The following is a 72,089-nucleotide window of genomic DNA, read 5'->3' as shown; positions in this document are numbered from 1 at the left end:
TAGTCTTGTCTCACAATGTTTGCTAAGTATGCTTGCACTAACTATGATAATGCTAGACTATATAGTTGAGAATAACATAGAAAATATTCTTGTAGTTCGTTCTAATACCATGCTACTGACTTTCTAGAGTATCTAATTGAGGTGCTTATCATATTTATATGTGGCTGATCAGACAAATTATCTTTGTCACTATTCATTATTTCATATATCTTTTATGTGACACTTATCCCTATATGAAAGAGTTAGATAACAGTTCTCAATTATACATGCAATGATAGATACTCAATCTCATATTCTATTCTGTAATCAATATTGATGATTGTTAATCCCTTCCCAGTGGTAAAAATATAAATAACGATACCTGGAATACAAGTTGAGAATAACTTAGGAAATATTCTTGTAGTTCGTTCTAATACCATGCTAATGACTTTCTAGAGTATCTAATTGAGGTGCTTACCATATTTATATGTGGCTGATCAGACACATTATCTTTGTCACTATTCATTATTTCATATATCTTTTATGTGACACTTATCCCTGTATGAAAGAGTTAGATAACTGTTCTCAATTATACATGCAATGATAGATACTCAATCTCATATTCTATTCTGTAATCAATATTGATGATTGTTAATCCCTTCCCATTGGTAAAAATATAAATAACGATACCTAGAATACATCCCGGTTAAAATGCTACATCGGTATTAATCTGTGCGCTTGCAGATCCCATTCATTATTTATTTAGAAGAGCATTTGCATATTTCAATACCGCGTCTCTCATGTCATGCTGGGTATGACAACTTGGATTAAGTGGTATGAGGGATAGGTTTGGCATTTTTGGCACCGTTACTAGAATTAGAAAACTGTCTACTTTTGGTAATGATGTTAAGAATACCCAACATGCATTTTTGGCGCCGTTGCCGGGGAAGGTTGATTACTAATCAGGAATGGATATAGATTTTGAGTTATCATTCACATCACTAATTTTGAGCTTATCTATTCTCTCATACAGTTTTACCCCAATATTTTTCTACTTTTATCTTATGCAGGGGAATGTATGAATAGAAGACATCTTCCAGGAAATTTTGTTGACAATCCCGAAGCATTATTCAAGAATACAAGAGCCAAGCTCAAGAAGAGATCATCAGCACTTCAGCAAGAATACCCAACAGAGCCATCGCGCAGGCCGACAAGGTGATCGAGGATCTGCGCGTCGCCAATACTGAGCTGGTGCGCTCCAACAAGGAGATCGAGAGGGCCAACACCAACTTGGTTGGCGAGAATACGGCTCTGGAGGAGAGAATTCGTGGTATGTTTCTACTATCGAGTTTCTTTCCGAGGTGTGCTTTGTGTTATCTAATTTCTCTGTGTTGGTCCTTGCAGGGCTTAAAGATGAGCTGCTGGCCGCCCAAGTCGAGGCTCGTTCCGCCAAAGCTTAGCTCGAGGGGGAGGTCACTTTGAATGGTCTGCTACGGACTGCGATAAGCGATCTCTCGGTCTCCTGGGAGCTCGAGCCTATTGACGAGTCAAGGGAGGAGGCTCGAGGCGACGCACTGGTTGATCAGCTGTGCTACCTAGGCGCAACGCTAAGGGATCGAGTGCGGGACGCTCTTCATATCGGAGTGAAGCGGGCGATGGCGGTAGTCTGCTTAGGCTTTTCTTACGACATGGAGGTGGTTTCCCACGGCTTCGTCACTGACATCTCCAAGACCGATGCGGAGAACGAGGAGAGGCTTCACGCCTTGATCGACGACGCGGAGGTCCCTGGGGAAAGGTTGGCCAAGTTGTTCGAGCCGGAAGTGCATCCTCCCGAGACTAGCTCGGGTGCGGACGAGGGTGGTGAGGGCCGAGATGGGGACTGAGGCCTGCGAGCCTGCTCCGGGTGCTAAGGCCCCTTGTACAGTACTTGCTAATCTGTCTTAAGTAATACTGTGTCTTTAAGTGGTTTGTAAGATCTGTGAATATTTGCCTGTCTTTCCGCTCAAGGTTCCTTCGTTTCCTTTTCTGCCTATGTCTGTATTTCCTATTTGGTCTTTTGTTACGGCGACCTCGATTGCCTCGAGGGTGAGGAAGCGAGTAGAGCTACCATAGCCCGGGGGCATAGGAGTTCTCCGGCTCGTCGTTCCTCGGCCCTTAAGGGGCTCGAGGTGCCTCTACTACTCGTTCGTGCGAGGTTTACTGATAGGAGTCGAAAGAATTATTTGGTTTTTTCGACGCTTGGGGGCCCCCCTGCTAGCCCCTGAGGGGGTATCGACTATGATGGGTCATAGTTGGTACTCCCTAACGTTGAAATTTCGACCAACGAAGAAAAGTAAATTACTCAAGGGAAAGATCTTATTCATTCATGCGTTCATTCATAAGGTCTTGGTACAAAATGTACATGGGAAAAAAAGCTTTGAAATTCTAGGGGTAGAATCGATGTAGCTGTTCGATGTTCCACGTGTTGGTGAAGATTCCCCCTTTTTCGTCCGCAAGCTTGTATGTCCCCGGCTTCAGTACCTCGGCCACCACGTATGGGCCCTCCCAAGGTGGAGTCAGCTTGTGGCGTCCTTGGTTGCTTTGCCGCCGTCGTAGGACAAGGTCGCCCACGTTCAGATCTCTCTTGCGCATGTGCTTGTCGTGGTAGCGTCGAAGCTTGTGCTGGTATCTGGCGGAGTTGAGGAGGGCCAAGTCTCGAGCTTCCTCGAGTTGGTCGACCGCATTTTCTCGAGTGTCCTTATTTGATTGCTCATTGTACGCTTTGAGTCGAGGGGACCCATACTCGAGGTCCGTTGGGCACATGGCCTCGGAGCCGTAGACCATGAAGAAGGGGGTGTATTTTGTGGCCCTGCTCGGTGTCGTCCTCAAGCTCCATAGGACCGAAGAGAGCTCTTCGACCCATCTCTTGCCGAATTTCTTCAAGTGGTTGTAGATCCTCGGTTTGAGCCCCTGCAAAATCATGCCGTTGGCGCGCTCGACCTGGCCGTTAGTTCGAGGGTGGGCTACTACAGACCAGTTCACTCGGATGTGATGACAATCGTAGAAGCCTAAGAACTTTTTGCCGGTGAACTGAGTGCCGTTGTCGGTGCTGATGACGTTGGGAATCCCAAACCGGTGGATGATGTCAGTAAAGAAAAGGACGGCCTGCTCGGAGCGGATGTTAGTGATGGGTCGAGCCTCGATCCATTTGGAGAATTTTTCGATGGCCACCAGCAAATGGGTGTACCCCCCTGCTGCCTTCTGTAGGGGACCTACTAGGTCGAGTCCTCATACCGCGAATGGCCATGTGATGGGGATCATCTAGAGAGCGTGGGCGGGGAGGTACGTCTGCTTGGCGTAAAATTGACACCCATGGCTTGAGCGTACGAGCTCAATGGCGTCAACTACGGCCATTGGCCAGTAGAAGCCTTGACGGAAAGCGTTCCCCACGACAGTCCGTGGAGCTGCGTGGTGGCCACAAGCCCCCGAGTGTAGATCCTCGAGGAGCTTTCGGCCTTCCTCTATGGTGACGCAGCGCTGCAGGATTCCTGTCAGGCTTCGTCGGTATAGCTCATTGCCTTCGCCGTAGATTACGTATGACTTGGCCCGTCGAGCGATACGGCGGGCCTCAGATCGATCTTCTGGTAGCTTGCAATGAATCAGGCAGTCGAGGAACGGCGTGCGCCAGTCGAACGGTCGACCAGGTCGCTGCTCTGCCTCCATCACATCTTGCTGCCGCTAGTAGTGCCTCGATGGTGTCAGTTTGTTGGGGGCGGTGGTTTCGACGCCAGCCCCCGAGCCCAAGTCGACAGATGGCTTGTGGAGATCTCTCGAGAATGTGTCGGGCAGGATCGTGCCTCGACTGGATGTGATTTTAGCGAGTTCGTCGGCTGCCTCATTGTAGCGTCGGGTGATGTGGATGAGTTCAAGGCTGTGGAACTTATCCTCGAGCCAGCGTACCTCCTTGCAGTATGCCTCCATTTTTGGGTCGTGGCAGTTGGAGGCTTTCATCACTTGGTCGATGATGAGTTGGGAGTCGCCTCGAACGTCGAGGCGTTGAACTCCCAGCTCGACGGCGATCTTCAGCCCATTGATAAGGGCCTCGTATTCCGCAACGTTGTTAGATGCTGCAAAGTGTATCCTGATGACATACCTCATATGAACGCCCAGGGGTGAGATGAATAGCAGACCTGCCCCCGCTCCCGTCTTCATTAGAGACCCGTCGAAATACCTCGTCCATAGCTCTGCTTGAACCTGAGCCGAGGGGAGCTGTGAGTCCGTCCATTCTGCGACGAAATCCACCAGGGCTTGTGATTTGATAGCTTTGCGAGGCGCATAAGTGAGGGTCTCACTCATGAGCTCGACCGACCACTTGGCGATTCTTCCCGTGGCCTCCCGACTCTGGATGATCTCACCCAAGGGGAAGGACTAGACCACCGTGATAGGGTGGCCGAGGAAGTAATGATGCAGCTTGTGTCGGGCGAGGATCACAGCGTAGATCAGCTTTTGGATCTGTGGGTACCGTGCCTTGGTCTCTGAGAGCACCTCGCTGACGAAATAGACTGGCCTCTGGACTGGCAGCGCATGCCCCTCCTCCTGCCTCTCGACCACTACTGCCGCACTGATGACCTGGGTCGTCAAGGCGACGTACAGAAGCAGAGGCTCTGCGGGTCGAGGTGGGACTAGGACCGGGGCAGAGGTCAGTGTTTTCTTCAAATTATCGAGGGCTTCCTCTGCTTCGGGGGTCCAAGAGAAACGCTCGGCTTTTTTCAGGAGCCGATACAAAGGCAATGCCTTTTCTCCTAACCCCGAGATAAAACGGCTCAGCGCCGCCAAACATCCCATGACCTTCTGGACTCCCTTGACGTCTCGGATCGGCCCCATTCTCGTGATGGCCGAGACTTTCTCAGGATTTGCTTCTATACCGTGTTGGGAGACTATGTATCCTAGGAGCATGCCTCGGGGTACACCAAAGACACATTTCTCTGGGTTGAGCTTGATCTTGCTGGCGTGTAAGCAACCGAAAGCGATCTCGAGATCCTGAATCAGGTCTTCTCGTTGCTTTGACTTGATGACGATGTCGTCAACGTAGGCCTCGACCGTCGACCCTATGTGTTTGCCAAACACGTGGAGCATGCAACGCTGGTATGTGGCTCCCGCGTTTCGAAGCCCGAACGGCATGGTTACATAACAATACACCCTAAAAGGCGTGATGAAAGATGTCACGAGCTGGTCGGACTCTTTCATCTTTATTTGATGGTAACCATAATATGCATCAAGGAAAGAAAGGGTTTCACATCCCGCAGTAGAATCAACAATTTGATCGATACGTGGTAATGGAAAAGGAACTTTCGGACATGCTTTATTTAAACTTGTATAATTGACACACATCCTCATTTTCCCATTCTTTTTCTTAACTAGTACAGGGTTTGGTAACCAGTCAGGATGGTGAACCTCCTTGATGAATTCGGCCGTCAAAAGCTTGTGGATCTACTCACCAATGATCTTGTGCTTCTCCTCGTCGGATCGGCGCAACCGTTGCTTCACTGGTTTGGAACCAGCTCGAATTTCCAAGGAGTGCTCGGCGACTTCCCTCGGTATGCCCGGCATGTCCGAGGGACTCCATGCAAACATGTCGGCATTTGCACGGAGAAAGTCGACGAGCACGGTTTCCTATTTGGGGTCGAGGTCGGCGCTGATCGTCAGCACCTTATCGGTGGAGTTGTTGGGGTCGAGCGGGATCTTCTTCGTTCCTTCTGCCGGCTCGAAGCTGCCCGCGTGGCGCTTGGGCTCTAGGGCCTCTGCGGCCAGGGCCTCGAGCTTCGAGGTGAGCTCAGTGGAGTTCTCGACAGCTTCCCCATATTCGACGCATTCCACGTCGCACTCGTATGCGTGTTCGTAGGAGGAGCTGACGGTGATGACACCCTTGGGCCCGGGCATCTTCAGCTTCAGGTATGTGTAGTTGGGGATAGCCATAAACTTGGCATAACCCGGGCGCCCGATAATGGCATGGTATGTGCCTCGGAATCCCACCACCTCAAAGGTGAGGGTCTCCTTTCTGAAATCGGCCGCCGTGCCAAAGAAGACCGGCAGGTCGATTCGACCTACCGGCAACGCCTTCTTTCTAGGTACGACGCCATGGAAGCCGCCGTCGCTTGGTTGGAGCTGTGCCCTGTTGATGCCGAGAAGGTCGAGGGTCTCGAGGTAGATGATGTTTAGGCTGCTGCTGCCATCCATCAGCACCTTTGAGAGTCTGGTGTTGACGATGATGGGGTCGACGACGAGCGGGTAGACGCCACGGGCGACTACCTTGTCGGGGTGGTCGTCTCGATCGAAGGTGATGGGAGTGCTCGACTAGTTGAGGTACTGGGTCACTGCCATCCTTGCTGCAAAGACCTCGCGGCGCTCCCTCTTGCGCTGCCTTGCGGTTAGCTGTGTCGAGGGTCCACCGTAGATCATGTAGCAGTCGTGGACGGCTGGGAACCCTTCGTCGTCTTTGTCATTCCCCTTGTCGCCGTTCTTATCTTTCTTCAAATCGTCACGGGCGTCCTTCTTGAACCCCAGGCCGTCGAAGTGCTTCTTCAGCATACGGTAGTCCTCGAGCTTGTGGTTTGCCCCTCCCTTATGATAAGGGCAGGGTTATTTTAGCATCTTGTCAAAGATAGCCCCCTCTAGGTTTCCTCGAGGCCTTTTGCGCTCTATGGTGGCGACGAGATCGTCGTCGAGGTCCTCCCGCTGGAATAGCTGTGTTTTCTTCTTCTTCTTGTTCTTCTTGGGCCCTCGACTGGGGCCCTCATCATCATCGGCTAACGGCTTGCCTTTCCTTCCTTCACAGCTGAAAAAGGCGCCGACCACTTCTTCCCCTGCAGCGTAGTTTGCCACTACGTCCATCAGCTCGTTGACAGTCTGAGGGCGATTCCGGCCTAATTCCCGCACCAAGTCTCGACTGGTGGTACCAGAGACAAAGGCCAGGATGACGTCGTGGTCGGGGATGTGTGGCAGCTCGGTGCGCTGCTTTGAGAAGCGTTGAGCATATTCTCGGAGAGTCTCTCCTGTCATCTGCTTGCATTTGCTGAGGCCCCACGAGTTGCCGGGCCGTATTTAGGTTCCTTTGAAGTTACCCTCGAACACCCTGACCAAATCGACCCAGTCGTGGATCCGGTTGGCCGGGAGCTCCTCAAGCCATCTGCGGGCGGTGTCAGAGAGGAAGAGTGGTAGCTGTCGGATGATGGCTCAATCGTCCCCTCGAGCGCCTCCCAGTTGACAGGCTAGACTGAAGTCTGCCAGCCACAGCTCTGGCTTGGTCTCGCCGTTGTATTTACCAATGCTGGTCGGGGGTCGGAACGGGCTGGGCAGCGGCGTGCTGCGGATTGCCCTGCTGAACACTCGAGGGTCCGGCGGTTCCGGAGCCATCCGGTCCTCATCGCTGTCGTATCTTCCGCCACGGTGGGCGCTGTAATCGCGCTCTTCTGCGTCCCCGTACCGCCGGCGACGGTTCTCGTCGATGTCACGTCGTGCGTCGTGTCGTCGTTGGTTGTCGACGGGGAGGACGAGTGCTGTCTTTTTCGCTCGAGGGGGCGGCTGCTGATGGACCGATACCTCCTTTTCGTTCTGGGCCGGCTCATCACGCTTTTCTGTGGCCGCTCCTCGACATCGAGAGGCCGAGCACTCGGCCTGCTGAACCGCTACCACTTGGAGCAGAGTCTGCACCTCGTCTCGAATGCATCGCGCTTGGGAGTTTGACAGTTCAGGCATATTACGCAGCAGCATTGTCGCCGCCACGACGTTCTGGCCCGCTCGAGGGAAACGGCTGACGGGCTGCTCAGGCTCTCTGTCTCTGACGATCTGCCGATGTACCTTTCCAGCCCGTCTGCGGACACTTCCGCCAGGCGGGTAGGGCAGGTCTTGCTCGAAGATCTGTTCAAGCAGAACAAGGCGCTCGCGATCCTCATCGAGCTTTGCTTTGAGCTCGCGTAGCTGCGCAATTTGCGTGGCTCTGTCTTCTTGTGGAGGGGTTCGACTTGACCATCGTTCCCAGGCGTCCTGGGGTCTTCCCTTGCTGCAGGGGCTCGACCGCCAGCAACAGCGTCTTGTGTCTCATCGGTGGTTTCCACCGCCCCGTCGATATGGAACCATTCCCTAGTAGGGTCATAGCTGTCGGTCTCAGAGTCGGAGTCGGGCTCGGCGGCGTAGAAACATCCACGTCCCTCCTCCAGCTTCGTTGCCTAAGTGAGGTGATCGTGTACCGCCCAGGACCTAGGCGGTGGAGGCCTCGTACCTGAGAGAAATCCGGCAGCTCGGACATCCGTTGTTGCACTCCCATGTCACGTGGGAGGACCATTGGTCTCTCCACGTACGTTTGGGCGTTCGGACAAATCGCCCTGGCGAGCGATGCCGCGGCGTTGTCCAAGCCGAACGACAATGCTATTCTTGGGGCGAATAGCCCATGTGGAAGTAGCGTTGCGGCGGGCGAGAGCACGCAGGGCGCGCCATCTCCCGTTGTCGTCGTGCGATCCTTGTGGCGTCGGGCCGTCATACCCACGGTTTCGGCGCGCGGGGCTGTCGGCTCCTGTGTCACCTCCTGCCTTGCATGAACTGTCGGTTGTGAAGAGGCCGAGGGGTGATGGTGGCGCTGCCCACGCCTCTTCTTGGGTGGAGAGGCGTGGTGGTGAGGACGTCTCGGAGCCCTCAATCGTGCTGGCGCAACGTGGGCTCCTCCCGGTCCTTTGACCGAGAGCAGGATCATGTCATAGCCGGAACCGGTAGACATGAACTCGAGGCTCCCAAACCAAATCACCGTGGAGCGTGGAATCGGCGAAGTGAGAGTGGCCATCTGGAAAGGAACGGGAAATCGGTGAAAAAACACGTAGGACCCCTACTTGGCGTGCGAACTGTCAGTGTTTTCCACCCGGGGGGTCACACCAACGAGTAAACTTGTATGCGTGCTCCCCTTTCCAGATGGTGATGCAAGAAAAGACACAAAGATTTATCCTAGTTCGGGCAAGAGAAGGCCCTACGTCCAGCGGGGGGGGGAGAGAGGTTTGTATTATCTTGCACCTAAGTGCTTGTACAGGGGTGAGTATAGGCGTGTGTGAACTAGGATGGAGTATGGAAGCTCTACTACGTGTGTGTGTTGTGTTGTGTCGCGTGTCCTCTATCTGCTCCCGGGCCTCCCCTTTTATAGTTCCAAGGAGGGGCCTAGGGTACATGTATAGGCGTCAGAGTAGGGGTCGATAGCGGTATGGCGTGCTGACCTACTCGAGGCCTCCATACATGCGTGGTCTCGAGCCATCTTGTCTTGGTACTTTGGTGATGATTACGCGTGCCCCTGTATCCCGCTCTACGCGTCGTCCTGGACTGGTTTATCTGTTACATGCTTGTACATCGCGGTAGCAGTTGCGTTGGAGTGGTTGAAGTGCTGTCACTTGTCGCCCGACCCTTCTTCAGGAAGGAAACATGCCTACTCGAGGATCTGGTGCCGTATAATGCCTTGCTAGCCAGAGCGCTGACCTTGGGCGCCTCGAGGGGGGTTTTGATTAGACGTTCCAACCCATTCCCTGTGTCCCGCCACGTTCTGGCTTGTTTGGTGGGGAAGGCTGCAAAAAGAATGACGGGACAGGTGCCTGTTCCCAATCACGCTTCCCGTGACTGGCGGGTTAGGTGAGAATGCGGCAGGCGCATTAAATGGCTTGGTCCCCGTGCCCACGTGAGGCGGCGGGCGGTGTCCTTGCGCTCGACGCCTCCCGATTCGCTCGAGCCTGTTTCCGTATTCGACGGTAGCCGGCGCTCGAGCCCTGGTCGATTCGCAGGACGCTCTTTCCGTGTTCGAGACTATGGCCGTCGAGGACCGCGCACATAACTGGGCGTCGAGTCGGACGCCTTGACTTGTGTACAGATGCTCTTGATATGCCCGTCAGTTAGGGTACCCCTTACTGATATCCTGGACAGATTCAATTTGGCCTTGAGACCCCATACTTTTGACAACTATGGTATTTTCAATTTTCTAATTTGTTTGAAGCCAAATTAAAAGCGTGTTACTTACCGGAATTACATTGCAGATGCTATGTTTGACTGGCATAATAAATCTCATAGGACTAAACATTTGTGTATTGAGAATAGGCATTTGGAACTCACATAACAAATCTCACTAGGTTTGTAAGAAAGAAAAAGGACTACTGAAAGCCCAAGTTTGGTTTTGGTAATTAATGACACCAAGTTGCTAATGCCCTGTGTTTAAGTGATTTGAGTTAGGCATAGCAACACATGTGATGAAGGTGCATGGTGGCATGGAAAGGTGGCCACATGATTACAAAGAGATGAAGCATAATGTGGAGATCATGATGATAGACAAGGGAGAAAGTGAACAAGGCAAAGGTATAAACATAGGGTTTTGCTTTTGCCGGTCTAAAATGAGTAGAGAAGTGATTGACCGGGTTTAGGATAAATAGCCGACTATCAAGAGGGGAAATTACGGTCATCTCTCGAATCAAGTGCTACTAGGTCCATATCTTGAGCATATGCATTAGGATCTAGTAAAGTGCTAACTTGAATCCTTGATAAAAATATTTGAGAAAATGCTAACACACTTGCACAAGTGTTGTGACACTTTGGTGTTGGCACATGGAAGCAAGGGAAGAAGTTGGAGTTCTTTTCGTGCAGCGCGTTCAGGCCGGACGCGTCCGAGTTGAGGTCGGACGCGTCCGAGTTGAGGCACCGGACGCAGAAATAGTTTTCGCGTAGAGTCCGGTGTGCCTCGTCCGGTGAGTTCGTTTCTCGGTGAAACTCTCGGAGTTTGCGTCCGGTGCACACCAGACGCGTCCGGTGTGAACTAGGACGCGTCCGAGTTGGCGTCCGATGCAAACTCCTCTTGCAGAGCTCTCTGGGTGTGAGTCCGGTGCACACCGGACCGTCCGGTGTGTGCGTCCGGTGTTGCGACCGGTGTTGGCTCAAGTTTTGCGACGCTCTCTGAGTTTGCGTCCGGTATTTCAAAATTGAGAGTCCGGTGCCTTGTCAGTTTCAGAGGCAACGACTACTTTTTTAATGGTCAAGAGCACCGGACGCTGGTCTGGTCAATACCGGACGCGTCCGGTGTGAACTAGGACGCGTCCGGTGTGGTCGACTGCAGCACACTGAAAACAGGTAACGACTAGTTTTTTGTGGGTGCTTATAAATAGTTGGTGGCCGGTTTTGGGGGGTTCTCTTTTGCACTTTTGAATACTTGAGGCATACTTTGAGCTAGAGAACACTCCCTCCACTCATCTCCTTGCTTGATTGCTAATCCTAGTGAGATTGAGTGAGATTCAAGTGCATTGCTTTGAGAGTTGCATTTAGTGGCACTTGTTTCTTGAGTTTGCTGCGGATTTCTTGTTACTCTTGGGTGTTTCTCGACGCCCTAGACGGCTTGGAGCAGCGGTGGTGTTGAGCTCGTGATTGGAGATTGTTTCGAGCCTCACCAAGTGATTTGTGAGGGGTTCTTGAGCCTTCCCCGCGGGAGATCGCAATTGGCTACTCTAGTGGATTGCTCGTGGCTTGGAGGATCCCCATCTTGTGAGTGGATGTGCGGCACCCGCTGAGGGTTTGGCTTTGGATTGCCAATTAGCTCGCGATCCATCAAGTGGGTGTATCGCCACAACGAGGAGTTGCTTGCCGGGAAGCAAGTGAACCTCGGTAAAAAATCTTGTGTCATCTCTTGCCGAGGTCTCCTTTGTGATTGTGTACGTGATTGATTGGATATATCCCTTCTCTACAACGTCGGTATAACAATCACTCTTCTCTCTTTACATACTTGCCTACCTTGTTAGGTTAGCTTGTGTAGCTCAGTTCTTGTTAGTATAGAGTTGTTGTGTAGCCTTCTCTAGTTGTTGTGTTTTAGTGTTTAGCCGTCTTGCTAGTTTTGTATAGGTGGCTTGCATAGCTTAGTTGAGCTAGTGCTAGATTTGCTTCGCCTTTTGTTTTACTAACTCACTTGTTTAGTGAAGTTTGTAGAAATTTTAAATAGGCTATTCACCCCCCCCTCTAGCCATTTGGACCTTTCAAGTGGTATCGGAGCCGAGGCACCATTTATTTGAGGCTTAACAACCTACGGTGAAGAAATGGCTCTTAGTTTGCATATCAACAACACCAAGAAGGCACCTTACTTTGATGGCACAAATTATGCTTATTGGAAGGTCAAGATGACCGCCCATCTCAAGTCAATCAATAGAGAAGTTTGGAAGGTGACCGAAACAAAGTTTGAGGTTGCAAATGAGAATGCACCAACACCGGTTGAAGAGAAGAAGCTTCAATGCAATGATATTGCCATTAGTGCTCTTCATGAAGCTTTTGATGACAAGACTTTTGAGCAAATCAAGAACATTGTGGTTGCTCATGATGCATGGGCAAAATTAGAAGAAACATTTGAGGGTACAAAGGGAACCAAGACCGCCAAGGCATACATTCTCCAAGAAAAGTTCTCAAGCTTCAAGATGCAAGAAGATGAAAGTGTGCCGGAGATGTTTCACCGGTTGCAAGTCATTGTGAATGAACTCAAGGCACTTGGGGAAGAAGTGAAGGATAGTCAATTCTCTATGAAATTTTTGAGAAGCTTACCCAAGAGATTTGACACATTGATCACCGTGCTAGTCAAGACAACTCTTAGTGAATCAACTCCCCAACAAGTCTTTCAAGAGGTGATGACTGATGATGCCTATAGAGAAGATGATGAAAAGGATGAGTTGATCAAGAAGAAGAAGAAGGATGGTGAGAAGAAAGATGATGAAAATAATAAAAGTGTGGCATTCAAGGCCTCCACATCCAAGGGCAAAGCCAAGCAAGAATCATCAAGTGAAGAAGAAGCAAGCTCTTATGATAGTGATGAAGATGAGGAGATGGCTCTTCTTGTCAAGAGATTTGGCAAGTTTATGAAGAAGAAGGGCTATCGGGCAAGAAGGAAGAAGAGCTCCTCTAAGAAGAATAACCATTCCATGAGGTGCTTTAGATGCCATAGCAAGGATCATCTCATTGCCAAGTGTCCTTATGATAGTGATGATGAAGATGCTATCAAGAAGGAAAGAAAAAAGCAAAAGAAAAAGCCAGAAAAGAAGGAAGGCTCAAACAAGAAGAAGGGTGATGCCCATGTTGCAACTTGGGATAGTGATGACTCCTCAAGTGATGATGAGAGCACCAAGAAGAAGGCGCATGCTAGCATTGCCATTCAAGGAAAAAGCTCCATCTTCGACACTCCATCATGCTTCATGGCTAAGGCCACTAAGGTATCATCCGATGATGAGAGTGACCATGCTAGTGATAGTGATAGTGATGATGATGAACCAACTAAAGATGAACTAATCACTATGCTAGAAGATTGCACTTATCACTATAAAGAAACTAGAAGGGAGTGCAAGACCTTGCTTAAGGATAAGAAAACCCTTGAGCAAGAACTTGATGAGCTTAGGGCATCTTATGAGAGTCTAAAGGAAGACCATAAAAAGCTTCAAAAGGCTCACACTAAGCTTGAAGAAGCTCATTCCTCTCTAGTTAACAAGTGTAAAAATGAGCCAACTAAAATTGAAAAAGCTCAAACTTGCAACATAGGCATAACATGTGATATCTTGAGTAAGCCTATTGTTATTGCTTCTACTAACCCTTCATGTAGCACATCTACATCATCCTCATCTAGTAGTGATGGTTTCACATGTGACACCACACTAAAATTTGAGAATGAAATTCTCAAGAAGGAGGTGAAAGAGCTCAATCACACCTTGGCCAAGGCTTATGGTGGTGAGGACCGCTTGCTTATGTGCTTGGGTAGCCAAAGAGCTTCTCTCTATAAAGAGGGATTGGGCTATAACCCCAAGAAAGGCAAGGCCGCCTTTGCTCCTCACAAGACTAGTTTTGTGAAGAACAATGGCCGGTATTGCAAAGCTTGCAAGCAAGTCGGTCACCTAGAGCAACAATGCATGAACAAGAAACCCAAAGCTCATGTATCCTCAATTAAGCTAAATTCTTTCTATGTGCTTACCAAGGATACAAAAGGTGTTCATGCTAAGTTCATTGGTGCAGCATGGATGGGCTCAAAGAAGAAAGCCATTTGGGTACCAAAGAGCTTAGTTGCTAACCTTGGAGGACCCAATCAAGTTTGGGTACCTAAAAATAATTTATCTTGTCTTGTAGGTCAATTACAAAGCCGGAGGAAGGCATTGGGTGCTTGATAGTGGGTGCACTCAACATATGACCGGGGAGTCTTGTATGTTCAAATCAATTGATACTAGTCAAAATGGTGGCTTTGATTCAATTACCTTCGGCAACAACAAGAAAGGCAAGGTCAAGGGGCTTGGTAAAATTGCTATCTCAAATGACATGAGCATATCAAATGTGTTGCTAGTTGAAAGCCTTGATTTCAATCTCTTGTCAATTGCACAACTTTGTGACCTTGGTTTCAAGTGCATCTTTGGAAGTGATGATGTTGACGTTGTTAGTATTGATGGATCAAACTTGATATTCAAAGGATTTAGGCATGGTAGCTTATATTTGGTTGATTTCAATGATAGTGACACTCAATTGATATCATGCCTAATTAGCAAATCAAGTTTGGATTGGTTGTGGCATAGAAGGCTTGGTCATGTTGGAATGAAACAATTGAACAAACTATTGAGGCATGACTTAGTTAGAGGCTTGAAGGATGTCACCTTTGAGAAGGATAAACCATGTAGTGCTTGTCAAGCCGGAAAGCAAGTTGGAAATGCACATCCTAAGAAAAGTGAAATGAGCACATCAAAGGCATTTGAGCTTTTGCACATGGATTTATTTGGGCCAACAACATATACTAGCATTGGTGGCAACAAGTATGGATTTGTGATAGTTGATGACTACACTAGATACAATTGGGTGTTCTTCCTCTATGACAAGAGTGATGTTTGTGATCTATTCAAATCTTTTGTCAAGAGGGTGCAAAATGAGTTTGAAACCACTATCAAGAAGATTAGAAGTGACAATGGTAGTGAATTCAAGAATACAAGAATTGAGGAATTGTGTGATGATCTTGGCATTGGACATCAATTCTCTCCAACATACACTCCTCAATCCAATGGTGTAGTTGAAAGGAAGAATAGAACCTTGATTGATATGGCTAGATCAATGCTTAGTGAGTACAATGTTAGCCATTCATTTTGGAGTGAAGCTATCAACACGGCTTGCTATTGTAGCAACCGTCTCTATTGCCATGGGAAGCTTGGGAAGACACCATATGAGCTATTGAATGGAAGAAAGCCCAACATTGCATACTTTAGAGTGTTTGGTTGTAAATGCTACATTCTCAAGAAAGGCACTAGATTGAGCAAGTTTGAGAAGAAATGTGATGAAGGGTTCTTACTTGGTTATTCCACTACAAGCAAGGCATATAGAGTTTGGAACTTGGCAAGTGGCACATTGGAAGAAGTCCATGATGTTGAGTTTGATGAAACCGAGGGATCTCAAAATGAAGCTCAAAATCTTGATGATGTGAGGGGAGATCAATTGGCAAATGCAATGAAGAACATGGATGTAGGTGACATAAGGCCAAGGCAAGTTGATGATGATAGTGATATTCACATGATCAATCAAGAAGTGCAAATTGATGCAAATCAAGCTAGTACTAGTGGCTCTCATGATGATGATCAAAATCAAAGTCAAGCAAGCGGAAGTAGTCAACTCCCAATACTCCAACCTACAAGCATAGCAAGAGATCATCCATTGGATCAAGTCATTGGTGGTATTCAAAGTGGTGTACAAACAAGATCAAGGCTAGCATCCTTTTGTGAGAACTACTCATTTGTATCATTTGAGGAACCAAAGAAAATAGAAGATGCATTGAAGGATTCCGATTGGGTAAATGCCATGCATGAAGAATTAAACAACTTCACAAGAAATCAAGTGTGGGAGCTTGTTGAGAGGCCAAAGAACTACAATGTGATTGGTACTGAGTGGGTTTTTAGAAACAAGCAAGATCAAGATGGTGTAGTTGTGAGAAACAAAGCAAGACTAGTAGCACAAGGTTACACTCAAGTTGAAGGTCTTGACTTTGGAGAAACATATGCACCGGTTGCAAGATTGGAGGCAATTAGAATATTATTAGCCTATGCTTGTGCCCACAACATCAAGCTATATCAAATGGATGTGAAGAGTGCATTTCTCAATGGATACATAAATGAGTTGGTTTATGTTGAACAACCTCCCGGTTTTGAAGATGACAAGAAACCCAACCATGTTTACAAGCTCAAGAAGGCATTGTATGGTTTGAAGCTAGCACCTAGAGCATGGTATGAGAGATTGAGAGATTTCCTTCTCTCTAAAGGGTTCAAGATGGGAAAGGTTGACACTACTCTCTTCACCAAGAAGCTAGGCAATGACTTGTTTGTGTTGCAAATCTATGTTGATGATATCATTTTTGGATCAACCAATCAAGACTTTTGTGAAGAGTTTGGAAGAATGATGGCTAATGAGTTTGAAATGTCCATGATTGGAGAGCTTAGTTACTTCCTTGGTCTTCAAATCAAGCAAATGAAGAATGGCACTTTTGTGAGTCAAGGAAAGTACATCAAGGACATGATCAAGAAGTTTGGGTTGCAAGAAGCTAAACCAATGAGCACACCTATGGGCACAAATGATCAATTAGGTAGTGATGCAAGTGGCAACATGGTAGATCAAAAGCTATACCGGTCCATGACTGGAAGTTTGCTCTATGTCACCGCATCAAGGCCGGATGTGATGTTTAGTGTGTGCAAGTGTGCAAGATACCAAGCTTCACCTAGGGAAAGTCACTTGAAGGCAACAAAGAGGATATTGAGGTATCTTAAAGGCACTCATGATGTTGGATTATGGTATCCCAAGGGGTCTAACTTTGAGTTAATTGGATATTCGGACTCCGATTATGGTGGATGCAAGATTGATAGAATGAGCACAAGTGGCACTTGTCAATTGCTAGGAAGGTCTATAGTTTCATGGTCCTCAAAGAAACAAAATAGTGTTGCACTATCAACCGCCGAGGCCGAATACATTAGTGTCGGTAGTTGTTGTGCACAATTGCTTTGGATGAAAGCTACCTTGAATGACTTTGGAATCAAATTCAAGAATGTGCCTTTATTATGTGACAATGAGAGTGCAATCAAGATGACACAAAATCCGGTTCAACATTCAAGAACCAAGCACATTGACATAAGGCACCATTTCATAAGAGACCATCAACAAAAGGGTGATATTAGCATTGAAAGCATTGGCACCGAAGATCAACTAGCCAACATCTTCACAAAGCCACTTGATGAGAAGAGATTTTGCAAGTTGAGGAATGAATTGAACATACTTGACTTCTCCAACTTGAGATGAGTGCACCCCCACATTTCTATATGACATACCTCTCCTCCAACAAAGCAAGGTAAAGTTGGTTGACATAACATTCATACTTTGCTAAGGACATGATTAGAACATATAGACATATTTGCATGACAATAGGCTCATTCATGAAAATCAAATGAATTTGATGTATGTATGGTACCACTATTGTTTTTATGATTGATTGATCTAGTGGTAGCATATGACATGTTGGTGAGCTTGCAAGCCTAGTGTTTGAATCTAGAATATGAGCTTATGATGTGTAATTCAACATGGTCAAGATAACCCTTATACTTTATGAGGTGTGAAAAAGCTTGTCCTTGGATCAAACCAAATTACACGTTTTAGGCAAGTGATCTAGATTGAACCATAATTTGACCCTCACATTGATTGACTTAATTCTCACTAAAATTTGAACCTTTGTGGTCATTGATGACAAAGGGGGAGAGAAACAAAGATAAAGTCAAGATAAAGTCAAAAAGGGGAAGAGAAACAAAGATAGGGAGAGAAAACACCTTTAAACTTGAGCACACAAATAGGGGGAGTAAGCTCATGAACCATTTGTTGCATTTGTATGTGCACTAACATAATGAGTTGTTGCATTGCAAATTTAAATTCATGACTCTTGTTTGAATGGTGCTTGCTAGAAATAGAACTTGAATGATGTTTTGAAATTCTAGCATAGAGTTTTATTTTCTTGTGGTATCTAGACATATAATGTGATCTCACGAGGTATATTGAGTTTTTGATGTATGTCTAGCTACATTGGTGCTAAGGATGGTATATTAGCAACTCCGATTGGTATCACGCTTCAAAGGTCCATTCTATATACCTTAGCATCATTTTGGTAGTAATAAATCTCCCAAAACTCTAATTTATGCATATGTGCAAACTTGAACCAAACTCATGGAAGCACATATGTAGGGGGAGCTAATACTACCAAAATCGAAATTGAAATGTTTGTCCAACCTTGTCTCATGGTTAAAATGCTTTGGACAAGCAATTCAAGTTCATTATGATTTCATTTCATATTTTTGTGATGGTTGTCATCAATTACCAAAAAGGGGGAGATTGAAAGCCCAAGTTTGGTTTTGGTAATTAATGACACCAAGTTGCTAATGCCCTGTGTTTAAGTGATTTGAGTTAGGCATAGCAACACATGTGATGAAGGTGCATGGTGGCATGGAAAGGTGGCCACATGATTACAAAGAGATGAAGCATAATGTGGAGATCATGATGATAGACAAGGGAGAAAGTGAACAAGGCAAAGGTATAAACATAGGGTTTTGCTTTTGCCGGTCTAAAATGAGTAGAGAAGTGATTGACCGGGTTTAGGATAAATAGCCGACTATCAAGAGGGGAAATCACGGTCATCTCTCGAATCAAGTGCTACTAGGTCCATATCTTGAGCATATGCATTAGGATCTAGTAAAGTGCTAACTTGAATCCTTGATAAAAATATTTGAGAAAATGTTAACACACTTGCACAAGTGTTGTGACACTTTGGTGTTGGCACATGGAAGCAAGGGAAGAAGTTGGAGTTCTTTTCGTGCAGCGCGTTCAGGCCGGACGCGTCCGAGTTGAGGTCGGACGCATCCGAGTTGAGGCACCGGACGCGGAAATAGTTTTCGCGTAGAGTCCGGTGTGCCTCGTCCGGTGAGTTCGTTTCTCGGTGAAACTCTCTGAGTTTGCGTCCGGTGTGAACTAGGACGCGTCCGAGTTGGCGTCCGGTGCAAACTCCTCTTGCAGAGCTCTCTGGGTGTGAGTCCGGTGCACACCGGACCGTCCGGTGTGTGCGTCCGGTGTTGCGACCGGTGTTGGCTCAAGTTTTGCGACGCTCTCTGAGTTTGCGTCCGGTATTTCAAAATTGAGAGTCCGGTGCCTTGTCAGTTTCAGAGGCAACGGCTACTTTTTTAACGGTCAAGAGCACCGGACGCTGGTCTGGTCAATACCGGACGCGTCCGGTGTGAACTAGGACGCGTCCGGTGTGGTCGACTGCAGCACACTGAAAACAGCTAACGGCTAGTTTTTTGTGGGTGCTTATAAATAGTTGGTGGCCGGTTTTGGGGGGTTCTCTTTTGCACTTTTGAATACTTGAGGCATACTTTGAGCTAGAGAACACTCCCTCCACTCATCTCCTTGCTTGATTGCTAATCCTAGTGAGATTGAGTGAGATTCAAGTGCATTGCTTTGAGAGTTGCATTTAGTGGCACTTGTTTCTTGAGTTTGCTGTGGATTTCTTGTTACTCTTGGGTGTTTCCTGACGCCCTAGACGGCTTGGAGCAGCGGTGGTGTTGAGCTCGTGATTGGAGATTGTTTCGAGCCTCACCAAGTGATTTGTGAGGGGTTCTTGAGCCTTCCCCGCGGGAGATCGCAATTGGCTACTCTAGTGGATTGCTCGTGGCTTGGAGGATCCCCATCTTGTGAGTGGATGTGCGGCACCCGCTGAGGGTTTGGCTTTGGATTGCCAATTAGCTCGCGATCCATCAAGTGGGTGTATCGCCACAACGAGGAGTAGCTTGCCGGGAAGCAAGTGAACCTCGGTAAAAAATCTTGTGTCATCTCTTGCCGAGGTCTCTTTTGTGATTGTGTACGTGATTGATTGGATATATCTCTTCTCTACAACGTCGGTATAACAATCACTCTTTTCTCTTTACATACTAGCCTACCTTGTTAGTTTAGCTTGTGTAGCTTAGTTCTTGTTAGTATAGAGTTGTTGTGTAGCCTTCTCTAGTTGTTGTGTTTTAGTGTTTAGCCGTCTTGCTAGTTTTGTATAGGTGGCTTGCATAGCTTAGTTGAGCTAGTGCTAGATTTGCTTCGCCTTTTGTTTTACTAACTCACTTGTTTAGTGAAGTTTGTAGAAATTTTAAATAGGCTATTCACCCCCCCCCTCTAGCCATTTGGACCTTTCAACTACCTGATGGATGTCCTGGACAGCCAGAAGTCACTAAATCGCTTGTTCTCAAGAAGGCCAACTACGACAACTCCGTCTTCGCACTGGACAAAATAGATCTTCTCTTACAAGTGAGGGGCATTCCCTTTGTAGTTTTAGCTGTACTTGGCTACTTGCTACTACTTTTGCATCTCCTAAATTTATTTTTTCTATACCTTACTAGAGGTAAAGACACACACAAGAGTCTTTGTTGTTCATGTAGTTGGGTAAATGCTACACCTAATTCTTTTTTATATACAAATCATCTTGTAACTAATCAGGAAGTGCAAATGGTGGGCAATATGCAGCTGCTTCGCTGGGCTCAAACTAAGATCCTTCAGCAACAAGGAGAATCAAATTACCTGTAACTGTAAGCAGATCATCTCTGCCTAATGTGTCACCCAGTGTCAACAAAACAATTAGCTCTTCATCCATCAGGAACAAGAAACAGGTGTAGTCATTACCGTTTCTTCCAGAAATAAATAATTGTGATCTTCTCCCCTAATTTTTCTAATGTGCTTATTCTTCTTGGTTGGGAGAATATCTCTGCATAACTTCCATGCAAACATACATACTACCATAAGACCAGGCACCCTTCCAAAGTGAGCAGTCACCAGCAGGCGCCAAACTTAATGCATTTGACTAGGGGCTATTTTGGATATCCAACCCGAGCTCTGAAATCTACTTATTTATAGTATGCGAGATATGACTTTATTATTATGTATGAGTGTGTTCCGGATTATATGAATGGTTATATACAATTGCTTGAGACTAAAAACTATGAAAAATAATATATCTTCGTTTGGTTGAAAATGGTTGTTTTCAAGTGCATCCCTAGAATGAAACTGTGGCGTTAGCACGGGCACTATACTAGTGGTAATAGGTACTCAATGGACAAGGACGTTCATGCCTACTTAATGGGGAAATTGTTTCGGTTTTCAAAGGATGGTTGGACATAGTCAGGACTAGACTAGGTCTAAGTGCCATATGGTGAAGAAGGGCACTTAGAGTAGTTTAGGACTTTGTTTTCCTTTGACCGTACTATTAAGAGGGGCATTGAATAAGTAGCTTGACATAGGCAAGGCTTTAGGTTTAGGTGTGGTGCACACTTGATAAACCTAGCACTAGGCAGCTCACAAAAAGTCCTTAGATCGAGAGGAATAAACTTTGTTTTGGAAAGATCGTGTTTCGATGAAGTTTGGGTGCCTAAGTAGGCATCGGACGCAGCACCAGACGCTATGTGAGTGCGTCCGGTGAGGTTGACTTGAGTCAGAGTGGCTGAGTGCCTAGGGTTAGGCACTGGACGCTCGCACTGGACTCACCGGGGAGCGTCCAGTCCTATACCCTAGGAGGTCTAAAGATGACCAGAGCACCGGACGCTAGCACCAGGCTCATCGGGGAGCGTCCGGTCCTAAACCTAGGGAGGGTGAAAGTTCACCCTCACACCGGACAGTGCCACCGGACCCTTTGTGGGAGCGTCTGGTGCTCTGTCAGAAGAGAGTACAATTAGCCATTGTGTGTCATAGGATGCTCGGTGCAGTGCGTCCGGTGCAACATAAACAGCGTCCGGTGCTCCCGTTTTTAGTGTATAACGGTTGGCCAGCCCTTGGACTTGATGGGGAGTATTTATACTCCTCCACCTCGTCCATGGGAGGTCTCTTGCCCATTTGATCAGTTGATCATTTGTGGTGGAAGAGAGAAGCAAGAGCCTAGAGAGGATTGAGATATGACAGATTTCTTGAGAGAATCCTTCTCTAGTTGAGTTCCAAGAGTCAAGTGTGCATCCACCACTCTCTAGTGCCTAGTTTGGGTCAAGTGAGAGTTCTTTGCTTGTTACTCTTGGTGATCGCCATCACCTAGACGGTTCGGTGGTGATTGGAGGCACAAAGACCGCCCGGAGTTCTTGTGGGTTGCTCATGTCAAGCTTGTGAGCGGTTGTGGGCGATTCACCACGACGGAGTGTCGAAGAATCAGCCCGTAGAGAGCAGTTGGTCCTTGCGCGGACCAAGGGGGAGCAACAGCATTGCGCAGGTGCTCCAACGAGGACTAGTGGAGAGTGGTGACTCTCCGATACCTTGGCAAAACATCGCCGAGCCCTTTCTTGCTCTCCTCCTTTACTTTCTAGCATTTACTTTGTGCAATTACTTTGAGCTTTTACTTTCCTAGAATTGCCATGCTAGAATAGGATTGGAACTAGGTTGCAAAACTTTTATCCGGTAGCTCTCTAATCACACTAGGCACAAGGGGTTGAATTGGAGCTTATAGGTTGCTTCAAATTTTAGAGAAGCCCAATTCACCCCCCCTCTTTGGCATCTTGATCCTTTTACCTTTTTATCAATTGCACAAGAAAAGCCCACATCTACGATCCACCACATTTGTGGAGAAATAAACTTAAAATTGCATATCATCCAATTTTTCCACTGTGCAAAGTGTGTGCCATAAAAAATGTGTGGACACTCAACATCTAGCCCATAAGTCGCCATCCTCTCGGGTCGGTGAAGAGCACAAATGAGAGACCTCGGCTCTGATACCAATTGAAGGGTCGAGATGGCAGACTAGAGGTGGGGTGAATAGTCCTTTCTAAAACTTAACGCGTTGGCTAACCGAAATAAGTGCGGAATTAAAACTATCGGTCTAGCCAAGACTTCACCCCTCTATCTAAATTCTTTAGCACCTTGTCAAAGATCATAAATAAGCAAGCAAGGTGCTACCTTATCAAGAGCTCACCTATCCAATTCTAGGAGCAAGGTCACATAAACCTATGCAACAAGTTTTTTGTAAACCCGGGGAGCTCCTATACAACTAGTAAGCAAAAGCACAAAGCTCCTATGCTCACTAGGAAGCTCAATAACAAGGCAACCAATGCCAAATTAGAGAGCACAAAATACTTAGCTACACAAAACTAAGCAATGTGACTAATAAGGTTACACAAACAAAATTAGCCACGTAAAGGAACTACTTCTAGCTACACAAGCAAGAAGGTAAACAACAAGCCACACATGCTATCTAATTACAAGAGCAACTACACAAGCACAAGTATATGAAAGTAAATACAAGCTTGTGTTAGGGACTTGCAAACCAACAGGAAGAATAATGTTGACACAATGATTTTCTCCCGAGGTTCACTTGGTTGCCACCAAGCTACATCCCCATTGAGGCAGGCTCCAAGGTTGCCGCTGATCCTCTTGCTAGTGGTGACCTACAAGTCACACTCCCACTTGGAGTGCTTACCACAAGCTCTAGCACTTGACCCGGCCGGACCACTTGTCGCCCTTCGTGTCTCGCTCTACTAGAGTTGCTCTTCGTGATCCCCACGGGGTGAGCACAGTGCCCCTCACAAATCCTCATCCAGAGCACCGCACAATCTTCTCGCATGCTTCAAACGGAGTCACAATCCACCAAACTGTCTAGGAGATGACAATCACCAAGAGTAACAAGAAATTCCCAATCACAAAGATTTTCTTGTGCCACCAAATACAACTCCCGAATGCATAGACTAGGCTCTCACTCCCTCACTCGAAATAGCACCAAGCATCAGAGGGAGAGGAAGGGGAAATGGTAGATCTTCAACCTCTCATCCACACGCACAAAGGGATCTCAATCTCTTTAACAAATTTTAGCTCAAATCCATTAGAGAGAGAGAGGAGAGGAGGAACCCCAACTAGCTTGCTCTCCACTATGCGAAAATGATGGGAGAGCTCTCTATTCTGTTGGGCTTCCCGTGCCCAAGAGAGGTGGTGAGGAAGACAGCGCTCAACCATAATTAACTTGGCCAACCAGCTCTCCAATGGGCAGCAACAGTACCACATCCCACAACGACTCCTTCGCTGGCCTATAGTCGAGTGTCAATCTTCCATGCGAAGGAACGGAGTAGCAGCAACTGGCACGAAGCTTCCTTGTAATTTCCTTTGCAACAGCACCTAGCATGGCCACCAAAAAATTCTTCTAATGCTGGAGCCAGTACTATACGACAGCAGCAAACCAAGCAACGAGCGTTCATGCGGCCAGCCAAAAGCACTCCTACGTGCTCTCAAATTGGTCAATAGCAAGTGGTCCCCAAGAGGCTTTAATGCATGCAAGACATGACTTTGCCTTCTCCATTTTTCTCTTGGTCAAGCGTGCATGCAACACCAAGAAAAGAATAGTTGCATGCAGCTTGCCTATTTATGACATGGTCCCCACAAGCTAATTAAACCAGCAATGCATGCCAGCAGCACCTCTCCTTAGCCAAACAACATAAATTGCCTAGTCCTTAATTTTAGTCGACGAGCCAGACAGGCACAACAGACAGCAATTTCATTTCCAACTGATTCCAACAAGTTGCAACTACTTCCAGCTTCCTTTCTCCTGCTTGGTGTGAAACTGCGCACTGGTTTTAACTGGTTGCGACTGGTCGTGACTGCTTCCAGCTTCTTGCAATTTCCTTCACATGCTTGCTGTTGGACTGCACATTAGATTTAACTATTTGCGACTACTTCCATTTACCTGTAATCATATTCATTTGCTTGCTGTTGACCTATGCACTGAATTTTAACTGATTGCGACTGGCTCCAACTTATTTCAGCTACTTGCCAAATCTTTCCACTTGGATAGCAGTACACCATGCAGCAGTTCTAGCTCCTTCTAACTGATTTCAACTCGTTGCGACTTCAGAAATTTCAGCCCCATTTTAAGCCTTTTCAAGTAGCTAACTTCACCAAAAGTATTCCAAAATAAATTGGACACTTAAGTTAGCTTTTCATAAATATTTTTCCACGGCTTTCTCAAGCATCTCACCACGTCTCTAAGCGCTAGGTATATGCAAATGAGACTCATACTTAGTGGTACTATATAGCCATTGCAATTAAAGATTTCCCCTCTTTGTAGTACAGTTATCTATCCTAAATCCGGTCAAGCACTTCTCTACTCAACTTAGACCGGTGAAATAAAATACCCTATAGGTTATACCTTTGCCTTGCGCATTCTATTCCATTTCCTTCGATGTTGATGCAACACATGCACCAATCAATCACAAATGATATGATCTACTTCATATCATCGCGTGACAATATTGGTTCATCGATCTTGACCTCACTTGCTCTTCACTGTTGCCTTGGTCCATTGGTGCCATGTCTTGCTCAAGCTTCACCGTCACATGCAGTCCCTCGCTTCAAAGCCTCCGACTTGCCCGTCATACTTGCAACCAGTCCATCGAGCCAAGCCTCATCTTGATCTTCTCCACCTTAGTCACATGACTCCATGTCATGTCTCATATGCAATAAGCTTCTCCATTATCACACATTCACCTGTGGACTAACCTCCTGTGTATCTCACATAAATACTATTAGTCCACCTAAGTTGTCACTCAATTACCAAAACCAAACAAGGACCTTTCAATCTCCCCCTTTTTGGTAATTGATGATAACTCTACAAAGATATGGAAATTAATGCTTTTTCAAGCTAACACTCCACATGAGTATAAATTGCTAACTTGATTTGGATTTTATGCTGCTTATCCAACATTTAAGCTCAAAGTCAAAATTTTGGATAAGCACCATAAAACCCGACTAAGTGCTAAGGTGTATAGAATAAACCTTTGTAGCTCAATACCAATTTTGATATCATTTGAAGTATTCAATGTACACCATCCTTAGCACCATAAGTAGCTAGACAACAAAAACACTAGAAACCCCATGAGATCAACAATATAAGCAAGGGTCTAGTTTTTACTTAATAAACACAAGTCTAGATACCAACCTATGCATGCTAGTTGTCATATCATCATTCAAGTTCTATAACTAGCATACACCACACAAGCATGCATATTGAATTTAAAACTCATGAGCTTGCTCCCCTACTTGTGTGCTTCTCTTGTCCAAGAATTTTGATCCATCTCTTTTCCTTAATGTTGCTCCCTCTTTATCCAAGTCCATGTTCAAACCACCATATCCAAAACAACTCCAAACACCCATATCCAAAACAACTTCCAATATTTCATATCTTTGTACAAATCTCTCCCCCTTTGTCATCAATTTCCATAAAGGGTGTGATACCAATTAAATCAGTTGATACCAATATAAAGAGTATGCACCTCATTTTGATGAAGGATTGCATATGGGGTAGATGGTTGAAGTTTGAATCTTGCATTTTTGATGGACATCACAATGTGTGTTGGAATGACATTACTTGAATTGATCTTGAGATACCATTTGGTGGGGCATCTCCCCCTATGTCATAGCATGTGTCATTCACTTGTCAATCCTGTTGGTGAGGCAACTTGCTTTGCTTGATGATCACTTGTGAAACCACCTTCTTGATGATAGATACCATATGTGATATCATTTGAAAAATGTTGTCTGATACCAAATGAAAACCTTCTATTAGTTAAAGATCTTCTAATATGGAACCACTTATTTGTAATCTTGAAATGTGGTATTTGTGGATCCTTACTTGAGGCAATAAATGTGTTATGCCTACACTCTTCCTCACACCCTACAACTATTAGGCTTATGTGGAGTTCATAGGTGGGGAAGTAGCTCATACATACTTGCTATGCTTATGTTGCTAAGTCAAACAATGGATCCAGAGGAATTCATCATATAATCAAATCAAGATGTGCATGTGTATGGATATTTTTGTGGTTTTATATGGTGGTAGAAGGGAAGGGTGAAATCCTAATTCTACAATGCTCTTTTTGAAGATAACATTTCCTCTTGGTTTGGATGAAAGATGGAGGGATCTAGGTTGCATCTCTCTTATTCTTTTTGTTGGTGGACAGTTGTCCATTTTTTTAATAGCAACAACTTAAAACCCTCCTTGCAATAGGATTTGCAAGAGGAATAACAATAAGAACTTAGAGCACTTTTATTTTGGGGCTAGCAAGGTGGAAAACATGGATATTTTTGGTGTTCACTCTTAGTGTAAGAGTAAAACATTTTTGGGTGATTCTAGATGGGATATATGTGGGTGCGTACTTCTAATGTAGAAATAGCATGATAGATGAGGTGTGTACATGATCTTGGTTTTAAAAGCATGATAAGCTCCTAAGGGTCAAACAAAGCTTGGTGAAACTCAAAGCAATTACAAGCAACGATAAATGTGTGGAGGTTTACTATTCTAAAATGTATGGCTGTGGTATGAATTTTACTCTCTATCACACAAGAAACTCATCATGTGTTTTTGTATTTTTAAGATTTAAATCTCTAGAAATCAGTGTCACTAGGAACTAGATAAATAGCAGTTCAAACCAAATCATATCATACCCAAGAACTACCTAGACTTAGATCAAGTGTATGCTCCCACAGGTTTCAGGTGTAAAGTAAATTATCATGTCAAAACTATCACGTCTAGCATTGGGGAGAACTCTAAGTTGAAAACTAGGTACTTAAAAGGAACTAGAACAGAGCAACTATTCATCATCTCCATGGTGATCATCTCAAGAGTCTTTTTATTCAAACTAAACATAGCAAACTTAAAGATTTAAAGAAAATTTTGTACACACTATTTTTATGTGGTTTTCATTTTTCCATATATTTTTTAAATACATAGCAACTAAGATAAACACACAAAATGATTGAAATTGCAAAAAATTAAAACATACCTAGATAACTGGGGGCAGCCTCCCCCAAGCTGACTGATGTCGCGGTTCACTGAATGTTCCAATGGGCCAACAAGGCCGCAAGGTTGTCGTTCTCACGTTGTTGTTCTTGCTGAATCTGGGCCAGCATCTCGCCTTGGTTCTACAACATCCCTTGCTGAATTTCTTGTTGTTCTTGGATGGTACGGAGAGTGTTGTCGGTACGCTGATGGAAGATCAACTCCTCATCATGGTGCTGCTGAGTGTAGTGGAACCCTGCATCGGATGCTCGTCCATATTGGATGTCCTGTGAACATCCTGCAGATGATGATGGTCCATAAGGGTCATATGAATACCTGGGCTGGTGGTACTGGTGCTCCTGCCACTGCTCCTCTCCTTCATGCATGGTGGTTTGTTGCTCCCACGGGTTCCTCAGCGTGTGGTAGTTGCATGCACCCTAGCTGTCATAGCTAGTGTGTGCTGGCTCTTCTAGTTTAGGGCCATCTTTAGCCCATCCTGGTGCAGACTGGTGTGGCACCCTTGCAGATGCGGATCACTGTGCTTGCCGTTGGCTCGTTGGTGTAGCCTAAAAATCAATCAAAAGCGAACTGACAAAGTAGAGAGCATGTCCCGGGTTAGGTAACCGAATCCTGCCATTAGTGTAAAGCATGTAAAGCCCATCATGTTTCCTTTTTAGCAAATGTGCATGACAGAAGTGTGCATATCCAATATAAGTTCTATGGTTCTGAATGTACTCCAAGTCTGCACCCTCTATCAAATGTAATCTAGCAGCAATATGAGTGATCAATGATGTACAAGTGATTTCTCCTATCAAACTCGGAATGGTCAACCAATGCCCCACCATGAGACGCACCGGTGAGACTTGTCTCTTCTTGACAACCCCATAAAGCAGCTGTAAATCTCCAACTCTAACCTTGCGGATGTCATCTCTAGGGAAGAAAACAATGCCTATCCATTTATGTAAAAATCTAAGTGTGGGGTGCTCTATCTCACTAACTCTTGGTTGAAAGAAAAATGTGTCTCTAAAAAGCTCTTGCCAAAACTAATGTCGATTATAATATTCTAGCGCAGCATCTAAACCTATGAGGTTGCTAAGCTCTCTCCAAGTGAGTGTGAATGTTTGTTTGAAGAGCCTAAAGGCAACACCCAGCGCAGTCACATGTAGGGTGCAAAGGAATTCTATCGTAAGCAGCTTTGACCCATTCTCAATAATATTCCAAAAATTTCCCCATCCCACTAAGTTGAAAATCATATTGAGCCTTCTATCCATACTGACCTCTTGTAAAATTTGAAAATCTAATGCTTGAGTATGGCCGAATGGTTTACCTTTCAACTTCTTGTAGATGTTCTTTTCACACTCATTTCTTAGTTCTAGCTTAGCTGGCTCGGTGAGGACTCGCTGTCGGGGCGTCGAAGGATATGCAGGGCCTTGCGATGGCGACGGGTCGTCGACGCTCATCTCAGATGCAGCTCTTGAAGAACTCCACGTCGTGCTCCCTGATCCTATCTTCGAGATCGCACCGGTGGCAACCTTTAAAAACTTGCTCATCCTGAAAATCAACTTGCAACAAACAAAACTTGCGGAGAGGATTAGAGAATGGTTAGTGGTTGGCCGACCGAGGATCCTTCTTGCTTCTAATTGGGCAGCATCTCCACTAATCAAGCTCTACATCTTTCTGAAATTTCTCACTCCCAATTTTCCTTATTTCACTGAAGAGAAAGGCTACTACTTTCTCCTTTATTTCTCACTTCTCCTCTCTCTACTAGAGCTCACACTTCTCAGAATTAGAAACTCAAGGCACTGGATGTTTTCTGGACTACTTATGTGATGAAATGGAGGATGAGAGGTGGTGGTTTTACAGCAGAGCCAACAAGGGGTGGCGCCCTAGTTGACCACCCTGCCCTAGTGGCAAACACCTTTGCTCTTTTTTCCCACTCACACTTGTCTAAAGCTAAAGCAAAATTTCTGTTGGTTGAGTGCGTTTGGATGGTTGAAAAGGAATGGTAGTGGAGACATGATGTGATGGCTGTGAGTGTGACTCTATGACATGTGGGTCCCAAAAGGTGGGTCCCATCTTTTTGTACTTTTGAATATATAAAGAAAGACTATAACAGAAAATTAAGGAAATAAATTGAACCACTAGAAATGCATTAGTAAATATTTTTGGGCCACCACGGTAGATAACTAATATGGGTTTTTACATTCCATAGAAATTTCTCTACATGGGGCTTTAATCATTTTTATATTTTATTATTTTTATTTTATTTTATGAGCAAGCATGATTAATGAAATATGATTAAGAAATAAAAATGATGATGGAAATAAATATATATAGTAAAGATGGACAAATACTGATTCACCTCCCGGCGAGGGTTTGAATGTTTTGAGTTCTCCGAACGAGACCTCCAATATAATTTATTCTTCAATATTCTCTGGCTCATGTGTTGACGGCTCTTATTATTCTTCTTGGTTCTTTTGAAATCCATCTTTGCAGCGAGCTCGGCTTTTGACTTGAAGGCGAAGCGTTCTTCTTTTCCATTTATGGTGAACTTGATTTCTCCAATCCCGACATCAATGTGTCCGTTGGCGGTGCCCAAAAAGGGTCTTCCAAGGATGATTGATACTTTTGAGTCTAGTTGCATGTCTAGTACCACGAAGTCTACTAGCACGAAGAATTCTCTTATCTTGACTGGGATGTTCTCAGCAATTCCCAAAGGGTATGAAATTGATTGATCCGCCAGTTGAAGGCACATTGATGTTGGTTCGAGTGTTGAATACTTGAGCTTGTAGAAGACGGCGGCGGGCATCACACTGACGCTTGCTCCAAGATCACAGAGTGCATTGTTGAAGTGTTGGTCTCCAATAGAGCAATCAATAGTGGGGCATCCTAGATCCTTTTTCTTCTCTGGTGACTTGTTTAGGATAGCTGCACTACACTCTTCTGTCAGCTTGATGACCTCTGTGGTGGGCACTGGTCTCTTCTTGTTAAGGATATCACGAATGTAATTGGAATATGTAGGGACCTGAATGGCATCTTGCAGAGGTATGTTGACATATAACTTTTGAATAACCTCCACAAACTTACCAAACTGCTCATCCGATTGTGGTCTTCTATTTCTCCGGGGAAATGGTAAATAAGTGGTGTCATGAAAATCTTGTCTCATCTCCCGCTCTTGTGCCATTGCTGGTACTGCCGGTGCCCTTCTTACTCCTTTTGGATATGGGGGATCTCTAGTGGACTTCCCTCCTCTTGTATTAATACCCTTGACCTGCTCAATGTTAGTGGCAACATGCAATACAACAGCTAACTGTGACATCTTTGCTTTCGTCATTTTATTGAATTCCAATTGATCTTCCATAGCATAAGAGAAATCTTTCATCCTCAGAATTATATCTTCCAAAATATTATCATTTGCAGTGAGCTTCTCCATAAGTGTATTACTAATCTTATCTTGCTCAGCAATCAACTCCCTCAAGGTAGGTTGCTTAGTAGCCTTAGTAGAACTCATACCTTGGGTGTCATTCCACTGTCTCCATGTTGGTTGATGTGGAACCTTATTGCAGAACTTTCATAAGCTATTTCAATGGCTCTTTAGTCATCCATGAATTTGGCTCTTCGATCAAGCCAAACCAATAAATCTTCCATCTTGGTAGACAATGCTTTTACTTCTTTAGGTAACTCTTCACTTTGGTGACAATGTCGAAAGTTGTCTTGGGACCAACCTTGGTTTTATCCAATCTTATCCAATAGTATCTCGGCTTTCCCAAGAGTAAGTGACAAACATGATCCTCCAGCAGTTGCATCTAGGTGCTCACGAGCCTTTGGAGTTAATCCATGATAAAAGCCTTACATGAGTAACCATTCTTCCATTCCATGATGAGGACAATCTAAGATGTATCCTTGTAAACGCTCCCATGCTTGTGAAATGGTTTCTGCTTTCTACTGTTGAAAACTTGTAATCTTTCCTCTTAAGGCATTGGTTTTGGCTATAGGGAAGAACTTGGATAGAAAGGCCTTTGAACACTTTGCCCATGTGTTGATGTCTTCTTGATTAGCATAGAACCACTGCTTCACTCTTCCCACAAGTGAAAATGGAAAGAGGCAAAGTAGATTGATGTCTTCAGCAACGTCCTTGATGGTGATTGTGCTTCCAATCTCCAGGAAATCCTATAGATGTGCACTTGCATCTTCATGAACCTTTCCACTGAATTGAGAAGTTTGCACCATGTTGATGAGGCTAGGCTTGAGCTCCAACTCAAGATTCTCAGTTTCAAGTGTTGGACCAGTGTGGATATTCTCGATGCAAAGAATTCGCACAAAGTCTTGTCAACCATGTCTTCAGGAACTGGTGTAAATTCTTGATTGATTTGAATTGATGAAGAGTTCAATAAATCGTGAAATCAATCCTACAAATACCCTATATAAAATATAGACAAAGACGAAACAAGGGTAAGCCTGCCAAAATAGAGGTGCCTTGTTATGATTTTCTCAATTAGTATCTATTTGACAAATTTTCTTTGGATAGCCTTTGCTCCTCCTCGGCAACGGTGCCAGAAATGCTTGTTGGTACTTTTAACATCACCTTAGATACTAGGTTGTCATCCCCAGTAGCAACGTTAAAAGCACATGGAGGTGGTATTGGATAACTGAACTCTTGAAATAATGATATATACTATAGAAGGTAATCCGCAAGCGCACAGATCAAATACCATTGCAGCACTTCACCGGGAGTATTCCAGGTATTGTATTTATATTTTAGCTTAGGAAGGAGCTAAGGAGTAGGCCCAGCGACGGAGTTGTCAAATATGATTACTAATGAGGAAATCAATCACACAGTCACTTGCTAAGGCAGGGGTAAGCCAATAATAATGATATGTATGATAATAATGATAAAACCAGAGATTAGAGATAGACTACTCATCATATAGGTAGGCAAACAAGAGACTAGTCAATATATTGAACTCCAATGTAGCAACTAAGTTACTTAAGCCTTTTCATCTACTCTAGTATATATACAATCATGTATAGCATAATGACTTATTCATGCATAAGGAACATTAGCAAGGAATATCAATAACAGAGCAAGACAATCCTTGTAATATGGTTCTATTATCGATAATAACGGGGTGTGGACTATAGAAGACTCAACAGTAAAGTCACAACCACGATCTACCACAATGCCCGACCAATAGGATGCATTCGTAGGTAAATGCCATCTAAGCACCATGCTTAAACTTAGTCTACCACCTAATTCCCTCGCAATGAGAACTAAGCGCTCTATGAACATATGTATGCACTCATTATCAATCATGACTATATCAAATATATAACTAGAGCAAACTATAAACATAATAAATAGCAACATAATCAATTAGAATAAAGTCTTAGAGAAAGATACAAAATAATACCTAACTCATGGGATGAATGATTAAAAGGTCCTGATATGGCTAGAGAGGGGGTGAATAGCCTATTTAAAAATTCTACAAACTCACTAGAGCAATAGGTTAGTAAATAACAAAGCAAAGCATTTTGTTCTAGCTCTAATGGGGTGTTTGCAAGCCACCTATTCAACAATTCTAGTTGATAAGATCACTAGGCACACAAGAGCTATGTCACTACAAGCTACATTAGTGAACTAAGCTACACAAGGCAAAGTAAGGAACTAAACTAATTACACTACTTTGCGGTCAGTAAAGGATAGGATGAGATATTTATACCACCGTGTAGGGGATGCCCAATCACAAATATAAACAATCAAGCACCAGGAGAATGCCAATCAAACACAATTGAAACACCAATTTTTCTCCCGAGGTTCACGTGCTTGCCGGCAAGCTACGTCCCCGTTGTGTTGACCAACACTTGCTGGTTCAGCAGCTCAGAGGTGTAGCACGAACCTCGTCCTCACTAGGACATCGCAAGAACCTACCCACAAGTGAGGTAGCTCAATGACACACGCAATCCACTAGAGTTGCCTTTGGCTCTCCGCCAGGGTAGGCACAAACCCCTCACAATCACCGGGAGATGGCCACGAACAATCACCAACTCATGCCAATGCTCCTCCACTGCTCCAAGCCATCTAGGTGGTGGCAACAACCAAGAATAACAAGAAAAACATAGCCAAATCGATCCCCAAGTGCCACTCTAGATGCAATCACTCAAGTAAATGCACTTGGAATCACTCCCAATCTCACAAAGATGTTTAATCTATGAAGGAGATGAGTGGGAGGAGTTTGCTTAGGCTCACAAGGATGTCAAGTAAGCTAGAATGCCAAGAGTGCGAGCTCTAAGCTGGCCAACACGTATTTATAAGCCCCTCAAACAAATAGAGCCATTGGCTCCTTCACTGGGCAAAACACGGGGCCACTGGACGCACAACCCCTGTGTCCGGTGCACCAGAAGAAGCCACATGTCAACCTTTGAACTAGGCGCATTTATCTTTAACGGTCAAGAATGAACCACCGGACACACTCAAAGTGCTCACCGGTCACATACGCAGAGAGTTTGTCAAACGCACGGGGTCACTGGACCCACACCACTGGACACGCCCTGGGCGTGTGGTCCCTTACCTAGAGAGAAGTACAAACGTGCAAGGGCACTGGACGTGCACCACCGGACGCACCCTGAGCGTCCGGTGCTCTCAGTCAGAAACACCTGCAGAAATCCGATAGCACCGGACGCACCAATAGGGTTAAACCCGCATCCGGTGCCTGGAGTCCGGTGCCTAACCCTAACAGAGCCAGGCACTGATAGCACACCAAAGACTCAGGCTCAGCGTCCGGTGCCTCCACGGCCAGCGTCCGGTGAGTGTTTCTCAGCAAGAAACAGTCCCACTACTTCTCCAAACTTCCCACCCGCGCAATAGCAAATATGCATCTCATATTCTCAAAAGCACCGAATCCTGCCTTCCAAGCTCGGCGGGAGGGAGAGAGGAACGCAAACCCCTCTCTACCCTTAAACCTCAACCTCCTTCTCAAAGTGTGCTAACACCACCAAGTGTGTACCAACAAGTGCACGTATGTTAGCATTTTCACAATCATTTTCTTCAAAGGAGTTTAAGTTAGCTCACTAAGTTCTAAATGCATGCTCATGAAAAATGACACCTAGTGGCACTTGATAACCGCTTAGCCATAGAATTCCCCTCTTTATAGTATGACTATCTATCCTAAATGTGATCACACCCTCTATGGTGTCTTGATCACTAAAACCAAAACCCTAAGCAATACCTTTGCCTTGATCTCCATAGGGTTTTGTTTTTCTCTTTCTTCTTTTCCAAGTTAAGCACTTGATCATCTTGTGGTCATCAACATCATCACCATGATCATCTCTTGCTCCATCACTTGGCATGTACTAACCTCATTAAGTCTACACACACTTAGTATAGAGGTTAGTGCTCGGGTCTCATCAATTATTCAAAACAAAACTATGGCTTTCAACGATCTAGAATCCTAAGCGAAGCACATGAACTCTTATTAAATCTACTTGCTAATCCTATATAGAATGGAGGAATTAGAGTATCTAGTCTAATTCTCTAGTGGAGGAGATGGCTAGGGTTTCTTCTTCTTATTTTTCTCTTCTTCCCTCTCCTTCTCTCCTCAAACCCTAGGGTGTATCCCTCCTTATATAGGGAGGTGGGATGAACTGTGATCCTTGGATCAAACCGACTTAATGGATGAAAGATCCTTGCTCCACAAAGGTGGTTGGGGCATAATCCACGAGACTACTCTTGATTGGTCGAGGGGAGGGGGCGGCCGCCCTGCTTGGGCACCCTACCTCTAGCTCCTCTCGTCTTCCGCTTTGTTCTGGTGGCTTCTTGATCCTTCTAGACCCTTGTTTTGTATATGTGGCATAGATATCTCATTTCTCTCTATGTAATCATGACATGTGGGCCTCCAAAGGTCATTTCTGGATAACCCCTACAGAAATAGACATTCACATCAAATAAAACCCTATACTTCTATTGGTGATTACCTTGTGACCTTTTTCCTTCTCCTTGTTGATATAAATGTGGTCCTTATCTACCGTCAACAACAACCCAAGGACAGGTATGGTGAGATAAGGATGGTAGGTGCCCAAAGGTCAAGAACTGTTTCTTTATCTTTGGAGGGTGCTCAGCTCAACTCACAACGAGTTAGTGGAAGCACGAGCTCTAGGAGGTCTACGCCATCAACATGGCAACCCCCTCATACCTCAAATGGTCCAAGGAGGCCATTACCTTTGACCACAAGGACCATCCAGATTGGGTTCCCAACCCTAGGAGCTACCCACTCATTGTCAGCCTCATCATTGCCGACACGTAGCTCACCAAGGTACTAATGGATGGAGGCAGCAACCTTAACATCCTATACACTGAGACACTGGACCTCATGGGGATTAGTAGGTCTCGGCTCCAAGCCAATGCCTCGTCAGTTCACAGCATGGTTCCTAGACACCGAGCCTACCCCCTCGGGCAGATCGAGCTACCCATCTGCTTTGGGACTCCCAAGAACATCAGGAGGGAGACTCTCACCTTTGACATGGTCAAGTTCTAAGGGACCTACAACACGATCTTGGGATGGCCATGCTAAGCCAAGTTTATGGCAGTCCCCAACTACACCTACCTCAAGCACAAGATGCTGGGCCTCAATGGCATCATCACTGTCAGCAGGACAAGCTAGCATGCTTACCAGTGTGACATTAAGTGCATTGAGTACACCAAGGCCGTCATCGAGTCTTAGATCCTTGCAGTTGACCTAGAGGGGCTCTCCCAAGAGATCCCCAACCCTAATTGTCATGGCGATAGTTTTGAGCTAGCAGAAGAGACCAAGCTCGTCCCCCATCAACCCCAACGACCTAGAGGTTAAGGCATTGAGGGTCAGCTCAAGCCTTGACTCTAAATAGGAAGCAGTGCTCATCGACTTTCTCTATGCAAATGACAATGTGTTTGCATGGAGTCCTTCGGACATGCTTGGTATACCAAGGGAAGTCGCTAAGCACTCTTTGGACATCTAAGCTGGCTCCAAGCTGTGGGGGTATAAACCCCTATACCCTTACGGCTAGACTTGGGCGAGGAAGCATATAAAGATTGTTTTGCTTGGGATTATACTGAGATGCCTGGATTAGATCGATCAATCGTTGAATGTAACACCCCAGGTGTTTGCCACTAGTTAGACCTTAGGTTTTGAGCTCAAACATGTCATGATATGTGGTGATGATCATGTTAAGGTCAATCCATGAAGGTGACACTACTACAATAATTTTAATAGAAACGGGTGTTTTTTTATTTTAGGAGACAGGCAAAAGAAACGCCTTCAATGGAAGGTCGTAGTAAATCAACTATTAACCAAAGCGGTTTCTTGCCCGCCACGGTTAATCAAAAAAAAAATTAAAAAAACTGGATGAGCCCGTGGAGCCCATCTTTGGGCCCGTTGAGCCCATCCATGGGCAGCTGCCGCTGCTCACTGGATCCCCACCGCCGGTCGAGGATCCACCCGCAGCGCCGCAACCATCCGCGTGGGGGAGGGTTTCCACTGAGGGATCCGTGTGAGGGAGGGGTGCCACCGGAGGATCTCCGCATAGGGAGAGACTGCGACAGCCGGATCCGCGTGCAGAGGGGTCGGGGCCGCCGGTTTCCAGGTGGGGAGGGACGTCCACGGGCAGATTTGTGTGAGGGAGGGGCACTGGCGTCGGATCCGCATGAGGGAGGGGCACCGCTGCCGGATCCGCGCGTGGAAGGGCGCCGGCGTTGGGAGGCTGCACCTGCCTCACGGTGCTCTCCGACGCCGGGAGGCCACGCCTTCCTCGCGATGCTCACCGGCGTTGGGAGGCCGCGTCTACCTCGTGGTGCTCCCAGGCATTGGGAGGCCGTGTCTGCCTCACGGTGCTCGTCGGCGTCGGGAGGCCGTGCTGCCTCGCGGTGCTCGTGGACGTCGAGAGGCTTGCCACTGGGATTGGATCGAAAGGAGTGAAGGGGAAGGGATGGGGAGGTGGAGTGATGGGTGCCGCTCGGTCAGAGTCATGAGCGGAGGGGCGCCGATCGGTAGAGGAAGTGATAAGGAGAGAGGAGAGGATGAGTGAAACCCTAAGGTGACTGTATATATGCAGAGGTTGTGTTAGTGGGCTCATTTGGGCCATCTAGGCCTAACCTCTTTTATCCAAGATGGGCTTTTTAGCGACCCGCCTCCGAAAAATGAGGCAATTTTGGAGGCGGGCCACTTATAAGGCCCGCCTCAGTTAATTGGTTTTAGAAGGCGGGCTATTTTTAACCGCCACCATAAATTGATTTTGCGAGGCAGTCTTTTGTAACCGCCTTCGTTAATAAAAGACACCCGGCTCAGTTAATCTGAGGCATTAACCGAGGCGTTTGAAAGTGTTGACCGCCTCCAAAAAAAATTCTGAAACGCCTCACAAAAGGTTTTTTGTAGTAGTGTGAGCCTCAAGTTAAACTTAGAGAATGCAACCTTACTTACATATAGGCCCTTTTCAAAGTGAATGCTTGGGTGACATTAATGGAATCTCTTTCATGTGTCCACATCCATCACTACGTATAGTGATCACTCAAAAAGTTTCATGAAGTTTGGAATCAAAAGGTCAGATGAAATGATAAGTTACATGCTTGTTAGAATGACCTCACCAAGTGAATGGAACCATGGGTCATCAATCAATCCTTGCAACCTTTGCCAAATGACTCTATATGAACTCTACAACTATAGTCATGAAGGGTTCATATTGAGTTGTGCCCAGAAAATGCTTCATTTGGCCTAAAACTCTAGTTTGAGCTTTATCAAGTTGCTGCATTGACCAAAGTGAAACTTTGACTTTTGTACTAGTTATAAGGTTTGACCTTAAATAAAAGTTATAATTTAGCTTCTCTAGAACAAAGTTTGTTTAATGGTCAAGAGCTAGTTTGGTCCCTAACCTAGTCGAATTGAGCTTACAAAATTCAATGCAGTGCTGTTTTGTCACTCAAGAATTTTGGCTGTCCTCAAGGTGTTCGGCTTTGGGTATTCAAGTTGGAAGCCTTGTATCTTCCTAACCAAGCCAAAATAGTATATGGTCCTTTAATAAAAGTTATAGTATAGTTTGTATGCTACAAACTTTATTAAAGTTCCCAAATCTAAATCTTTATTTAAACATGTCAAATAATAGTCACAAGATTGAATCTGTTGTAATTTCCAGCACTTCGAATTTATAATTCTGGGATTGCAGTTCATCACGTTGGCATTCCACGTTCTCTAAATTTTACTAAACAACTTGTTTGGGTCCCAAAATAGAAGTTGGAGTACATATTGTGGACAAGAGCATACCGAAAGATGACACTAGTTTGACTTTATTTTGGTCATCAATTTTGAGTGTTGCTAATCTACATCAATATGTTGACACTAGTGGATTGGCATCATGTTATCTCTTAATCTGTTTCTCTAATGACTTTGCACTCTTAATCAAAGTTGAAGAGCAGGTCGAGCTTGGTAAGCTTCGTGTTTGGCCCATGTCTAGATTCAGCCCGGAAAAGACCTAAAATTGCTTCCCACCATGGCTACTTCGTCGTCCGCCACCTGTTCGGGGTTTTGCCGCAATGAGCAACGTGTGTCTGCTGCGTGTCCTCCATGCACAAGCTGGGTGACCCACCTCCCCTGCTGCTGCCGCCTGCCCTTGCCTGCACAAAATGCGGAGCACCAGGACGCCTTCATTTGCCTCTCCAGCTCTCCTTGCCTCGCTCTCTCGCTCTCCCTTTGCCGCCTTGTCCTTAGCGAGCACGACGGCCATGGCTGGCCAGCAATGGAGCTGCACCACGGCAACCTCTCTCCAGAGCCCCTCTGTCCAGCCCAGCAATGCTGCAGTACCTCCTTCACCATCCCGTGTTCGCGCCGCCATGGTCAGACCGCTCCCCACCGGCATCTCGACGTTGGCCTTGTTCCGTGTCGTCTCCTGTGTTCCGTAAAGAGTAAGGAGAAGAGGGACCTCAGGTTGGAATTAGAAGAAAGTCAGGGTTCCAGATGCAAAGCCAAAACTCATATGAATAGTATTTTTAGGACCTGTTTGCTTGAGTTGATTTAAGTTTCTTCCAGGGTTTCCGATGCAAAGTTATTTTCCTTTATGCAGTTTTCTGCTCGAAGTTTGAAAATCCATATAAAATCGTAGAAAATTTGAAAATTAGCAAATGTAGACTTTTTGGAATCCATGTGAAATTTTCTATGCAGTAGATCTATAATATTGCATGTTTTAGTTTGAAGTTTTAGCTGTAGAAATAGATTTATGCGGCTAGGTTTTTAATGCTAGTTAACTTTGTATTTTTCATAGCTGCTTCTGTAGAGCTCCAAATAAAGTGAAATTCTTATGGCATGCTATTCATGTGATTCTTGATATATAATATAATTTGCATGATTTTTGATTGGAGTATAATTGAGTTATTTATTTAACTTGCTTAAGGCTTGATAAATGGTTTATAATTATAAATAAAAATGTACAAATCAAAAATGTTGTTCCACTACAATCCTATGATATTGTTGTATCATGTTAATATATAATATGGTCATGTGTTTGAATAAAACATGATTTGTGCATTTATCTTGCTCTCACATTGTTAATTGCAATAGCAGTTTGTCTTTTTCATAGATGTTGCTATGCTTATTCAAATGCAGTCAAATTTATACAATAGACTATAGATAGTATGTAGAAGCTACTGTAATTTTGGTGGAATTTACTAGGCAATTTTGGTATATGTTCTTTAATTCACCTTATTATCCAAATAAATTAAGAAAGGCATTAAATAAATTTATTTGGTAATAACCACTTTGTGTTCTACTGTTCTTTAGATATGTGGAACATGTTAGTTATAATGGTTTTGCCCAAGTGCATGTTTAAAATATAAGTTAATAATTAATTGTTTGCAATTGTTGTTTCTAAACAGTTTTTGGAACTATTTAGATTGCATTATATAAATGATGTTTTATGGGAATCTTATTTATAGCAAAGTTGTAGATAATTCATTTATCTACCTGCAGTTAAAATTTGGTGTCATTTGGATATATGGTTTGTATGTTATGGCTGTTCAAATTTGGGTTTCAGAAATTGTTGCTCTCTGTCTTGTTAGGACCTGATTCTGTAATCCTAATATTTCGACCTGACAAACTTATGAATCATGCTTTAATGTCTAAAGATGAAATATAGATAATTTATTAAGCTTTCCAGAATGTCTTCTTTCATGTTTTTTGGAGTTGTTTAACTCCAGTTATGCTTGCTTGAAGTGCCTATCATTTTTCTGTCTTTATTTGTACCCTACTGTTTGGGGACAACATGAGCAGTTTTGGTTGTGCAACTAATTCCTTGGTATAAATTATGTTTTCTGTAAAACATGTCTATATAAAAGTTGTAGATAACTCTTTTATATAGCCTGTGTTAAAGTTTCATATCTTTTTGCTAAAGGTATAAAGTTTATCTTTCAAAATACTTGTTCTCTGGAATTCCTGGACCAGATTCTGTAAATATGCATGTTTGACTTAGTTAGCTTACTAATCATGCTGAGATAATTAAATATGAATTGTACACAATTTTATTAGCTTTCCATAATGTCTTGTTGCATTGATTTTGGATCTGTAGAACTCTAGTTCAGATTTATTTACTGAGCTGCTGCATGTATGTCCAGAATTGATGAAAATGCATGAATGCTTGATTACTTTACTTTGTGTGTGTTTTTAAGTGACTCATGCCTTTGATGATGGCCAAGTTAATACACCTGAATTCTTGTGAAACATGTGTGCCATGCTTGATATGCTTGGTGTTGCATTGTCTTCTACCTTAGTATGTTGGTTATGTTATTTAAGCAACATATGGATGTGTAGAGTAACATGATGCTTATCTTGCTTATTGTATGTCCTGCATTCTCTATTGCACTTCTATGTGTTCATACACTTGCATCTTGCAGGTCATTTAGGTACGCTAGGTGAACCATATGAAGGACAGTGATGGTGGACCTATCAGGATGATGAAAGGACTACACAAGTATTGTGACCTTAGATGTCGTCAAGACGGAGCAAGCTAACTTAACTGAGTTGTGTCAGATTCCAGGCAAGCCTCGGAGCATTGTAAGTCTCCTACCCTTTCTTTTTATAAAAGCACAAGAGTATAACTGTGTATGATGCATTAGGTGATAGGATTTGAATGAAACCGTTGATGCATATTTCCTACTTTGTCCACTATATGTAACTACCCGAACCATTACTAGTATAAGAAAGACGTTCCATACTTAGCTATGCTTAGCTCAGTAGAAGCCAGGTGATTTCCTGTCACATGTGAGATATAGGTGGATACCCGATCACGGTTGGCTATATTTGCTATCGTGGAAATAAATAAGTGCTAATGATGAATGAAGACCGGGCGGGATGACGATAGTGAAGCAACAAGGCATGGAGGTCTTGGATGTAGATCTATCCCCGTCTGTGTCGTTTAAGGACCGATACGCTGTACGTCCTCTTGTCATGTTGTATGCATGCCTGATACTTAGTTGACCGTATAAGTCGTTCCGACCGCGAAGCTTATGAGTCAACTCAGGCCGGGTACCTGTTTGAGTACGCACCCTGGTTGGTAGTAACTATGTGCGGGGAGTCAATAGCGTCAAACTGAGGTGTCAGGTTAGAGTCCTGACCCTAGCAGATTGTCGTCCCTAGGGGTGCAACGCTGATTGGACCCGCGACTTAGTCCTGAGTTGTGCTAAAGTTGATCTAAAGCTGCCTTCGCAAGGTATGCTTGGGTGAGTGCCAGGAATACCCCTCCAGCTGGATAGGAATCGATTCGAATCACCGTCTCTCTCGGATAGTGAGAACTTGACTCGAGCAGCGGCAACGTAGATACACTAAATGAAACTTAATGGTTATGATGATGATGATGGCTACATGATAAACCAGATATGTTTATTAATGTGATGCTTATTAATCAAGTGGTTGCTATAGAATAGGTGCAAAATCTAGCTATGGTAGCTTAATTGAACTTGATGCTAAAATATTGATTAAAAGATTGAAAGTAAGGACTCATGATAGTAATGCTCTTTTTGGCAAAGTTATGCTATCCAACCAACTCCACCAAATAAGCCTTGCATTTCCTTGAGAGTCATTTAATTCTCTCCTGTCGGGTAAGTCTAGCTGAGTACATTCGAGTACTCAGGATTTATCCCACCCTGTTGCAGGTGAAGTTTTCAGTCTGCTAAAGATGGTGGCTAACCGCCGGTGGGCTCAGTGAATCTATATAGTGTTCTCATCTATATGCTATTGTTAGAGGATGTCACTTATGCTAGCAATGTATTTAGAACTTATGTTATTGTAATCATTTGAAAGCTATGTTGTTTTCTAACCAATTTAGAAAATCCAAACTTGTATTATTATTTGTAAACTCTTTTGTAATATTATTTCTGCTGCAAATCTCCGTGTATGTGATGTGTATTTGCTTAATCACGCGATCTTGATGTAAAGTTGATTTACCGAGGTCCTTCGTGACACTCGGCAGACTACCGGGTTTATATAAGTGAGAGTATGTGCGTGCCAACATGACAGTCATACTTAAACTTGTATAAATTACACGGTTCTGTCATAGCTGGTATCGGAGCAAGATTTAGTATAATACTAACAGGCACACTGTTTTAAAAACAAAGTTTTGGTTTTAAAAATCCTATTTGGGACTAAAACTTTAGCTATAAGCAAAACTTTTCAAAACTAATCTACAAAAACTATGCTAGCGACAACCTTCAATTATGCCCAATTAAGGACTACTAGGTTCCTTTATGTAAACCAACACTAACTATGGGGGGTTTACTTTACTGCAACTTTTATACCTCTATGCCACGGTAAGTATGGATACCACTTACTTAAGTGGTAATGAATGGATCATATACCTCTATGCCACGGTAAGCAATATTTTCCTTTCGTCGTCCATACAGCGTGAAATTGTATGGATGCCACTTGCTTGAGTGGTAATACATGGATCTATATGCCTCGACGCCATGGTAAGTGAGAGTTGTGAGAGTATGACCGTCCAACCGTTGGTCTAGGGGAGAGTTAGATGTGGTTACCGGAATATTGACATGTTACACGCATGTTTATATGAAGGTACTTAATTGTGGGTTAGTTGGTATGACCGTGTATACATGTCTCTGTGTATATATGGGTGTACTTCATATGGGTAATATGCTGAAATATATATATTAGGGTATATATATGGAAGTATTTAGCTTTGAACCTAGAGATCAAACTTTTATTTCTGTACTTATATTATTGTTGGGTTGGGCTGAAATGAAATTCATCTGCAGGTACACTAACCATGAATGCATAGATTGAACGTAGTTGACGACTAGCTATATGTCGAGAGAGTACGTGTTATGCCACCGACATAGAACATGATTGCCACCTTAGGCTAGCAATTTTGTGAGGATGAATAAGACGAAGCACACATCCTTATAATTGTTGCATTATGTATGACAATGCTTCTCTCACTTTTGTTCTAATAATTAGTAACTTGTGAGTGATGTGATGTTACTCTTTTCCTTGTGTGAAGCTATACAAAAATTGCCTTAGTCCATGCTACTTGAATAGTTTTGCTTGAAAGTAGTGTGTGATGTGTCTAGCCTTGAAATGTTTGCTTCTATAGTAATGCTAAGGTAGTAGTAGCAGAAACTACAATCCTTTGGAAGCTAAAGCTTGTTGATGAACATGTAAGTGGATGTTTTCTATGATGCCTCTAATTTTAATTAACTAAATAAAAAATTGGCCTACCCATAATAGAAATAGTTGAGGCTATATGCTTGAACTTGTAGGTGTCCGCTTGTTTAGCCAATTGGTGAATACGTTGCTCATGCAAGCGTTTGCAAATGCTTTAACCTCACCTAAGCAATTGTGATTCTTATGTTAATCCCTTGTTGTGAGCAAACTACATTATTGTTGTCTAGGTAATAATGCTTGTAGCTACTGGAGTTATACATGTGTGTGCTCTCTTGTTAATAGAACAAGGGAAAAACATTGCTCGTTATGTGTATTGAATTTTGGCTGCTAGAGCAGTTTCTAATCTCATAATGTTTTCATGACAATAATGGTGTTTTCTGTAATTATGGTGAATACCAAAGTTGTAGCCAACCTCTATATCTAGTTTATATCCTAAAAGTTCATGACCGTAGGCCTGATGGTTTAGGAGTTATGAACTTTTGAAGTTCGTTGTCAGATCCTGATCATATTCTGAACAGATCTGAATGTTGAGTTTGTTTGACTAGTGTGCATATAGAATCATGTCTTGGAGTTAATAGAAGAAGTGTAGTACTTTTGTTAAGGTTTCCAAAATGTCTTAGATCACTACTTTTGGTGGTCTAAATCTTATGTTATGAGCCTGTGAAGTAGAATGACAGAATCTGTCAAAAATCTAAATAGATATGTCTTCTTTGTATTGTTTGTGCTTGTTAGCTGTAGAAGCATCTTAAGATGATAATAAGAAAATTTTAGATAACTTGATAAGTTTTCCATAAGATTAAGGATCATGTTTGTTCGATCAATGGAACTTTAATTACCATTTTCTAAAATTCATGTCAAGTTCTCTATCCTAGTTTAGGCAAAGCTCATTGCTATTCTTTTTCAACCTTGTTAAGTTTTGAATTAGCTCTATGGGTTTAATAATCTTTCACTGCTGAGTTTTCCTAAATACTAAACTCTTGCTTGTGGTATGTCCATTTGCATAATAGTACAGCAATGCCAAAATCTTTTGGTGCTGTTTTACTATCTATCTCCAAATCATCTTCTCCCTAAAAGACTGAGCCATGTCCACTTGCTTTGTAGCACATGTGGTATCATAATCCTTGTAAGTAGGGCAAATGTGTGTATTGCTGTAGATAGATGCTTGTTATATGTAAGCCTTGTGCTTAGTTATGGTTGTCCTGCACCCATTTGCAAATATCCTTGTCTAGCCAACTAGCTAGGATAAGTTCTCGCTACAGAAAGCTTTTGACTACAGTTGTTCTTTGCTGGCTACGGAGACCATACCAAATCCATGTTGGACCTCCTAGTTGCCTCTCCCAAAGCTTAGCTTGTGTAATGCAATCTCTTACTGCCTGATCTCTGAATCTTTTGCTTAAAAATCATGTAGCTCCTTATCAACTCAATCTCTGATTGGTGTAGTGGTTTTTACCTTTGGAGTTTGCTTAATTCATCTCCAACCTCTCCAAGTCTTGGGATGCTTATCAGCTTTGATCTCATTTCCTACCCAACATGACCGCATCTCATAAATTAATTCTTCGGTAATGACCTTGATGGGCATAAGGCGAATCCATTTCTATCTTGTGCTGTGTTCTCATCCTTTAACCTCCTACTTGTTACCTCCAAATCTTGTTGTCATCCTTGCTTGCTTAATTTTGTCTTGCACATGATTCTTGTCCATGCAAGACCTACCTATGTCATGTGAGATTTCACGTTGGTTGTAAGATCAGTAATGTTGTCATGATTAGCGATTGACGGTGCCGTGACGAAACCGAGAGCATCCTCTGGCTGAAGACACATGGTCGTGCTGCTCGGCACGCATTGGTATTGTGGTTGCTAGTCATGATCCATTGTAGAAACTACACCACTATGTTATCTTCTCATGAGCTTATCCTTGGTTATCTTTCCTTATCGTCAATCAAAAGATCTATATCAGACTTATGTAATTGGACTTCCTTCTGAAGTTGCTAAGAAGATAACCTTTGAAGAATAGGTTACCGACATAAACCGTAACAGACTGCAAGGGGTGGTAGACAAGAGACTCTATTTGCTACCCATGTTACAATGTCAGTTGTTTGGTGAGTAACTTGTGTCATCTGTATTGAATCCAAAGGGCACACAACACTTAAAGTTGGACAAGTTACTAGTTAGATAAGAATTGATTGTTGAATTATTCTTATGATCTGGCTATCCAAGTCTTGGTCTAATGTGCATGGTAATCACACAGTCATAATAAAACATATCTATTGTAATCTCTCTTTGGCTGACTTTGATCTTGACTGCCAATATAGGCATCAACTACAATTGTTGCCACCAGGAAGAAAGTTTTGGAACTTTTTGTGTTGAGAGACAACTGGTTAGTTACCAACAAGAAGGTTAATCTCCAGCTAGATAATGAATCTTTAGTATCTACAAAAGCTATGTCTCATAGAACGCTGTTGTCGGTGTTTTCCCCCCAGGGGGTCACACCAACGAGTAAATTTGTATGCGTGCTCCCTTTCCCGGATGGTGATGCTTTATCCTGGTTCGGGCAAGAGAAGGCCCTACGTCCAGCGGGGGGGAGAGAGTTTGTATTATCTTGCACCTAAGTGCTTGTACAGGGGTGAATACAACCGTGGTATGAAGTGTGGAGCTCTACTATGTGTGAGCGTGGTATATCCTGCCGTTCTATTCCTGAGTCCCTCCTTTTATAATCCCAAGGAGAGACCCAGGGTACATGTATAGGCGTCAGAATAGGAGTCGATAGCAGTATGGAGCGCTGACCTACTCGAGGCTTCCGTACCGGCATGGCCTCGAGTCGTCCCGTCTTAATAGCCTGGTGATGATTACGCATGCCCTTGCATTCCGTTCTGCACGCCGTCCTGGATTGGTTTGCCTGATGTACGCTCGTACGACCCGACGGCAAATCCGGCGGAGCAGTTGGGATGTGGTCAGTCGACGCCCGACTTGTCTCCTGGATGGGTCTCTATCTGGTCGAGGGTCGGACGCCGTACGACGTCCTGATGTTGAAGCGCTGACTTTGGCCATCTCGAGGGGGTCTTGATTAGACACTCCATCTCTGTTTCCCACTTCCTGACACACCTTGGGCCGTTTGGTGGGGAAGGCTGCAAAAAGATCAATGGGACAGGTGCCTGTTCCCTATCACGCCCCCCGTGACCCATGTGTTAGGTGGGGAGGCACCAGGCGCATTTAATGCCCCGGCCCGCGTGCGCGCGTTAGGCGGCGGCGGCGTCCTTGCGCTCGACGCCTCCCGATTCGCGGGAGCCTGTTCCGTATTCGACGTTGACCAGAGCTCGACGCCTGATTGATTCGCTCGACGCTATTTCCATCTTCGAGGCTACGGTCGTCGATGGTCGTGCGTGTGTGCGGACGGAGCGTCGAATCGAGGCGCTAGTTTTATGTACGGATGGTTTCGTTATACGCGTTGGTGAGGGTACCCCTTGTTGATACCCTCGACAGTAGCCCCCGAGTCTCCATTCGAGCGCTGGCGCTCGAGTGGAGACTTTTGTCTTTTCAGTCGAGGTTCCGTGGGGGCGCGCGAGCGACCCCGCGGGGGTAGCCCCCGAGCCCTCGAGGGAGTATTTAACTCCTTCGAGGGTTATTTTGCCTAATTTGCAGAGACACTGTCGACACCAGTGGTGGAAGGTTCTGATCGGCTTTGCCTTGCGTGGAGGTTTCGACGTACTCTCGATAGAGCGAGCGTCTTCTACTCCAGATCGAGTTCCTAGCGGGTAGTCCAAGTGAGAACCTGTGCCCCTTTCAAGGGGGTCAGCTGTAGCCCGGAGGCGTTCTCATAAAGCTGGGTCGACGTGGTCGGGGATACCGGTCTCATTCGATAGAGTCCAGCGGCTCGATGCCTCCCGTCGGGGGGATTCCTCTCGACTGTCTCGACCCTGCCTTGGACATCGCCAGCGAGTTTTCGAGACAGGCCTCGATTTTCGACCACTCGCTGGGGACCCCTGACTCTTGGTGCTCGAGATCGGCTGTCGAACCCTTTCGACGGGCCAGCCATCGACCTCTCGAGACTGTTGTGGGCGCGTACCTTGGCTTACGAAGCAAGGAAGCTGCCGTGCCGGTTCGTCTTTCTGCCCGTTGGGCGCGCCTTTTCAGGTAAGTGACGTTGCGACACTGTATCGGCAGGGAATTCGGAGCGTCCGGCCTGTGAGGAGGGAAAGGACCGTTAGACGGCGCATTTATGTGGGGAGTTACCTCATTTATCGGATCCATCCGTTGGTGGATTGCGGCCTATAAATACGTCGTGGCGCCGTCGCCGTTCCTCTTCCTTCCACCCTCTCACTCCCATTCTCTTGTTGCCTTTGCCTCCTCGCTGTCTTAGCTCTCTCGCCGTCTTACGCGCACACGCCTCCTCGTGCAGCAGCGGATCCACCGCCTCTTCGGCCAAGATGCATGTAAGACTCATCGCCGCCGACGACTGGCGCCCGTCGTCGATGACGGAGCGCTGGCTGTTAGATCTTGAGAAAGAGGGATTGCTGCGCCGCCGCACCTCACTATCGTCGCCGGAGTGGATCGCGCCGCCGGCGAGTCACAGGGAGCCCCAGCCGCCTGCGGGCTACGTGGTGTCGTTTGCCAAGTTCCACCGCCACGGCCTGGGTGCTCCCCCGAGTCGCTTCATGCGGGCCCTCTGCTTCCACTACGGGGTGGAGCTCCAGCACTTATCCCCGAACGCCATCACCGTCGCGGCGGTCTTTGCCGCCGTGTGTGAGGGCTACTTGGGGATGATGCCGCACTGGGAGCTGTGGCTCCATCTCTACAGGGGCGAGCTCTTCAACGCCCCCACTGGGACCACCGGCGTGAGGAAACCTGTGCGGGCGGGTTGCCTCAATCTCGTGCTGAAGACGGGGAAGTCGGAGAGGCTGCGCGACTACATCCCGGTGGGACTGTCGACCAACCACGCCGGTTGGGACTCCCAATGGTTCTACCTGAGGAACGACGACGACCTGCTACCCGCCTATACCGGGCGCTTGATCACGGAGCGACCGGAGAATTGGACGTACGGCGTCGTCCAAGTTCACCAATCTCGACTCGACCCCCTCCTCGACGTCATGAAGAAGCTGCGTTTGGAGGGCTTGACCGCCGCCCGTCGTCCAAGTTCACCAATCTCGACTCGACCCCCTCCTCGACGTCATGATGAAGCTGCGTTCGGAGGGCTTGACCGCCGCCCTCGTTCTCTCGGCCGTTCATCATCGGAGAGTTCTCCCTTTGATGTCTCGGCCGTTGAGGATGGACGAGATGGGCCCCGGCGTTTCATCTCGGGACCTCGAGGTGTGCCGGATGTCAAACGAAGCTCCGGCGGATGACGAAGTCGCGGCCCGAGTCAGGGCTGCAATTGCCGGCGATTTTCAGCCGGAGCATGTTAACGGCTTCCCCATGAGGCCAGACGCCGGCTCGATAGATCTGGTATGTTTTCTTCTTGCGTGCAACCTCGATTCCGGGTTCCTTTTCTTCCCCTCTCCCTTTCTTTTCTAAGTCTGCCTTCATTTTGACAGGGACGGATCGACGTCCGGTCCTCGAGGCCTCCGGTAAAGGAGGACGAGGCCGACCGTGATAAACGGCGCCAATCTGCCGAAAAGCTAAAGTCCGCCAAGGACTCTGCCAAGAAGGGGGAGAAGAAGAAGAACCTTGACCGTCAAGCGTTAGAGGCGCGTCGGGCCAAATCCAGGCAGAGGGGGGAGCCTGAGGAAGAATCCCCCAACGATGATGATGACAACGACGACGACAGTGATGATTCCGAGGGGATGGCGTCACGTCTCGACCGGATCCTCGAGGGCCCGTCTCGAGGCGACGTCGACGCCCCCCGGACGGAGACGTCGAGGGAGGGTCCGAGTGGATCTCATCGCCCTCGGGCTGACGCACCTCCTGCGCCCAAGACGGGCCAAGACGCACCGCGCCCTCCCCCAGCGCCCAGAGAGAGCGGTCAGGCTAGGCCCCAGGCGAAGGGGCCACTGACTCGCGGTCGCGCCGCGGCCTCCGAGAAAGGAGGGGCCGGCCGCAGGAGCGCTAGTCCTGGTGCCCGTCAGGCGGGAACCGACGCGCCTGGGGCGGCGCCTGCCCTCGAGGGACCTGGAGCCCTGACGCGGGGTGGCTCGAGGCCCGCTAGTCGGGGCGGCGGGAGGCGAGCTGTTCTCCCTGTGGGGTAAGCCCTTTCGATGTTGTGGCTTCGGTCTTCCTGTTCTTCTGCCGATCTTTTCTCATATACCGATCTTTTCTCAGGCTGAAGCGGACCCTCGAGCAGGCCCAGCCATCTATAGCAAAGAGGCTCAAAACGGGAGCCGCCTCCAAGGAACCAGGTCCGTAATTTACTTCTGGGTCTTGTGACGCCCTCGTGTTGGCTACTGTATCGTCTGGCCCTTACCCTTCGCTTTGTAGGCTCCTCCGACTCTCAACCTCCTGCCGACGTCGAGAGGGCCCCGGCTCGTCCTGTGCCTACCCCGTCGCCGTCGACTGGTGGTGAGGCGCCCCAGGCGCAAACGTCAGAGGGAGCCCCCGAGCCCCCTTTATTGGGGGTCGAGGGGGAACCCATCACCATCAGCGACACGTCTGATGGTGACAGAGCGTCTGGGGGTGCCCGCCCCATGGAGGAGGAAACGTCGACCCCTCATGTCGCGGGATCAACTCCCTGGCCCGCCGGCCTCCGCACCCTCGAGGAGCAGAAAAAGAAGAGGGAGGAGGATGAACAGCGGGGAGGAGCCTCCGCACCCTCGCGGCAGCCACAGGAGCACGAGGCACAACAACAGCAGCAACAACAACAGCAGCAGCAGCAGCAACAACCACCGCAGCAGCAACAGCAGCAACCACAGCAGCAACCGCAGCAGGGGGGCCAAGAGGAGGGACTGCTCGAGCCTCCGCCCCAAGGTCCAGCCCAGCCAGTGCCACCGGAGCCGCAAGAGCTCGGCGAGCAGGAGGAGGATCTGCCGGTGTACGGCCCCCCAACCCCGGCGTGGCTCCTCCCGGGGGCACCAGCCGCGATCCGGGCAGAGCCGGGGCGAGCGGATGGAGTGGTGGCGCTCGGCTGCCTGAAGCGCACCCCCCCCCGACCCCGAGTCCGAGATCAAGAGGACAATTTACGGCATGGACGGGATCGCCCCAGGGTTCCTCCGGGAACGTCGGGCGTGGGAGGACCGCTTTCCTTCCGAGGAGGATGAAATTGGGACATCGGGGACCAAGGACGGAACCTGGAAGACGGTGGACGACGACGGACGGTTCCCATGCCTCGTCGACCTGTTCCTGCGCCATGGGGGTTCTCTCGAGACCGTCGAGGACCTCATCCGCGGCATTAAGGCGCGGGCTGACCGGGAGATGGAGCACTGGTGCCCCGATCGCATCAGTATCCGGGCCTCCCACGACCCGTCTGAGCCCGACATCTTCCTCAACGATCGGAAGGAGGCGGAGAAGTGGGAACACGTCGAGGAGCTCCGCCTTTGGATGAAGCATGTGGTGGGGCTCCTCTCGGACGTTATCAACAACGGGCTCGGCCCGGCTTATTTCGTAAGTGTTTCTCGAACTTCAATCCTCATGGTGCTTTCTCGTTTCTGTATTCTAATCCACCCGACCCTTGATTCGCAGGATATGAAAGAGACCTCCCGCATCAAGTCCAGTTTCATACACGCCACGAGGGGCGGTTGGGAGCAGCTCCCCCTCCTCAAGGATCAACTCCTCGAGTCGCAGGAAAAGCTCCTTAACACTTACAAGGATCTCATAGCACTCGAGGAGGAGAAGAAGGCGAGGGAGGCTGCCCTGGCCGAGGCCCGAGAGGCCTCTAAGAAGGCGGAGGAGGAGATGATGCAGCTACGGGAGCGGGCTCTTACGGTCGAGGAGGCCGCGTCCAGAGCCCGGGAGGAAGCCCTGTCCTACAAGAGCGTTATCTCGGATCTGGACAAGGAGAAGGGCCTCCTTAAATCCGACCTGGACTCTGTCCGAGAGTCCTTCCGTAAGATGAAAGTGGAGCATGTGAATGGCGAGGTCGCCAGGGGCGCCGCAGAGGAAGCCAAGAAGAAGGCCCTCGAAGATCTCGAGGCGGAGCGGGCTCGATCCCGCGGTCTCTCTAACGACGTCGAGCGTTTGAAGGGTGAATTGCTGGAGAAGAGTGGGGCCATTGTTCAGGTTGGCAAGGCGATCGAGGATCTCCGCGTTGCCAACACCGAGCTGGCGCGCTCCAGCAAAGAGATCGAGAGGGCCAACACCAGGCTGGTTGGTGAGAACACGGCTCTAGAGGAGACCGTACGCGGTATGTTTCCTTTATCGGGTTTCTTTTTTCGAGGTGTGCTTGGTTTTTCCTAAGGTCTCTTGTGTTGGCCTTTACAGGGCTCAAGGACGAACTCCTGGCCGCCCAAACCGAGGCTCGCAACGCCAAGGCTCAGCTCGAGGCGGAGGTTGCTTTGAACCATCAAGTGCGGACGGCGATAAGCGATCTCTCGACCTCTTGGGAGGTCGAGCCCATGGATGAGTCGAGGGAGGGAGCTCGAGGCGATGCCCTGGTCGACCAGCTGTGCTACATAGGCGCGACGTTGCGAGATCGGGTGCGGGACGCCCTCCACATCGGGGTGAAGCGAGCGATGGCGGTTGTCTGCTCGGGCTTCTCCTACGACATGGAGGTGGTGTCTCATGGCTTTGTCACCGACATCTCCAAGACCGACGCGGAGAACGAGGAGAGGCTCCATGCCTTGATCGACGACGCGGAGGCTCCTGGGGAAAGGTTGGCTAAGCTTTTCGAGCCTGAGGTGCTCCCTCCTGAGGTTAGCTTGGGCGGAGGCGAGGGCGATGAGGATCGTGCCACGGACTGAGGCCTGCGAGCCTGCTCAGGGCGCCTGAGGCCCCTTGTATGATACTTTGCTCATTCTGTGATTTAACTGATATGGTATCTTTTTCGTAATTGTTAAATGCTTATTTTGTTTTTCCTCTCGATGCTTTTGTTTCTCTTTGCGCCTACGTTTGTATCCCTTGCTCGATCTTTCGTGAAAAACTACCTCGAGCACTTCAATGGTGAGGAAGTGAGTAGAGTTTCCGTAGCCCGGGGGCGTAGGAGTTCTCCAGCTCGTTGTCCCTCGGCCTTTGAGGGGCTTGAGGTATCTTAGCTACTTGAACCGCGCAAGGTTTACTACGTAAGAAAAGAAAACTCCTTGGTTTTTTCGACGTTTGGGAGGGGGGGTCATCCCCCTAGTAGCCCCCGAGGGGGTGCGGACTATGATGGGTCATAGTCGGCGCCCCCTTTTAACATTGAGATCGTGACTTATGAATCTTCTCGGCACAAAAAAAGAATTGCTTCGAGGAAGGACTTTATTTATTCATTCATTCGTTTACAAAGTCTTGGTACAAAACGTAAGCAGGAACATAAGTTTAGAACTTCTAGGGGTAGAATCGATGTAGCTGTTCGATGTTCCATGCGTTGGTGAAGATTGCCCCCTTTTCGTCCGCCAGCTTGTACGTTCCCGGCTTCAGGACCTCGGCCACCACGTACGGGCCTTCCTAAGGCGGAGTCAGCTTGTGGCGTCCTTGATTGCTCTGCCGGCGTCGTAGGACTAGGTCGCCCACGTTGAGGTCCCTCTTGCGCACATGCTTGTCGTGGTAGCGTCGAAGCTTTTGCTGATATCTGGCAGAGTTGAGGAGGGCCATGTCTCGAGCCTCCTCAAGTTGGTCGACCGCGTTTTCTTGAGTCTCTTTGTTTGATTGCTCGTTGTACGCCTTCAGTCGAGGTGACCCATACTCGAGGTCTGTGGGGAGGATAGCCTCTGAGCCGTAGACCATGAAGAACGGGGTGTATTTTGTGGCCCTGCTTGGTGTTGTCCTAAGGCTCCATAGGACTGAGGAGAGCTCTTCGACCCATTTCTTGCCGAATTTCTTCAATCGATTGTAGATCCTTGGCTTGAGTCCTTGCAAAATCATGCTGTTGGCACGCTCGACCTGGCCGTTAGTTCGAGGGTGGGCTACTGCAGACCAGTTCACACGGATGTGATGCTGATCACAGAAGTCCAAGAACTTTTTGCCGGTGAACTGGGTGCCGTTGTCGGTGATGATGACATTGGGGATCCCAAACCGATGGATGATGTCGGTGAAGAAAAGGACGGCCTGCTCAGAGCGGATGTTGGTGATGGGTCGAGCCTCGATCCATTTGGAGAACTTGTCAACGGCCACCAGCAAATGGGTGTATCCTCCTTTCGCCTTTTGTAGAGGTCCTACTAAATCGAGCCCCCACACCGCAAACGACCAGGTGAGGGGTATCATCTGAAGGGCGTGGGCGGGCAGATGCGTCTGCTTGGCGTAGAACTGGCACCCATGACATGAGCGTACGAGCTCGATGGCGTCCGCCACGGCCGTTGGCCAGTAGAAGCCTTGTCGAAAAGCATTCCCTACAAGGGTCCGTGGAGCGGCGTGGTGACCGCAAGCCCCCGAGTGGAGGTCATCGAGGAGTTTTCGGCCATCTTCCACGGTGATGCAACGTTGTAAGACCCCCGTCGGGCTCCGTCGATATAGCTCATTGTCTTCGCCATAGATCACATATGATTTGGCCCGTCGAGCGATACGACGAGCCTCTGACCGGTCTTCTGGCAACTCGCTGCGGATGAGGCAGTCGAGGAACGGCGTGCGCCAATCGAACGGTCGACCTGGTCATCGTTCTATCTCCATCACCTCTTCCACCATCAAGAGCGTATCGACAGCATTGGTTGGTTGGGCGGTGGTGGCGTCGATGCCAGCCCCCATGCCTAGGTCGACGGATGGTTCGTGAAGATCTTTTGAGAATGCATCAGGCGGCACCGTGCCTCTGGTCGATGCGATCTTGGCGAGTTCGTCGGCTGCCTCGTTGTAGCGTCGAGCGATATGGACAAGCTCGAGACCGTGGAACCTGTCCTCGAGCCGACGGACTTCTTTGCAGTACGCTTCCATTTTTGGGTCGTGGCAGCTCGAGGTTTTCATTACTTGGTCGATGAGGAGTTGGGAGTCACCTCGGACGTCGAGGCGTCGGACTCCTAACTCGATAGCGATCTTGAGACCGTTGACGAGGGCCTCATATTCTGCGACATTGTTAGATGCGGCAAAATGAATCCTGATTACGTACCTCATGTGGACGCCCAAGGGTGAGATGAACAGCAGGCCGGCTCCGGCCCCAGTTTTCATGAGTGACCCATCGAAATACATCGTCCATAGTTCCGCCTGGACCTGGGTCGGGGGGAGCTGGGTGTCCGTCCATTCTGCGATGAAGTCTACCAGGGCCTGCGATTTGATGGCCTTGCGAGGCGCATAAGTGAGAGTCTCACTCATGAGCTCGACCGACCATTTTGCTATTCTTCCCGTGGCCTCTTTGCTCTGGATTATTTCGCCTAAAGGAAAAGACGAGACCACCGTGATGGGGTGGCCAAGGAAGTAGTGCTGCAGCTTACGACGGGCAAGGATTACGGCATAAATCAGCTTCTGGATTTGGGGATAACGTGCTTTGGTCTCCGAAAGCACCTCGCTGACGAAATATACTGGCCTCTGAACTGGTAGCGCATGTCCCTCCTCCTGCCTCTCAACCACCACCGCCGCGCTGACGACCTGGGTCGTCGACGCGATGTAGAGGAGCAGCGGCTCTGCAGGTTGAGGTGGAACCAGGACTGGTGCCGAGGTCAGCGTCTTCTTCAGCCTTTCGAGTGCTTCCTCGGCCTCGGGGGTCCAACAAAAGCGCTCGACCTTCTTCAGGAGTCGATATAATGGTAATGCCTTTTCTCCTAGTCTCGAGATGAAACGGCTCAGAGCCGCCAGGCATCCCGTGACTCTCTGCACACCCTTGATGTCTCGGATCGGCCCCATTCTCGTGATGGCCGAGACTTTCTCGGGGTTGGCCTCGATGCCGCGCTGCGAAGCGATGTAGCCTAGGAGCATGCCTCGAGGCACACCAAAAACGCACTTCTCGGGATTGAGCTTGATCCGGTTGGTGCGTAGACAGCTAAAGGCAATCTCGAGGTCCTGGATCAGGTCTCCTCGTTGCTTTGACTTGACGACAATGTCGTCGACGTAGGCCTCGACCGTTGACCCTATATGTTCGCCAAATACGTGGAGCATGCAACGTTGGTACGTGGCTCCCGCATTTCGAAGCCCAAATGGCATGGTCACGTAGCAATACATCCCAAAAGGTGTGATGAAAGAGGTCGCGAGCTGGTCGGACTCCTTCATTTTTATTTGGTGGTAACCAGAATATGCATCGAGGAAAGAAAGGGTTTCACATCCCGCGGTAGAATCGACAATCTGATCAATGCGTGGTAATGGAAAAGGAACTTCTGGACATGCTTTATTTAGACTAGTATAATCGACACACATCCTCATTTTCCCATTCTTTTTCTTAACTAATACAGGGTTTGCTAACCAGTCGGGATGATGAACCTCCTTGATGAATCCGGCCGTCAAAAGCTTGTGGACTTCCTCGCCAATGATCTTGCGCTTCTCCTCATCGAATCGGCGCAACCGCTGCTTCACTGGCTTGGAACCGGCTCGAATCTCCAAGGAGTGCTCGGCAACTTACCTCGGTATGCCTGGCATGTCCGAGGGACTCCATGCAAACATGTCGGCATTTGCACGGAGAAAGTCGACGAGCACAGCTTCCTATTTGGGGTCGAGGTCGGTGCTGATCGTCAGCACTTTGCCGTCGGAGTCGTTGGGGTCGAGCGGGATCTTCTTGGTTCCTTCCGCCGCCTCGAAGCTGCCCGCATGGCGCTTAGGCTCTGGAGCCTCAGCGGCCAGGGCCTCGAGCTTCGCGACGAGCTCGGTGGAGCTCTCGACCGCCTCCCCGTACTCGACGCACTCGACGTCGCACTCGTACGCGTGCTCGAAGGAGGAACTGACAGTGATGACGCCTTTGGGACCGGGCATCTTTAGCTTCAAGTAGGTGTAGTTGGGTATAGCCATGAACTTGGCGTAGCTCGGGCGCCCGATGATGGCGTGGTATGTGCCTCGGAACCCAACTACCTCAAAGGTGAGGGTCTCCTTCCTGAAGTTGGCCGCCGTGCCGAAGCAGACCGGTAAGTCAATTCGACCTACTGGCAGCGCCTTTTTTCCTGGCACGACGCCATGGAAACCGCCGGCACTTGGTTGGACCTTCCCTCTATCTATGCCGAGGAGGTCGAGGGTCTCGAGGTAGATGATGTTGAGGCTGCTGCCGCCATCCATCAGCACTTTCGAGAGCCGGGTGTTGACGATGATGGGGTCGACGACGAGCGGGTAGACGCCTGGGGCGACTACCTTGTCGGGGTGGTCTTCTCGGTCGAAAGTGATAGGAGTGCTTGACCAGCTAAGGTATTGGGGCACCGCCATTCTTGCTGCAAAGACTTCGCGACGCTCCCTTTTGCGCTGCCTCGTGGTCAATTGAGTCGAGGGCCCGCCATAGATCATGTAGCAATCGTGGACGGCGGGGAAGCCATCGTCATCTTTGTTGTCCTCCTTGCTGCCACCCTTCTCTTTCTTGGAGTCGTCACGCGCGTCTTTTTTGAACCCCAGACCGTCGAAATGCTTTCTCAGCATACGACAGTCCTTGAGCTTGTGGTTGGCGCCTCCCTTATGGTAAGGGCACGGCTCCTCCAACATCTTGTCGAAGATGCCTCCATCCGGAGGGCCTCGAGGTTTCTTTCGATCCATGGCGGCGACAAGGTTGTCATCGGAATCCTCCAGGTGGAACTACCGCACTTTCAGCTTCTTTTTATTTTTCTTGAGGCCTCGACTGGGGGTCCCATCTTCATCGATGGGCTGCTTGCCTTTTCTTCTTTCTGAGCTGAAGAAGGCGCCGACTGCCTCCTCCCCTGCCGCGTAGTTGGCTACTACGTCCATCAGCTCGTCGACGGTCTGAGGTCGATTGCGACCTAATTCCCGCACCAAGTCTCGACTGGTGGTGCCCGAGACAAACGCCAAGATGACGTCGTGGTCAGGGATGTGCGGCAGCTCAGTGCGCTGCTTCGAGAAGCGTCGAGCATACTCCCGAAGAGTTTCTCCTGACTTCTTCTTGCATTTGCTGAGGTCCCACGAGTTCCCTGGCCGTATGTAGGTCCCTTTGAAGTTACCCTCGAAGACTCTGACCAGATCAACCCAGTTGTGGATCTGATCGGCTGGGAGTTCCTCGAGCCATCGACGGGCGGTGTCGGAGAGGAAAAGGGGTAGCTGTCTGATGATGGCTCGATCATCACCTCGAGCGCCACCTAGCTGACAGGCCAGCCTGAAATCGGCCAGCCATAACTCTGGCTTGGTCTCTCCATTGTACTTCGCGATGCTGGTCGGGGGTCGAAATGGATTGGGCAGGGGCGTGCTGCGGATCGCCCTGCTGAACACCCGTGGGCCCGGTGGCTCGGGGGCCACCCGGTCCTCGTCGCTGTCGTATCTCCCGCCGCGATGCGCGCTGTAACCGCGCTCTTCCGCATCTCCGTGCCGGCGGCGTCGATTTTCTTTGATGTCGTGCCGCGCATCGTGTCGTCGCTGATTGTCGACGGGGAGGATGAGAGCGGTCTTTCTGCCTCGAGGGGGAGGTTGTTGATGGACTGACACCTCCTTTTCGTTTTGAGGCTGTTCGTCGCGCTTCTCTGTGACAGCTCCTCGTCGTCGAGATGCCGAACTTTCAGCTTGTTGAACCGCCGCCACCTGGAGCAATGTCTGTACCTCATCTCGAATGCGTCGGGCCTGGGAATTCGACGGCTCTGGCATGTTACGCAGCAACATCGTTGCTGCCACTACATTCTGGCCTGCTCGAGGGAAACGACTGACTGGTTGCTCTGGCTCTGCGTCGCCGACGATCTGACGATGTACCTCTCGAGCGCGTCTGCGGACACTTTCGCCCGGCGGGTAGGGCAGGTCTTGCTCGAGGATTTGCTCGAGCAGGACGACGCGCTCTCGGTCTTCGTCGAGCTTCATCTTGAGCTCCCGCAGCTGCGTGAGCTGCGCGGTTCTGTCTTCCTGTGGAGGGGGGTCGACCTGTCCGTCGTTCCTAGGCGTCCTGGGGTCTTCTCGTGCCGCGGGGGCTCGACCGCCCGCAGCAGCATCCCGCGTCTCGTCGGTAGTTTCTACCGCCCCGTCGATGTGATAGCATTCCCTCGTAGGGTCATAGCTATCAGTCTCGGAGTCGGAGTCCGATTTGGCGGCGTGGAAACACCCACGTCCCTCCTCCAGCAATCTCTGCCTGAGGGAGGTGATCGTGTATCGTCCGGGGCCTAGACGACGGAGGCCTCGTACCCGGGAAAGGTTCGGCAGCTCGGACGCCGGTCGTCGCGCTTTAGAGCCACGTGGGAGGACCATTGGTCTTTCTACGAGCGACGCCGCAGCGTTGTCCAATCCGAACGGCAGTGCCGCTCTTGGAGTGAACAACCCATGTGGAAGTAGCCTAGCAGCGGTGGGGGAGAGCGCGCGAGACGCGTCTCCTCCAGTCGTTGCGCGGTGCTGAGTCGTCGCGCTTGTTGCTCCGCCACACGGTGCTGCCGACTTGTGGCCCACGTCCTGCCTCGCACGAGTTGTTGGTCGTGCTGAAGCAGAGGGGCCGCGGTGGTGCTGTCCGCGCCTCTTCTTAGGCGGGGAGGCATGGTGGTGAGGGCGTCTCGGGGCCTTCAACCGTGCTGGCGTAACGCGGGCTCCTCCTGGTCCTTTGACTGAGAGCAAGATCATGTCGTAGCCGGAGCCCGTAGACATGAACTCGAGACTCCCAAACCAAATCACCGTGGAGCGCGGAAATGGCGAGGCAAGAGTGGCCATCCGGAAAGGAGTGGGAAATCGATGAAAAACACGCAGGACCCCTACCTGGCGCGCCAATTGTCGGTGTTTTCCCCCCGGGGGGTCACACCAACGAGTAAATTTGTATGCGTGCTCCCTTTCCCGGATGGTGATGCAAGAAGACACAGAGATTTATCCTGGTCCTGGGAGAGAGTTTGTATTATCTTGCACCTAAGTGCTTGTACAGGGGTGAATACAACCGTGGTATGAAGTGTGGAGCTCTACTATGTGTGAGCGTGGTATATCATGCCGTTCTATTCCTGAGTCCCTCCTTTTATAGTACCAAGGAGAGACCCAGGGTACATGTATAGGCGTCAGAATAGGAGTCGATAGCAGTATGGAGCGCTGACCTACTCGAGGCTTCCGTACCGGCATGGCCTCGAGTCGTCCCGTCTTAATAGCCTGGTGATGATTACGCGTGCCCTTGCATTCCGTTCTGCACGCCGTCCTGGATTGGTTTGCCTGATGTACGCTCGTACGACCCGACGGCAAATCCGGCGGAGCAGTTGGGATGTGGTCAGTCGACGCCCGACTTGTCTCCTGGATGGGTCTCTATCTGATCGAGGGTCGGACGCCGTACGACGTCCTGATGTTGAAGCGCTGACTTTGGCCATCTCGAGGGGGTCTTGATTAGACACTCCATCTCTGTTTCCCACTTCCTGACACGCCTTGGGCGGTTTGGTGGGGAAGGCTGCAAAAAGATCGATGGGACAGGTGCCTGTTCCCTATCACGCCCCCCGTGACCCATGTGTTAGGTGGGGAGGCACCAGGCGCATTTAATGCCCCGGCCCGCGTGCGCGCGTTAGGCGGCGGCGGCGTCCTTGCGCTCGACGCCTCCCGATTCGCGGGAGCCTGTTCCGTATTCGACGTTGACCAGAGTTCGACGCCTGATTGATTCGCTCGACGCTATTTCCGTCTTCGAGGCTACGGTCGTCGATGGTCGTGCGTGTGTGCGGACGGAGCGTCGAATCGAGGCGCTAGTTTTATGTACGGATGGTTTCGTTATACGCTTTGGTGAGGGTACCCCTTGTTGATACCCTCGACAGCTGTTAAGCGAAGAAGTTAACGAGTCGATCAATGAAGCAAATATGGCTTCCTTTTCCAAACCTGGTGTTGTCAAGTCAATTCCATATTGGACAATCACACATGTAGTACCAGATGCTAGATCTAAGCCACAAGCTAGAGAAAAGCATGTCCCTAGTCTTGTTTAGCATCATTATGCGTGTTGCGCTATCAAAGGTTTTCATTCATGCTTGATTGGATGAAGTGCCAAAAGATAATCAAGAACCGTCTCTTATCTTTTGTAACACAGTCCTTTCATGTGGAGTATACCTTGAGCTCCACCAAAAATGGCCCACAAGTCCAATGCTTGTGCATCCTTGAGTTGGTGTCGAATCCACGATTGAAGTTGTTTTCTAAGACAGATGTAAAGAAAACCCTATCCTCGATCCTCCATGAAAAAGCAGCTGCTACATGAAGAGTTTGAGAGAGGTGTTAAACAACAAATCTTAGATTTATTATCTTAGAGATGTCATTTGATCCTAGAAAGGAAGCCTCACTGTCAAAAGTATTCTCACCAAGTTATTCTGCTACAATGCAAGTCGACCCAAAATATACTAAGCCATTTCTTAATGAGGGAAAATTTTAGTTGACTTGCTTGGTAGTGGTATGTTTCCCTAGTTCGGTGAATACTTGCAACTTTTTTTGTCCTCTACACCTTGCTATCATCCGTCTTTAGCAATGCTTATCCAATGCTAATATGCCTTGGGTTATCTTCTATGTTCATTTTACCCAAGAGGTTGTATATGATATGACCTAGATAATTGTTAACACTTGGAGCCATGAAATTCCTTGAATGGTGAGCATTGACTTGATAGACTTAGGTAATCCAGCGTTGTTATCAGAGAAAAAGAACTGCACACATGGAACCTTATGTAGCTTTCCATCTATTATCATCTGAGTGATTAGACCTTATGACCAAAATAGACATTGTTTGTTGGTTAGTTGGTTTCTCATAACCTCAAAGAATGTTTATCCAGTTCATGATCTCATCCCCTACGGAAGGTTGTACTTAAGCAATTCTAGTACAGGACTGCTTTTGATCTTTGTGAACAAAGATGGAGACATTGTAATGAGTAGTTTATGGTGCTCTGAACCATCCATCATACTTTAGGAATAAAGAACTATGCTGTCTTGAATTCCTCCCAAAGTAACAATGCTTCATGGAAGTCAATAAAGGAGATTGTTTAGACAAAAATTCACTATGAAGAACCAGTATTAGAAAGTGTCCTGACCAAATTAGCCTCTCTGATGCTCGGGGATAAGTAGTTGACTGCTATCGCCAATGTTTGAAGTTAATAACATGCTTCTCTACCCTTGGAAGTCTTTCACCCTGAATCTCGAGACGAGATTCTTTCAAGCGGGGAGGGCTATAACACCCCAGGTGTTTGCCACTAGTTAGACCTTAGGTTTTGAGCTCAAACAAATCATGATATGTGGTGACGATCATGTTAAGGTCAATCCATGAAAGTGACCCTCCAGTTAAACTTGGAGAATGCAACCTTGCTTACATATAGGCCCTTTTCAAAGTGCATGCTTGGATGACATTAATGGAACCTCTTTCATGTGTCCCATATCCATCACTATCTATAGTGATCACTCAAAAAGTTTCATGAAGTTTGGAATCAAAAGGTCACATGAAATGATAAGTTACATGCTTGTTGGAATGACCTCATTAAGTGAATGGAACCATGGGTCATCAACCAATCCTTGCAATCTTGCCCAAATGACTCTATATGAACTCTACAACAAAAGTTATGAAGGGTTCATATTGAGCTTGTTCCTAGAAAATGCTTCATTTGGCCTAAAACCCTAGTTTAAGCTTTATCAAGTTGCTGCATTGACCAAAGTAAAAGTTTGACTTTTGTACTAGGTCTAAGGTTTGACCTTAAATAAAAGTTGTAGTTTACCTTCTATAGAACAAACTTTGTTTAATGTTCAAGAGCTACTTTGGTACCTAACATAATCGAATTGAACTTACAAAATTCAATGCAGTGCTGTTTTGTCACTCAAGAATTTTGGCTGTCCTCAAGGTGTTCGGCTTTGGGTGTTCAAGTTTTGGGTATTCAAGTTGGGAGCCTTGTATCTTCCTAACTAAGCCAAAACAGTATAAGGTCCTTTAATAAAAGTTTTAGTATAGTTTGTATGCTACAAACATTGTTAAAGTTCCCAAGTCTAAATCTTCTTTTAAGCATGTCAAATAATAGCCACAAGATTGAATCTGCTGTAATTTCCAGCACTTCGAATTTCTAAGTGTGAGATTGCAGTTCATCATGTTGGCATTCCACGTTCTCCTAATTTTACTAAACAACTTGTTTGGGTCCTAAAATAGAAGTTGGAGTACATATTGTGGACAAGAGCATACCTAAAGATGATACAGTTTGACATCGTTTTGGTCATCAATTTTGAGTTATGCTAATCATCATCAATATGTTGACACTAGTGGATTGGTATAATGTTATCTCTTAATATGTTTCTCTAATGACTTTGCACTTTTAATCAAAGTTGAAGAGTAGGCCGAGCTAGGTAAACTTTGTTTTTGGCCCATGTCCAGATTCGGCACGGAAGAGGCCCAAAATTGCTTCCCACCATGGCTACTTCGTCGCCGGCCACCTGTTCGTGGTTTTGCCGCAATGAGTGACGCGTGTCTGGTGCGTGTCCTCCATGCACGAGCTGGGTGACCGACCTCCCCTGCTGTTGTTGCCTGCCCATGCCTGCGCGAAATGGGGAGCACTAGGACGCCCTCATTTGCCTCTCCAGCTCTCCTTACCTCGCTCTCCCTTTGCCTCCTTGTCCTTAGCGAGCACGACGGCCATGGCTGACCACCAATGGAGCTGCACCACGACAACCCCTCTCCAGAGCCCCTCTGTCCAGCCAAGCAATGCTGCGGTACCTCCTTCACCATCCTGTGTTCGTGCCGCCGAGGCTAGGCCGCTCCCTACCGGAATCCCAACGTTAGCCTTGTTCCATGTCCTCTCCTGTGTTCCGTAAAGAGGAAGGAGAAGAGGGACCTCGGGATACCTGCGAGATATAGGTGGATACCTGATCACGGTATATTTGCTATCGTGGAAATAACCATGTGTTAATGATGAATGAATACAGGGCGGGATGACGATAGTGAAGCAACAAGGCATGGAGGTTAAGGATCTATCCCCGTCTGTGTCGTTTAAGGACTCATACGCTGTACGTCCTCTTGTCATGTTGGACGCATGCCTGACACTTAGTTGGCCGTATAAGTCGTTCCGACTACAAAGCCTATGAGTCAACTCAGGCCGGGCACCCCGTTCTATTTGAGTGTGCACCCCTGTTGGTAGTAAGTATGTGTGGGGAGTCAATGGCGTAAGACCGAGGTGTCACGTTAGAGTCTTGACCCCGGCAGTTTGTCGTCCCTGGAGGGGCGGCGCTAATCGGACCCGCGACTTAGTCCTGAGTTGTGCTAAAGGTGATCTAAAGCTGCTTTCGCGAAGTCTGCTTGGGTGAGTGCCAGGAATACCCCTTCAGCTAAATAGGAATCGATTCGAATCGTCGTCTCTCTCGGATAGTGAGAACTTGACTCGAGCAGCGGCAATGTAGATACACTAAATGAAACTTAATTGTTATGATGATGATGATGATGGCTACATGATAAACCGGATATGGTTATTAATGTGATGCTTATTAATCAAGTGGTTGCTATAGAATAGGTGCAAAATCTAGCTATGGTAGCTTAATTGAACTTGATGCTAAAATATTGATTAAAAGATTGAAAGTAAGGACTCATGATAGTAATGCTCTTTTTGGCAAACTTATGCTATCCAACCAACTCCACCAAATTTGCTCTCCTGTCAGGTATGTCTAGCTGAGTACATTTGAGTACTCAAGGTTTATCCCACCCTGTTGCAGGTGAAGTTTTCAGTCTGCTAAAGATGGTGGCTTACCTCCGTTGGGCTCGGTGAATCTATATAGTTTTCTTATCTATATGCTATTGTTAGAGGATGTCACTTATGCTAGCAATGTATTTGGAACTTATATTGTTGTAATAATTTGAAAGCTATGTTGTTTCCTAACCAATTTAGAAAATCTAAACTTGTATTATTATTTGTAAACTCTTTTGTAATATTATTTCCGCTGCAAATCTCCGCGTATGTGATGTTTATTTGCCTAATCATGCGATCTTGGTGTAAAGTTGATTTATCGAGGTCCTTCGTGACACTCGGTAGACTACCAGGTTTATATAAGTGAGAGTATGCGCGTGTCAACGTGATTAAATGGGGACAATCATACTTTAACTTGTGTAAATTGGGCGGTTTTGTCACATTGAACATCGGTTACCTATCAAATTTGGATTTCGGTCACATCAGCAACCAGCACGCCGATGTAACCCTATTATTCTTCCTGATATCAAGGCCGAAATTACCAAGCTAATTGAAGCCAAGTTTATTTGGCAGTGTCGGTATGCGGAGTGGATTTCTAATGTTTTTCCTGTCTATAAGAAGAAAGCTTCACGTATGCAATGATTTCAATAATCTCAACAAGGTCACACCGATGGATGGCTATCCGATGCCCGTTGCCGATTTGCTAATTGGTGCTACAACAGGACATCAGATTATTAGTTTTATGGATGACAATGCAGGATATAATCAAATATTCATGGCTGAAGAGGATATTCCCAAGACTGCTTTTAGATGTCTGGGTCATGTTGGTTTATTTGAACGGATAATTATGATTTTTGGTTTGAAGAATGCCAGTGCAACTTATCAAAGGGCCATGAATTTTATTTTTCATGAGTTCATTGGTACGCTAGTGGAAATCTACATTGATAACGTGGTGGTTAAGTCTGGGGATTTCATAAAACATTTAGCCGATCTACGAAAATACTTGAGTGCACAAGAAGGCATTGTTTAAAGATGAATCCTAATAAGTGTGCATTTGGTGTATCGGCACATCAGTTCTTGGGTTTCATGGTGCATCAAAGAGGAATTGAAATTAGTAGAAGATCTATAAATGCAAACAACAAGATAGTTGCTCCTGCCGATAAAACTAAACTCCAGTCTTTGATCGGCAAGATTAATTTCATTAGGAGGTTCATATCCAATCTGTCAGGCAAGATTAAAGCTTTTAGTCCTTTGCTCAAATTGAATGTTGATCAGGAATTTGTATGGGAGCTCAGCAGCAATTGACCCTAGATGAATGTCGAGGGTATCAACAAGGGGTACCCTCAACAATACATATAACGAGACCATCCGTACATAAGACTAGATCTTCGATTCGACGCTCCGTCCATACATACGCGCAACCGTCGACGGCCGCGGCCTCAAAAACGGAAGTAGCGTCGAGCGAATCGATCAGGGCTCGAGCGCCAACTGTCGTCGAATACGGAAGCGGTCTCGAGCGAATCAAGAGGCGTCGAGAGCTAGGACACTGTCCGCCGCCTGACGCGCGCACGAGAGCCAGGGCATTTAATGCACCTGACGCTTCCCCACCTAACACATGGGTCACGGGAGACGTGATAAGGGAACAAGCATCTGTCCCATTGTTCTTTTTGCAGTCTTCCCACCAGACGACCCTGGATGTGTCAGAACGCGGGAAACGAGGATGGAACGTCTAGTCGGGACCCCCTCGAGACATCTGAAGTCAGCGCTCCAGATATCAGCACAATGTACGGCATCCGAACCTCGACCAGACAGGGATCCTTCCAGGGGACGAGTTGGGCATCGACTGACCACATCCCAACCACTCCGCCGGATTTGCCGTCGGGTCTTACGAGCGCACATCCGGTAAACCAATCCACGACGGGGTGCAGAGCAGGATAACAGAGCACGCGTAATCATCGCCAGGCTACCAAGACGGGACGGCTCGAGGCCACGCTGGTACGGAAGCCTCGAGTAGGTCAGCGCTCCATGCTGCTATCGACTCCTATTCTGACGCCTATACATATACCCTGGGTCTCTCCTTGGGACTATAAAAGGAGGGACTCAGGAATAGAACGCTGGGACAGCACCACGCTCACACGTAGTAGAGCTCCACACTTCATACCGCACTTGTATTCACCCCTGTACAAGCACTTAGGTGTAAGATAATACAAACTCTCTCCCCCCCCGCTGGACATAGGGCCTTCTCTTGCCCGAACCAGGATAAATCTCCGTGTCTTCTTGCATCACCATCTGGGAAAGGGAGCACGCATACAAATTTACTCGTTGGTGTGACCCCCCGGGGGGAAAACACCGACAGTTGGCGCGCCAGGTAGGGGTCCTGCGTGTTTTTCATCGATTTCCCACTCCTTTCCAGATGGCCACTCTTGCCTCGCCGTTTCCGCGCTCCACGGTGATTTGGTTTGGGAGTCTCGAGTTCATGTCTACGGGCTCCGGCTACGACATGATCTTGCTCTCAGTCAGAGGACCAGGAGGAGCCCGCGTTGCGCCAGCAAGGTTGAAATCCCCGAGACACCCTCACCACCACGCCTCCCCGCCTAAGAAGAGGCGCGGACAGCACCACCGCGGCCCCTCTGCCTCATCACGACCAACAACTCGTGCGAGGCAGGAAGTGGGCCACAAGTCGGCAGCACCGTGTGGCGGAGCAACAAGCGCGACGACTCAGCACCGCGCAACGACGGGAGGGGACGCGTCTCGCGCGTTCTCCCCCACCGCTGCTAGGCTACTTCCACACGGGTTGTTCACTCCAAGAGCGGCACTGCCACTCGGATTGGACAACGCCGCGGCGTCGCTCACCAGAGCGATATGCCCAAACGCCCGGACGTACGTGGAAAGACCAACGGTCCTCCCACGTACCTCTGAAGCGCAGCAACCGGCGCTCGAGCTGCCGGACCTTTCCCGGGTACGAGGCCTCCGTCGTCTAGGCCCTGGACGTTACACAATCACCTCCCTTAGGCAGCGATTGCTGGAGGAGGGGCGTGGGCGTTTCTATGCCGCCGAACCAGGCTCCGACTCCGAGACTGATAGCTACGACCCTACGAGGGAATGCTATCACATCGACGGAGCGGTAGAAACTACCGATGAGACACAGGATGCCGCTGCAGGCGGTCGAGGCCCCGCGGCACGAGAAGACCCCAGGATGCCTAGGAACGACGGACAAGTCGACCCCCCTCCGCAGGAAGACAGAACCGCGCAGCTCGCGCAGCTGCGGGAGCTCAAGATGAAGCTCGACGAAGACCGCGAGCGCCTCGTCCTGCTCGAGCAAATCCTCGAGCAAGACCTGCCCTACCCGCCGGGCGGAAGTGCCCGCAGACGCGCTCGAGAGGTACATCGTCAGATCGTCGGCGACGCGGAGCCAGAGCAACCTGTCAACCGTTTCCCTCGAGCAGGCCAGAATGTAGTGGCAGCAACGATGTTGCTGCGTAACATGCCAGAGCCGTCGAATTCCCAGGCCCGACGCATTCGAGATGAGGTACAGACATTGCTCCAGGTGGCGGCAGTTCAACAAGCCGAAAGCTCGGCATCTCGACGACGAGGAGCTGCCACAGAGAAACGCGACGAACAGCCTCGAAACGAAAAGGAGGTGTCAGTCCACCAACAACCTCCCCCTCGAGGCAGAAGGACCGCTCTCATCCTCCCCGTCGACAATCAGCGTCGACACGACGCGCGGCACGACATCGAAGAAAATCGACGCCGCCGGCACGGAGACGCGGAAGAGCGCGGTTACAGCGCGCATCGCGGCGGGAGATACGACAGCGACGAGGACCGGGTGGCCCCTGAGCCACCGGGCCCACGGGTGTTCAGCAGGGCGATCCGCAGCACGCCCCTGCCCAATCCATTCCGACCCCCGACCAGCATCGCAAAGTACAACGGCGAAACCAAACCAGAATTGTGGTTAGCCGATTTTAGGCTAGCCTGTCAGTTGGGGGGAGCTCCAGGAGACGATCGAGCTATCATCAGGCAACTCTCGCTTTTCCTCTCCGACACCGCCCGTCGATGGCTCGAGGAACTCCCCGCAGATCAGATCCACAACTGGGTTGATCTGGTCAGAGTCTTCGAGGGTAACTTCAAAGGGACCTACATACGGCCAGGGAACTCGTGGGACCTCAGCAAATGCAAGCAGAAGTCAGGAGAAACTCTTCGGGAGTATGCTCGAAGCTTCTCGAAGCAGCGCACTGAGCTGCCGCACATCCCTGACCATGACGTCATCTTGGCGTTCGTCTCGGGCACCACCAGTCGAGACTTGGTGCGGGAATTAGGTCGCAATCGACCTCAGACCGTCGACGAGCTGATGGACGTAGTAGCCAACTACGCGGCAGGGGAGGAGGCAGTCGGCGCCTTCTTCAGCTCTGAAGGAAGAAAAGGCAAGCAGCCCATCGATGAAGACGGGACCCCCAGTCGAGGCCTCAAGAAAAATAAAAAGAAGCAGAAAGTACGACAGTTCCACCGGGAGGATTCCGATGACAACCTTGTCGCCGCCATGGATCGAAAGAAACCTCGAGGCCCTCCGGATGGAGGCATCTTCGACAAGATGTTGGAGGAGCCGTGCCCTTACCATAAGGGAGGCGCCAACCACAAGCTCAAAGACTGTCGTATGCTGAGAAAGCATTTCGACGGTCTGGGGTTCAAAAAAGATGTGCGTGACGACTCCAAGAAAGAGAAGGGTGGCAGCAAGGAGGACAACAAAGATGACGATGGCTTCCCCGCCGTCCACGACTGCTACATGATCTATGGCGGACCCTCGACTCAATTAACCACGAGGCAGCGCAAAAGGGAGCGTCGTGAGGTCTTTGCGGCAAGAATGGCGGTGCCCCAGTACCTTAGCTGGTCAAGCACTCCTATCACTTTTGACCGAGAGGACCACCCTGACAAGGTAGTCGCCCCCGGCGTCTACCCGCTCGTCGTCGACCCCATCATCGTCAACACCTGGCTCTCGAAAGTGCTGATGGATGGTGGCAGCAGTCTCAACATCATCTACCTCGAGACCCTCGACCTCCTCGGCATAGATAGAGGAAAACTCCAACCAAGCGCCGGCGGTTTCCATGGCGTCGTGCCAGGGAAAAAGGCACTGCCGGTAGGTCGAATTGACTTACCGGTCTGCTTCGGCACGGCGGCCAACTTCAGGAAGGAGACCCTCACCTTTGAGGTGGTTGGGTTCCGAGGCACGTACCACGCCATCATTGGACGCCCGGGCTATGCCAAGTTCATGGCTATACCCAACTACACTTACTTGAAGCTGAAGATGCCTGGACCCAAAGGCGTCATCACTGTCAGTTCCTCCTTCGAGCACGCGTACGAGTGCGACGTTGAGTGCGTCGAGTACGGGGAGGCGGTCGAGAGCTCCACCGAGCTAGTCGCGAAGCTCAAGGCCCTGGCCGCTGAGGCTCCAGAGCCTAAGCGCCACACGGGCAGCTTCGAGGCGGCAGAAGGAACCAAGAAGATCCCGCTCGACCCCAACAACTCCGACGGCAAAGTGCTGACGATCAGCACCGACCTCGACCCCAAATAGGAAGCTGTGCTCGTCGACTTTCTCCGTGCAAATGCCGACATGTTTGCATGGAGTCCCTCGGACATGCCAGGCATACCGAGGGAAGTCGCCGAGCAATCCTTGGAGATTCGAGCCGGTTCCAAGCCAGTGAAGCAGCGGTTGCGCCGATTCGATGAGGAGAAGCGCAAGATCATTGGCGAGGAAGTCCACAAGCTTTTGACGGCCGGATTCATCAGGGAGGTTCATCATCCCGACTGGTTAGCAAACCCTGTATTAGTTAAGAAAAAGAATGGGAAAATAAGGATGTGTGTGGATTATACTAGTCTAAATAAAGCATGTCCAAAGGTTCCTTTTCCATTGCCACGGATTGATCAGATTGTCGATTCTACCGCGGGATGTGAAACCCTTTCTTTCCTTGATGCATATTCTGGTTACCACCAAATAAAAATGAAGGAGTCCGATCAGCTCGCGACCTCTTTTATCACGCCTTTTGGGATGTATTGCTATGTGACCATGCCGTTTGGGCTTCGAAACGCGGGAGCCACGTACCAACGCTGCATGCTCCATGTATTTGGTGAACATATAGGGTCGACGGTCGAAGCCTATGTCGATGACATCGTCGTCAAGACAAGGCGTCGAGGGGACCTAATCCAGGACCTCGAGATTGCTTTTAGCTGTCTACGCGCCAACCAGATCAAGCTCAATCCCGAGAAGTGCGTTTTCGGTGTGCCTCGAGGCATGCTCCTAGGCTACATCGTTTCGCAGCGCGGCATCGAGGCCAATCCCGAGAATGTCTCGGCCATCACGAGAATGGGGCCGATCCGAGACATCAAGGGTGTGCAGAGAGTCACGGGGTGCCTGGCGGCTCTGAGCCGTTTCATCTCGAGACTAGGAGAAAAGGCGTTACCATTGTATCGACTCCTGAAGAAGGTCGAGCGCTTTTCTTGGACCCCCGAGGCCGAGGGAGCGCTTGAAAGGCTGAAGAAGACCCTGACCTCGGCACCCGTCCTGGTCCCACCTCATCCCGCAGAGCCGCTGCTCCTCTACGTCGCATCAACGACCCAGGTCGTCAGCGCGGCGGTAGTGGTTGAAAGGCAGGAGGAGGGACATGCGTTACCAGTTCAGAGGCCAGTATACTTCGTCAGCGAGGTGCTTTCGGAGACCAAAGCACGTTATCCCCAAATCCAGAAGCTGATCTACGCCCTAATCCTCGCCCGCCGCAAGCTGCAGCATTAATTCCTCGGTCACCCCATCACGGTGGTCTCGTCCTTCCCTTTAGGCGAAATAATCCAGAGCAAAGAGGCCACGGGAAGGATAGCAAAATGGTCGGTCGAGCTCATGAGTGAGACTCTCACTTATGTGCCTCGCAAGGCCATCAAATCGCAGGCCCT

General features: G+C 47.9%; 1 long non-coding RNA gene across 1 annotated transcript; it reads right to left on the bottom strand.

Annotated features, from left to right (window-relative positions):
- Positions 25,820-29,655, bottom strand: LOC110429854. Its single transcript, XR_002447042.1, has 4 exons — positions 29,136-29,655; positions 28,145-28,396; positions 27,813-28,064; positions 25,820-26,568 (listed from the first exon to the last, which is right to left on the bottom strand). It is a non-coding gene; the product is annotated as an uncharacterized LOC110429854 (long non-coding RNA).

The sequence above is a fragment of the Sorghum bicolor genome, chromosome 8, assembly GCF_000003195.3.
Source record: "Sorghum bicolor cultivar BTx623 chromosome 8, Sorghum_bicolor_NCBIv3, whole genome shotgun sequence".
NCBI classification, from domain to species: Eukaryota; Viridiplantae; Streptophyta; class Magnoliopsida; order Poales; family Poaceae; genus Sorghum; species Sorghum bicolor.
Note: the sequence above shows the minus strand (reverse complement) of the source record. Positions and strands in the feature narration are given on the sequence as shown.